This window comes from Pleurodeles waltl, chromosome 1_2 (assembly GCF_031143425.1).
Source record: "Pleurodeles waltl isolate 20211129_DDA chromosome 1_2, aPleWal1.hap1.20221129, whole genome shotgun sequence".
NCBI lineage: Eukaryota > Metazoa > Chordata > Amphibia > Caudata > Salamandridae > Pleurodeles > Pleurodeles waltl.
In genome coordinates, this window is record NC_090437.1 from 11,889,848 (window position 1) to 11,961,936 (window position 72,089).

Sequence of the window (72,089 nt, forward strand, 5' to 3'; positions counted from 1 at the left end):
AATAGTTTTCCTTGAATGGAATTTACTCTTGCTCCCTGAAAAATATTTTCCTGTTCTGGCTGTAGGATGATTGCTTTACGTTTATTGAGAATCTCAAAGTGAATAGTGCCTTTTTTACCTGTTGTATGTGGTCTTTGCATTTTTTTTTTTTGTAAGAGTATGATCTAACCAGCTAATCGTCTAGAAAAGGGTATACTGAATACCACTTCTTCTGAGGTGTGCTGCTGCCAGGCACTTTGTGAACATCCTTGGGGCAGATTTTATTCCAAAAGCCAGTACTGTGAACTGATAAAGAACATTGTTCACCACGAATCGTAGAAATCTCTTGTGACGTGCATTCATGGGAATATGCAAGTAAGCATTCTTTAAGACTATAGTTGCCATGGAGTCTCCCTCCTGTATTTTAGAGGTGATCTCTTGCAGTGTCATCTTGAATTTTTGAGTCTTTATAAACTTGTTCATGAACCTCAAGTCTAAAATTGGACAAAGTGTGCCAGCCACCTTGGGAATAAAGTAGTATGTTGAATAGTTCCTCTTGCCGATTTCTTGGCTTGGTACCCTTTCTACAGCTTATTTTTTAATAGCGATTCTTTCACTTCCTTGACGAGCCATGCAGTTTCTTCCTGGAGTGCAATTTTCTCCCGTCTCTCTTTACTGGTGGATTTTATGAGTTCTATGCAATATCTAAACTGTATAAAATTTAGAATCCATTTGTTTGGAAGTTTTTTTTATCCACTCCTGAAGGAAATGTATTAATCTGCCTCCAACTGGTGTTGCGTGTAGCTATGGTGATTGATGTTGCCCTTTTTGGTTTTTGCCTCAATGAGATGATACCTATACAGTGCTTGGTGGAACCTTAGGGAGGCTTCTTATTAATGCAGAGTCACGTGGAGAGGGGGTGGTTTGATCCTCCCCTGTAGGGCCAACCCCTTCCTCTGCATCTCCCACAAAAGGGATGCCTGCCGGTTTTTGGCTCTGCCATCCTTGTTGGGATGCAGTTGACTGTCTTGTTCCTTGAAAACGTGCATGGGTCTATTGTTGGTACATCAGCTCTCTTCCTTGCTGTTGAGACTGAGGAAAGCCTAACTGGATCCTTTGTAGAGTTCCTATATTTTATCCCCTCATCTCCTGGGGGTTCCTCCTCTGCAAGTAACAGGCTCCTGAAATGCTTACCTTCCCTGGTCCAGAACACTAAGGAGCATTGGTAGAAATTGATTTCTTGCCTGTATTGGGATTAAAGTCTCCAAAAGAAAGCAAGATAGTGGCTTTTCTTCATTCTAACTGAACCCGAAAATGTTTCATCCACCTGTTTGATGGCTTGATTGTACATGCCCATGTCAGAGGGAGAAGGTCTCAAGGGTTAAGTGTCCACTCCTTCCTCCAGGTAGTCCACTTCTAACACCTGCCACTGGTCTGTAAATTCGGCTTAAGAGCCTTGGAAGCTTTCCACAAGTTGGTCTCCCTCAAAGAAGGGTATTCAAGTATTTTATTTAACAGCATTCAGTTAATAAAAACCATTACACAAACAATAGACAATTTTTTAAAAAAAAATCATAAGATGCTATAAAGGCCAAATCTAAAATATACAAAAGCTTAATTATAGACCATTAAGAATTTGGTTACGAACTGATTGAGCGCCCATGTCATAAGTTCTCCATCTCAGAAAGGTTTATAAAAAAAAAAAGAATTCACCAGTGTGCAATTAAGCTGTAAATCGTTCCCTTTAAATCCAGCCATGCACCTGCACCAGCGCAGCACTCTTTGAAGCCACGCTGGCCTTTAAGAGCATTTTGCAGGCCACCATAATACTTTTACAGAGGCATATCTTAACATGTTTAAATGTAAAAGTAAACGAAATGCATTTCCGGCTGAGACTTTTCAAGTGGGGCTTAAAAGAGCTGTATAGTCGAGAAGGACACCTAGGTATTTTTATTCACACCCACAGATTCGATTCTGTTTCCCTGGTACCAAAGGTGCCTCGGCCAAGCTGTCACCTAAAGGACATGGTTTTTTATTTCGCCAAATTAATGAGAATTTGCTTTTCTTCTGAGAAAACAGTCATTACGTTAAGTAGCCTCTGGAGTCCTACTCTGGTATGGCTGAAAAGAATGAAATCATCAGCATACATCAAACATACCATAGCAGTTTTCCCTTATCTTGGTGGGTGAGGTTGATCGGGAAGTGGACTCAACCATTGTCAAGGCCTCTTCTCTGGGCTCATTCTGAAGGAGGTGAAGGGCACTGTTTAAGTATCTTTGTGGGTGTTGCAGTTTGGAAGTGTGCGTGTAGCACCGCCTGTCCTACATTAGAGTCTTGGCATGCTGGATCATCCACCAAAAATTAGTGAAAGAGTGCAGAGTAGACCATGTAGCTGCTTTACATACACCAGCTACAGGACTATTGCCCAGGAAAGGCACTGAAGCCCCTATTTTGCAAGTAGAATGTACTCTAGGAGGTAGCAGCAGAGTTCTTTTGGCTTTAAGCCAACATGTTTGATTACATTTAACTATCCACCTAGGGATGCCCAATTTAGAAATGGGCTTTCCTTTGTGACGGGGAGAAAATGCAACAAAAAGTGGTTTGCTTTACAAAAATCTTTAGTTCTGTCAATGTAGCACATAAGAGCTCTTTTACCATCTACTGTATGAAGAGCCCTTTTAGCAACCAAGCCTGGGTGAGTAAAGATTATTCCACTGACTAGATGGGAGACTACCTTTGGAGGAATTTTGGGTATGCGTGAAATACTGCCCTATCTTTGTGTAGTCGAAAGAAAGGTTCTTCCAATGTCAGCACCAGGAGCTCACTGCCATGCCGGAGTGAAGTGATGGCAATCAAAAAGGTAACCCTCCAAGTCAGAAAATGGAGGAAGCAATTACGTAGTGGTTCAAAATGGTAGACCCCTAAGTCTGGACAAGGTTAAGATTTCATGCAGGTGCCAGTGTAACCCTCAGTGGAAATACTCTTTTATAGCCTTCCATAAAAGGTCTTAATGACGGGTATCTTAAACAAATGAGGTGTTGTCTATTTTAGAGGTGGGCAGCCACTGCTTCTAAATTTAAGCGTATGGCTATGAATGCAAGGCCAGAGGGCTGTAAATGTAGCAGGTAACAATGTCTTGTAGTGCTGCATTAAATTGATTCATATTGTTATTATGAAGGTAACAAACAAATCTCTTCCATTTTGCAGCATAACATGCTCTGGTATTAAGTTTCAACGTCCGTGAAAATGGTCATACATTTAAGTGGGAGTTTGATATTACTGAATTCTATGACCTCAGGAGCCAAATTACTAGGTTCAGTTCCTTGGGATTTGGGTGCCCGATTTCTCCATGGTAAGGTGTGAGAAAGTCCGGGTTACGAGGAAGTTTCTTGTGAGGAACTAATAGTTCTAGAAGCCTTGTGAACAATGGCTGTCAGGCCCATGTGGGAGCCACCAATATTGGTGTAATAGGTTTGCCTGAGTTTCTGAAATAAGCAGAAGAGGGAGAGGTGGAAAAGCATAGGCAAATATCCCTGACCAGTTCAACCACAGAGCATTGCACTCAGTTAGGAGGTGTGGGATCCTGGAGGGGAAGTTTGGGTATTTTGTATTGTCTGCAGTTGTGGATAGATTTAGGTTTACCTTCACTTGTGGAAGTAAGGGAGTAAGACTTGTGGGTTGAGTTCCCACTCATGGACTTGTTGCCACGTTCTGCTGAAGTATATCTGTTGAGCTCCCAGAAGGTGTTCCATTAACAGATTGAAACTGCGATGGAGATCCCAACCTTAAATTGACCGAGATAGGTGTGAACGCTTTCAATGCTAGGTGAACAGCTTGAAGCTCTAGGTAGTTGATGTGGAGACCCTGGTGTTTGGTCTCCCAGAGACCTTCGACTGTGAGATTAAGAGCACACCCTCCTGTTTGAGAAGCATCCGTTGTCAGTATGATGTGGGGAACAGGGTCCAGGAAAAATCACCCTTCTAACTGTTTGTTTGTGCGCCACCATTGCAGTGAGCAATGAGTGCAGCTGTATCAACACTTGACCTTCCAAGTGACCCCCCTGTGACTGAGACCACCGCTGTGCTATACATTCCTCAGCAGACCCATGTGTAGTTGTGCATGGGGCACTATGGTGATGCACAAGATCGTCATACTGAGTAGGCACACAACAGTTCTGTGACTTGTTGACTGGCTCGGAAGCATGGTACTAGCGTTTGGAAATTGTGTAATCGTGCTGCATAAGTATGGGCTAATCCCACCTGAGTGTTTTGAATAGCCCCAGATACGGTTGAAACTGCAAAGGCTTAAGATTATACTTTTGGAAATTGCTGGTGAAGCCTAGTTGATGGAGTAGGTCCATGGTAGTTTGACTTGACGAAAGAGCGGGAGAGTGACGGCTTTGATAAGCCAGTCATATAGATACAGAAAAACATGGATGTTTTGTCTGTACAAATGTGCTGCTACCAATGCTAGGCATTTTGTGAATATTTGATGTACAGTAGTGACACCAAATGGAAGGACAAAGAAATGGTAAGGTTTGCCTGCTTTCACAAATTTGAGGTATTTGCGATGCGCTGGGTGTATGGGATCATGAAATCAGGCGTCCTTCAAGTCTAGTTGTGAAAGTGGGATTACATCTTTAAGAGTGACCATTTAGAAATCTTCAGACAGGATGTACTGATTTAAGGGCCACAGTATTAAGACTGGCCTTAAGAGTTCCATTCCTATTGGGGATTAGGAAGTATACTCCTGACCATCGGTATTGTACAGGTACGTGTTCTATAGCTCCTTTGAGCAGGAGAGTTTGACCTTCCTGTTTGAGCAGTGCTTGGTGTTCAAGAGTAAGGTGGAATGTTTGGAGGTGTGGTAATCAGCCCCAGACAATAATCATGTTGGGTAATCTCTATCACCCACTGGTCTAAGGTTATTGATGGCTATGCGGGCAAGACAATCCTGTAGTCATCCTGACTGGTGATGAATAGGTAGGAGGGGGAAGGGGGAAATGGAGGAGGAAGGCGAAGAAGTCATTGTTTTGTGGTGGTTGTAGCACCACATGTGGAAGTTTCTTTGCCTCTAATCTTAGCATTGTTGCTCCTGTAGGAATCTCTGAAGTATCCTTGGGGAGAGGAGTGGTGCTCTTGGCCAGGTTTGTACGATGTAGAGGCTTCAAAGTATGTAGTCTTAGAGCCTGCTCGGTAGATGGAGCGGCAAAAGGTGCAAAAGGTGACTAGGAGTTTGCAGCGCATACATAGATTTCGCAGTCCATTTATTTCAGCTTTTCTATAGACGAATATACCCATGGACCCAAAGGTGTTCTTTGTTGAAAGGGATGTTGAACAGTGGTTTGGTTTAAAAACAGATATGCAGATCCAACCATGGTGGCATAGTAACATGCTAGCATTGATTCCCCTAGTGGCTGTATCTACTGCATCCAATGCACAACGGATGCAAGTGTTGAAATTAGCTTTCACTCTGTGACCAGATGTTGCTCTCTCCTTTTATGCTCATCTGGGAAGTGCTGGAGGAGTTTCTCCATTTCGTCCCAGTGGGCCTGTCGTATCGTGCTATATACCCCACCAAATTAGCAAAGCACCAATGATTGGCAGACCGTGCTTCCACTCTTTCGCCAGAGGCATTAATTTGCTCTTTGTCAGGAGATGGAGAATTGCTGGCAGCCTGTGAATAAGCCCTTTTACGGGTGGTCACGACTAGTGAGTTGGGTAGTATTTATCCCCTGATGTAAATAGAATCAGAGGCCTTGTATTTTTTGGGGTTCAACCGTGGGAGTTATAATCCTGGCCTGTGCAGGATCCTTGAAAATCTCTTATGTACGCCTCAACAGACCATTAAGCAGAGATATTGAACTTCCCTATGTGTTGTGGAGAGTATCAAAGAGAAAGCCTCTTCCAGAGGTTCTTGATGTAGCTCTACATCATTATATATTGCAGCCCTGCCAATAAGCTCCTGATACATGGTAGTTGTCGGGAAGGTCTAGCAGGGTATAGGTTCGGATCGGTGTCCCCTTGAGAGTCAATGCTGTCTGCCATCTAAAGATCAGGAGGTGTGGTACCATATGCGTCATCCCCTGCGCCATGCCCACCTATAAATAAGGGGACCTTCAGGTGTGATTTCCAGACGATCGCCCTGGGCGTGAGGTGGAGAGTGTGAAGGTGGTGGAGAAAGAGAGAGTAAGGTGGTAAAGGACTGGTGGCTTTATCAGACTTCCCCTTTTTCAATGGCACTGGCAGATCAATGGCTTTCCAAAAGTAAAGCTGACAATTGGATGATGGTGGTGGCGGGGTCACCCGTGGTTTAGTGAGGATGCATCCTGTATGTGATTTTGCCTCCGGCTGGCATGGTTTTTCTTGCGGTCTATATAAGATCAGTCCCACTTAAGTGCCAGATCTCTAGCTGGTTTGGAATGCTTCTTAACCAATTGATTTCTATTTTGGTGCCAAAGTGGTCTGTGCTGAAGATGGAGGTCGGCTCAACACAGTCGGCTTCCATGGTCTCAGATGAATTTTCAGCTCAGAGCCTGAAGGCTGGGAGTCCAAATCATTTTTTCAGTACCAGCCATGGCCTGTTGGCAGTGGTGGCCCAGCAGCCTTTTGTTTGGTGGAAGCCGAATGCCTTTTGTGGTGAGGAACAGGGGTTTCTGTGCTCACAGTAGTTTGAATTGGCAAAACATCTTACATCTCAATGTTGAGCTCCAAGTCAGAACCCTGGAATGCCTCTTCCTCCGATGCAGAGGCCTCACGACGTTCCTGTTCTTCAACATCATGTTTCCAAAGATATCAGGAGTTTCTCTTAGCTTGAACTGACAGGCAGGGCTTGCAATCCTCCTCCCTGCGTTCTGGAGACATACAGGTCACAGACCTGATGCAGATTGGTCCAGGGATACTTTGCGTGGCAGTTCAGGCAGAACCGAAATGGCGCCTGTTTCACCAGCAGGGCATTCTCTGAGGGGATGGAAATGTATGCCCCGAAGGATGCCACAAAGAGCCCATTGATGTGACGAGTGATAGTTTTCAGAGAAATCGATGTACAAGAAGGTAGACGTGTTCGAAAATAATACCGACAAGGGTAATGGTGAAGCACGAACTGAAAGAAGCCAGAGAAATTGTCTTGACTTGGAGAACAAACAGATAAAAAAACAGATGAAAAAACAAAACTAACAATGGAGTTGATGCCCATGATCACCAAGAGGAGTCATGTTGTAATGTGTTCGTACATTCAAGCGCGCGAGCTCTTGACGGTTCCGATGCCGGGTTACCACGGAGACGAGTCCGAGGTGCGGCGGCAGTTACGAGGAGCCGGCAAGAGGGAGGCGCTGATCTTGGACATTGGAATAAATACTACAACACAAACTACGGCGTGATATTTTATACCTACAACAAGTCACCCTTTCAAATGACGAGGTAAACAACTTGCACTTACTGACCCAGCTCTAAATGGCAGGAGTATGTAAATCATGTGTACCTCCATGCTACACATACCAAACAGCATGTTTCATCAAGTGATGAGTACAATAAAACGGAGCATGGCCAACAGTGAATGAGTGGTGAAATGCAAAAACACTGAGATGAAAGAGTGCACAAATTAGGTCAAAGGTAGAGAAATTAAGTACAAGACATGAGAAACCGAAGACTTACACGGACATTACATGCAACTAATTTCACCATCAAATTACTACTAAAATAAAAAATTAAGAATTACAGGCATTGAGTGAACATGTTTTAACAATTAAAGCACAATGTTCAGTAGCAGAGTCAACTGTTTCCACTTGCATCTCCAACTTCAAATTCCTGACTTTGTCAACGAATGCAAGACATAAATGGTAAGTTGCTTTATCATTCTAACTTTATTACATTTTTCACTTTCCAACATAAAACAAACCAATATTCTTCTAAAACACAGAATATATGTCCTTTTCTTTTATGATTAAAGTGCATTTTCACCTTGGAAGAGTGTACAAAAATATTTTGTAAAACACACATGCAGAAGAAAAAAAATAATATTTACAAGGCACTTCCAGGCACAACCAAAAGGGGAAGGGAAACGGAAGGGCAAGTTCTGTACATAGTAACATTCACATATGAAAAAGCATTTCATTGCAGAGGCTGATTAAAACACTTTGGAAACATTAAATAAGTCAAACCCTTCATTCATGTTCACGCCAAAAACTTGGTAAACACCAGGTGGCACAGACAAGACTGACAAGAATCTATAAATTCAGTGTTTTTTCTTCAAATACATGTTGCTTCTTTCCCCTGAACAATTTAAAACTTACCACAAAAAAAATTCTCTAAAATGTGGTGCTGAACATGTGACTTGATTGGGAACTCTCATAGTGCTGATACTTGGTATGTTATTCCCACTCCCAGCAAACAGGAAATTGATTAAAAAAAAAATAATTCTCACCTCTTAAAATGAAAGACAGAGAGCAATGAGGACATTTTTTATGCTTCCATAACGTGCTTTAAAGCTGAAAGGGCATCTCCCTAGACTGTTGCCAATGAAGATTACAAAATTGGGTGCACACAGAGTTGTTAAAGCTTATATTCCTGAAAAAATATATCACTACAAGATTTCTCTAACAAAATATATTTTTCTACCCCAACTGCAGCCCGAAAACCCTGAAGGATTTGGCATGACATTAATGAGGCCGCATTTTGAAATATGTCATAGCTATAAAAACAGCATTTACATTATATGGGAGAATATCTGTGATAAAAGTCCTGCTTCTATTCTTTAGAACAAGCAATCCCATGAAACACACCTCATCACCTCCAACCCCCAACAACTCTAAATAAGAAGATCCATTTATTCAGTTGTGGGCATTGTATTTACTCAACACATTTACGATGTTAAAATATTAGAAAAATTGTGCTTAAAAACATTCAGTGATTAGAAATCCACTTGGGATATAAATAATTTTGAAATACAGGATGACCGTGTACCCATACAGAAAATTACAGTGCAAATCGAGTGTCATCTACAGTGCCTTTAACCCTAGACAAATGCACGGATCAAACCTACCTTCCACAAAGATAACCATTATGTGAGGAATTCAACAACATCTTTTTTTTTAAATTAACATTGTATTTTCTATTACCGCTGAATACAGGAAAGTACTCCCATACCAAGATGCCTGATATGAGGACAATTTTCAAGCAACAGGTCCTCTAGACGGCGCAAAGCAAAACACACGAAAACAAAGGAAGGAAACAAATCAAAAGCCATGATGAGAGGCAAATTTATCGAACACAAACAGGCAATCTACACAATGCTCTCTAAAGGGCAAACAGTGTCTTAAACCACTCTATTAGGTGCTGGGAGGCAAGGTTAGTTTTAGTACCTGTGTGCCAACACATGCATTCAGACACTGAACCCACCTGGGTCAACGAGGCTTACAAAGGTTCAGAAAATCGGAGGGTTATATCACCAGCTACCGCCTACTTCATTTAGAACAGTAGCTAAAAGAAAGCAAACAATCCTATACCCTGAAATGCACTACTTAAGTTAAACTAACTACTGCTTTCCCAATGACTTTAAAAAAAAGCATGCTTGTCTTCAGCTAACACCTGGGGGAGAACTCCAATCTACTTTCCTCTCCAAAAAGAAGAAAAATCTTGCAAGAATTTCAAAGAAATAATAATACTTAACTGAAATATCGGAAGACTTGACCAAAGCCCATGTGTTCATTATTCGAAGAAAGTTTCCTATCAAAAACTGTACCTCGTCAAACGACCCCCAGAGACAAGAATGAAAAAAAAAAAACATGTAGACCACGTAATAATTCATAATTGCACTCTTATCCCAAATATTCCCTGATTTGCCTAACACTGGAGACGATGCCAGCTATACCGAGTAACCTTTGCCGTTCTAGTTATTAAGAAAGGACGAGATTGAAGGTTATGGTGCTCCACTTCGCTACAGATCTGGCTAAAGTGACCACTAAAGTGTTCCACACCAACATACTTCTCAGAATTGTACTGAAAATGTAAAGACAGGTGTTAAGTACACAAGCAAACATTGTGGATAGGTTAAAGCCTGACAAACTCAAAACTACAATATAAGCCATGAGCCAGTTTACACTGCTCTACAGAAGAGGGCCTGCATGTTACATAGGAAAGGATTAGCAGCACCATGTAAAGCTCAGCACTGTCCTCTTTCTCCACTGTGCAGAGGGAGCTTATGATACTTTGGATAATGTGATGCACAACTCACGTCTTGATTCATCACCACCAAAACCTGAATATTATTATTACAAGGCAGTGTGATGTGCAAGGGTGGGTTCTTTATCTGGCAAGGTGTCCCAAACATCTTAACCCAGACTCTCAATTGACAGAGACTGTTGACTTGCAAAGCAGAAACAAAAGCCAGTTGAACAGCTTTGATTCTCATCAGTAGTAAGGGCCACGTTTGTCATAACCTGAATAACTAGGCCACTCTGGAAATATGCCGTGGGAGCACCTAGGACTTCCATACTGATCGAAGGTGATCCCAAAATCTGGTCCGTTTCGAAGATGTTCCCCTTCATGGGCAGTTCTCAGTTCTGAGCGAATGATGCGATAATTCTGGCCCTTGTTGCTGTCCCAATAAGTCTTTCCCTCACACTCAAAGCACACAGCAAATTCAAGTCTCTCGTGAGACTGAATCCTTTCTGGCAAGTTGATATCAAACGAAAATGTGTCCCGGTCTGAACCTGCATATGTATCCTTTACGTACTGGCAATCGTAGTCCACAAAGGTTTTCCAGGTGTCAAATGTCAACCTTAGTTTGACACTCTTATGGAAAGCAAGATTCTTCACTTTGACAGTGCCTACAATGGCTTTATCCTTCAACATGCAGTTTTCCAGGCAGACATAATCTGCCTGGAGTCTATTTCTGAAATCTAAGTAGTCGGCAGAGGGCTGAGCAAAGTCCAATACAAAACTGTCTTTCTCCACTGTTGTCAAGCCTACAATGTTTTCTATCAGTTCTGTGATGTTGAATGGGACATCAAAAGGGTCATCAAACTCGGAGAACACTTTCACCATGGTGAGTGAAAATCCTTTGTGATCAGCAAAAGACACACGCTTCTTCCCCTTTTTCTCCCGACAAGACATGTCGGAGCTGGCATGCTGACTCACTTCAATCTTACTATGCAACTGAATGCATGGCCGTAGGGGTTTTGTATGCTTGGTGCCAAGCTTGCACGTGAAGCGGTCCCGTCGCAATGGTGGAGAATGTAGGTACAACTGCATGGCGATGTCAACTGCCATTGTTGGCTTGTGAGGAAAGTAATCCAAAACTCTGCAAGAAACAGGAAGAAAGTCATTAATAAGTGATCAATACATTCATATAAACACTAACATATATGCCAAAACAAGAGCCAAAAGTGTATCATGTCAATATCAATATTTCTCAGGAGGCTCAAGGGAAGGCAACAAATGTGAATGGACGAAGTGCACGCCTTTAAACATTGCAATACATAGCCTATTCAATATAGTGCAGTTGTAATCACGATAAACGAGCTGAAAGCTGAATATCCCTACATTAAGTAAGTACATTTGGAGATATGAATTTCCTACTAGCTATATCAGTGCTACAGTTCTAATACATTTTTACCAAGGGTTCGCAATTTAAAAAAAAACAAAAAAAAAACGTGCTTTCAGGGAGGTACCCCAAATTACTTACAGATTCAAGGGTGGATATGACAACATACAATATTAAATTAGTCGCCACCTCAGTCTAAGCAGTTGTTCCTATCACAGTGGAGACTACAGCAGCAATGTTGAACTAAAATATCTATCAACATGGAATGCCTCCAAATGAAAAATTACATGCCACCAACTTCCTTGGTATCAAAGGAATATCAGTAACAGGCTTTGGTACTGCATGAATGGTCATTCAACTAGTAGCTTTAAACACATTTTGAAAATGTGTAATCATTTTGTAGCCAAGGATCAGCTCGCTTTCTGAAAAAGTAGCCGTTTTACTCTGAAACGTTTGCTTACTAATTTTGAGTAAACACGTTGGGTCTCTAAATACCTACTTTTATTTCACTATGACAAGCAAATGTGCCTCAAATGCCAATGTATTATCAGATGTAGAGAATCCCACATTAAAGCAAAGTACTCCAATATACTGTTGTCATTGCAGTGCTAGGGCTGGACACCGTAATGACAAAGAAGCTACCAATGCCAATAATGCCAAAGATCACTCCCACTGTGCTTCTGAGGCAGAGTTAGGCCAAGGATATGTGCCATATGCGAAAAATTATCACGGTGCTAAAAATGACCATAGTTAAGCCCAGCATATTCTTGGAACGACCACCTTTCTGTCACAGCTGAACATCAGAAGGCCATAGGTACCCACGCATGAAATATGGGCATTATTATGCCATAAGTGATCCCCAATGAAGTGGATTTGGCCAGGACTAGGCCATGGTCGAGTGTTAGTTACAGCTTAACTTCCATTATTCTAGGAGAGCACAGTAACCAAGGTTTGAAACATTGAGAAAAATGGTTTGGGAATGTACTTTGTCTCCGCTGAAGTGCCAAACTGGGAACGAAGCCAGTCTTGGCGTATATTGAGGATACAGTGCACGTTCATGGACCTCAGCAAATGAAATACTGAGAGCAAGTTATTTTCTGGATGATTAGCAACTACTTCTATAGTCTGCCATTATGGTTTGTTATTTTATAGTGCTGTAGTCTTTTCACAGTTTATTACAAAAGTAGTGATTATAAAATCACACCAGTATCCTTATACTACTGTTAAAGATTTTTTTTTATGTGCGTGTATATATATATATATATATATATATATATATATATATACACACACACACACACATACACAGGGAGTGCAGAATTATTAGGCAAGTTGTATTTTTGAGGATTAATATTATTATTGAACAACAACCATGTTCTCAATGAACCCAAAAAACTCATTAATATCAAAGCTGAATATTTTTTGAAGTAGTTTTTAGTTGGTTTTTAGTTTTAGCTATGTTAGGGGGATATCTGTGTGTGCAGGTGACTATTACTGTGCATAATTATTAGGCAACTTAACAAAAAAAAATATATACCCATTTCAATTATTTATTATTACCAGTGAAACCAATATAACATCTCAACATTCACAAATATACATTTCTGACATTCAAAAACAAAACAAAAACAAATCAGTGACCAATATAGCCACCTTTCTTTGCAAGGACACTCAAAAGCCTGCCATCCATGGATTCTGTCAGTGTTTTGATCTGTTCACCATCAACATTGCGTGCAGCAGCAACCACAGCCTCAGAGAGGTGTACTGTTTTCCCTCCTTGTAAATCTCACATTTGATGATGGACCACAGGTTCTCAATGGGGTTCAGATCAGGTGAACAAGGAGGCCATGTCATTAGATTTCCTTCTTTTATACCCTTTCTTGCCAGCCACTCTGTGGAGTACTTGGACGCGTGTGATGGAGCATTGTCCTGCATGAAAACCATGTTTTTCTTGAAGGATGCAGACTTCTTCCTGTACCACTGCTTGAAGAAGGTGTCTTCCAGGAACTGGCAGTAGGACTGGGAGTTGAGCTTGACTCCATCCTCAACCCGAAAAGGCCCCACAAGCTCATCTTTGATGATACCAGCCCAAACCAGTACTCCACCTCCACCTTGCTGGCGTCTGAGTCGGACTGGAGCTCTCTGCCCTTTACCAATCCAGCCACGGGCCCATCCATCTGGCCCATCAAGACTCACTCTCATTTCATCAGTCCATCAAACCTTAGAAAAATCAGTCTTGAGATATTTCTTGGCCCAGTCTTGACGTTTCAGCTTGTGTGTCTTGTTCAGTGGTGGTCGTCTTTCAGCCTTTCTTACCTTGGCCATGTCTCTGAGTATTGCACACCTTGTGCTTTTGGGCACTCCAGTGATGTTGCAGCTCTGAAATATGGCCAAACTAGTGGCAAGTGGCATCGTGGCAGCTGCACGCTTGACTTTTCTCAGTTCATGGGCAGTTATTTTGCGCCTTGGTTTTTCCACACGCTTCTTGCGACCCTGTTGACTATTTTGAATGAAACGCTTGATTGTTCGATGATCACGCTTCAGAAGCTTTGCAATTTTAAGAGTGCTGCATCCCTCTGCAAGATATCTCACTATTTTTTACTTTTCTGAGCCTGTCAAGTCCTTCTTTTGACCCATTTTGCCAAAGGAAAGGAAGTTGCCTAATAATTATGCACACCTGATATAGGGTGTTGATGTCATTAGACCACACCCCTTCTCATTACAGAGATGCACATCACCTAATATGCTTAATTGGTAGTAGGCTTTCGAGCCTATACAGCTTGGAGTAAGACAACATGCATAAAGAGGATGATGTGGTCAAAATACTCATTTGCCTAATAATTCTGCACTCCCTGTATATATATATAAGTGTTACAAGTTGTTTTCTTCGAAGAAGTCTTTGAGTCACAAGATCGAGGGACTCCTCCCATTTCAGCTCCATTGCGCATGGGCGTCGACTCCATCTTAGATTGTTTTCCCCCCAGAGGGTGAGGTAGGAGTTGTGTATTACAGTAATAGTGCCCATGCAATGGAGTAAACATGTATGTACATAATGTAGTTTAAGGTGATATATTTACAAATGTTCAAGATCAACTTCGAAACGGCTACAGGCTCCCGGGGAGGCGGGTGGGCGCATGTGAATCTGCAGAGTCTCATGCCACGAACAGATGTACACTGGATAAGAGACATTTTCCGTTCGATGGCATGTGTAGCTGCAGATACACATGCTTTGCATAGACTAGTAAGCAGTTATCTCCCCAAAAGCGGTGGTTCAGCCTGTAAGAGTTGAAGTTGTTTGAAACAAAGTTTGTAGTACTGCCTGGCCTACTGTGGCTTGTTGTGCTGTTAACACATCCACGCAATAGTGTTTGGTAAACGTATGAGGCGTAGACCATGTGGCTGCCTTACATATCTCAGTCATTGGAGTGTTTCCTAGAAAGGCCATGGTAGCACCCTTCTTTCTAGTTGAGTGTGCCTTTGGTGTAATAGGCAGTTGTCTCTTTGCTTTGAGATAACAGGTTTGAATGCATTTAACTATCCATCTAGCAATGCCTTGTTTGGAAATTGGATTTTCTGAATTAGGTTTTTGGAAAGCAACAAATAATTGTTTTGTTTTCCGAATTTGTTTGGTTCTGTCAATGTAGTACATTAACGCTCTTTTGATGTCTAACGTATGCAGTGCTCTCTCAGCTACAGAATCTGGTTGTGGGAAGAACATTGGTAGTTCTACTGTTTGATTCAAGTGGAACGGTGATATGACTTTTGGATTTGTTCGAAGAACTACTTTATGCTTGTGTATTTGAATAAATGGTTCTTGTATGGTAAATGCTTGGGTTTCACTTACTCTTCTTAGAGATGTGATGGCAATTAGAAATGCAACTTTCCATGTTAAATATTGCATTTCACATGAGTGCATGGCCTCAAAAGGTGGCCCCATGAGTCGTGTTAAGACAATGTTGAGGTTCCATGAAGGAACTGGTGGTGTTCTTGGTGGTATAATTCTTTTTAGGCCTTCCATAAAGGCTTTAATGACTGGTATCCTAAACAATGAAGTTGAGTGGGTAATTTGCAGGTAAACTGAAATTGCGGTAAGATGTATCTTAATGGATGAAAAAGCTAGTTTTGACTTTTGCAAATGTAGCAAGTAGCTTACGATGTCTTTAGCAGATGCATGTAAAGGTTGAATTTGATTATTATGGCAATAATAAACAAACCTTTTCCACTTATTTGCATTGCGATGTCTAGTGGTTGGTTTCCTAGCTTGTTTTATGACTTCCATACATTCTTGTGTAAGGTCTAAGTGTCCAAACTCTAAGACCTCAGGAGCCAAATTGCTAGATTCAGCGATGCTGGATTGGGGTGTCTGATCTGTTGATTGTGTTGAGTTAACAGATCTGGTCTGTTTGGTAGTTTGACATGAGGTAGTACTGAGAGGTCTAGCGTTGTGTACCAAGGTTGTCTTGCCCAAGTTGGTGCTAGGAGTATGAGTTTGTTTTGACTCAACTTGTTTACTAGAGTGGGAGAGGGGGAAATGCGTATGCAAATATCCCTGACCAACTCATCCATAATGCATTGCCCAGAGACTGATCTTGTGGGTACCTGGCTGCGAAGCCTTGGCATTTTGTGTTTTCTTTTGTTGCAAATAGGTCTATTTGTGGTGTCCCCCAATTTTGGAAGTACGTCTGTAGTACTTGGGGGTGAATATCCCATTCGTGGATTTGTTGGTGATCCCGAGAGAGATTATCTGCTAATTGATTTTGAATTCCTGGAATAAACTGTGCTAATAGGCGAATGTGGTTGTGTATCGGCCAATGCCATATGTGTTGAGTGTGTCCCTCCCTGTTTGTTTAGGTAATACATTGTTGTCATGTTGTCTGTTTTGACAAGAATGTGTTTGTGGCTTATTATTGGTTGAAAAGCTTTTAATGCTAGAAATACTGCCAATGTATGTGAAACTGTTTTTGCTGAGTGTTCCATTGTCCCTGAATGCTGTGTTGATTGAGGTGTGCTCCCCACCCTATCATGGAGGCATCTGTAGTTATGACGAATTGAGGCACTGGGTCTTGAAAAGGCCGCCCTTGGTTTAAATTTATATTGTTCCACCTGAAGCAAGGTGTATGTTTGGCGGTCTATCAACACTAGATCTAGAAGTTGACCCTGTGCCTGTAACCATTGTGATGCTAGGCACTGTTGTAAGGGCCGCATGTGCAATCTTGCGTTTGGGACAATGGCTATGCATGAGGACATCATGCCTAGTAGTTTCATTACTATTTTGACTTGTATCCTTTGGTTTGGATATATGACCTGTATTACATTGTGAAATGCTTGTACTCTTTGTGGATTTGGCGTGGCAATCGCTCTTGCTGTGTCGATTGTTGCCCCTAAGTATTGCTGTGTCTGACACGGCTGAAGGTGTGATTTTTTGTAGTTGATTGAGAAACCTAGTTTGTGTAGGGTTTGTATGATGTACTTTGTGTGTTGTGAACACCGTTTTAGTGTGTTGGTTTTGATTAACCAATCATCTAGGTACGGGAACACATGTATTTGCTGCCTTCCGATATGCGCAGCTACTACTGCCAGGCATTTTGTAAAGACTCTTGACGCAGTAGTTATTCCGAATGGCAACACTTTGAATTGGTAGTGTACCCTTTGGAATACAAATCTTAGGTACTTTCTGTGTGAAGGATGTATTGGTATATGGAAATAAGCATCCTTGAGGTCTAGTGTTGTCATGTAGTCTTGTTGTTTGAGCAGTGGGATTACGTCTTGTAATGTCACCATGTGAAAGTGGTCTGATTTGATGTAGGTATTTAATGTTCTTAGATCCAATATAGGTCTTGGTGTTTTGTCCTTTTTGGGTATGAGAAAGTAGAGAGTAAACTCCTGTTTCTTTCTGTTGGATTGGTACTAATTATATTGCTCCTTTCTGTAGCAATGCCTAGATCTCTAGTCCTAGAAGATCCATATGTTGTTTTGACATATTGTTTTTTCGGTGGGACGTTTGGAGAGAATTTGAGAAATTCTATGCAATAACCATGCTGGATAATTGCCAGTACCCAAGTGTCTGTTGTTATCTCCTCCCAATGTTTGTAAAAATTGCTTAGTCTCCCCCCCCATAGGTGTTATGTGTTGGGGATGTGTGACTTGGAAGTCACTGCTTGTTTTGAGGAGTTTTGGGGCTTTGGAACTTCCCTCTATTCTTTTAGAATTGTCCCCCTCTATATTGCTCCCGAAAACTTCCCCGCTGATATTGGCTTTGATAAGTGGGCCTTGCTTGTGAGGTTGTGGCTTCTGTAGGTTGACCTCGAAACCCTCCCCTAAATTGTGTCTTGCGAAATGTGCCTCTGCTCTGTGGGGAGTAGAGTGCGCCCATGGCTTTTGCCGTATCAGTGTCTTTTTTGAGTTTCTCAATAGCAGTGTCCACCTCCGGCCCAAACAACTGCTGTTCATTAAAAGGCATATTCAGCACGGCTTGTTGTATTTCCGGCTTGAATCCTGACGTACGCAACCATGCGTGTCTCCTTATTGTTATTGCAGTATTTACTGTCCTTGCAGCTGTATCTGCTGCATCCATTGCTGACCGTATCTGATTATTTGAGATACTTGGTCCTTCCTCCACCACTTGTTGTGCCCTTTTCTGGAACTCTATGGGTAAGTGTTCTATGAAATGCTGCATTTCGGCCCAATGAGCTCTATCGTATCTTGCCAGAAGTGCTTGTGAGTTGTCAATGCGCCATTGGTTTGCTGCTTGTGCTGCAACCCTTTCCCCGCAGCGTCGAATTTGCGACTCTCCTTGTCTGGAGGTGGTGCGTCTCCCGAAGTATGAGAGTTTGCTCTCTAGCGAGCTGCCCCAACAACCACAGAGTCTGGTGTTAATTGCTGCGTAATATAAACAGGGTCTGTTGGCGGTGGCTTGTACTTTTTCTCCACCCTTGGAGTTATGGCCCTGCCTTTCACATGATCCTGAAATACTTGTTTGGAGTGTTTTAGCATTCCAGGGAGAATAGGTAAGCTTTGGTATTGGCTATGAGTGGAGGATAGTGTATTAAACAAAAAGTCATCCTCAATTGGTTCTGCATGCAAGGTGACGTTATGAAAAGCAGCTGCCCTTGAGACCACCTGCGTGTAGGATGTACTGTCTTCAGGTGGCGACGGCCTCGCAGGGTAACAGTCTGGGCTGCTATCTGACACCGGAGCATCATAAAGGTCCCATGCGTCGGAATCATCTTGACTCATTGCAGTATGAATCGGGGATTGCATCAGTGGTGGAGTGGCTACCGGTGATGTGTGCATTGATGGTGGTGGAGATGGTTGCGGAGTTGTTTGTCTTGCCACCTTAGCCTGTGGCTGCTTGTCCTTTTCTTGAAAGGCAAGTCTTCTTTTCGTTTTAATTGGGGGAAGAGTGCTTATCTTCCCTGTGTCCTTTTGAATGTGGAGCCTCCTTTGAATGTAGTCTGGCTCCATTGATTCAAGTTCTTCTCCGAACTTATGTCCTTGCATTTAGGAGGACAATCCCTGTTCCTCTGTGTAGGAACCTGTTTTCGGTTCCGAGGCTGGATGTTTCGGAATCGAAACCTTTTTGGGCTCCGAGGAAACCTTCTTTATTTTCGGCGTCGTGGTGTCTCGGTGCCGACCCATTTCGGTGCCACTGTCTCGGGCCCGAGATTGCTGTGTGCCGGTATCTCGACCGGAGTCGGATGACTTAGACACAAGCGTGCCCTTTTTCGGTGCCGATGATCGGTCACCTATTTTTCAGGTTAAGCCATGGCCTGTTGGCGGTGGCGTCCCCTGGGCTTTTGTGGTCTTCTCGTGAGTTATGTTTCGACGTCTTACTCACGGTTTTCGGCATTTCTTCGGGATCAAGCTCGTCTGAGTCCGACTCCTGAATGGAGAAGGTTTCTTCTTCCTCCTCGAAACGCCCTTGTCCTATCGGCGCCAACGCCATCTGCAGTCTTCTGGCTCTCTTAATGTCTTCCTCGATCGAAACGCTCGACAGGCTTCACAAGTATCTTCCTTGTGCTCTGGAGACAAACACAAGTTACAGACCAGATGCTGATCTGTATACGGATACTTGTTGTGACATCTTGCGCAGAAGAGGAATGGGGTCCGTTCCATCAGCCTTGGAGACACGTGGCCGGGCCGACCAGGCCCCGAAGGGGGAAATCGAAAAAACCCCGAAGGGCCACCGGAGCTCTTCAAAAGTCGGTGTCGATCTGTTGTAACTAACCAGACACCGAACGCAAACAATACAGACGATTTTTCCGAGATTCTAAATAACTTTCCGACCCGAAACACAGGGCAAAAAGAAACACGTCCGAACCCGATGGCGAAAAAAAAAAAAAAAAAAAAAAATCTAAGATGGAGTCGACGCCCATGCGCAATGGAGCCGAAATGGGAGGAGTCCCTCAATCTCGTGACTCGAAAAGACTTCTTCGAAGAAAACAACTTGTAACACTCCGAGCCCAACACTAGATGGCGGGATGTGCAAAGCATGTGTATCTGCAGCTACACATGCCATCGAACATATATATATATATATATATATATATATATATATTACACACACACACATATATATATATATATACACACACACACAATATATATCAACATGAAGGTATATCAGCAAAGGAGAGAACAGTAAAAAATAAAAATAAAAAAATAAAAAGAGTCAAAAGCATCAAATATTTGTACAGAGCTGCAGTCCTCTATACAACTACTTCTACTTACCTGTCGGTTTTACAGAGTATGGAGACACAACTTGTGTTGTTCCTCTGTGCAAAGGAGAAACCTGGCATTTGTGGGGAGGAAAAACCCCACAAGTGTCACACTGAATATAACATTTTAAATTGAATGGAGGAAAAGTATTTAATTAGATACTAAAAAGGTATCAGATTAAAAAGGCAGGACAATGTTTCAATTTGATTTTTTTTCAATATTGAAGTTAAAATCTTATTTAAGAGGATGCACAAACTTATTACCCATGCCCAGCATATGGAACAAGCTTAGAGTGGATCATAATCGCAGTCTATTATTCAACATGGTAATGAATAGCATTAAGGTAAAGCCCGTAAGGCTTGACTCCTTCTTGAGCAGGCAGAGACTATTTTTGCAGGATCATCAACATGTCTGACTTTCAAGCTAATGCTGTCGGTCTGTATCTTTCCAAGACCTGTGAAAAATGTCAAGACACTCAGACTATTAACTCAATAAAAATCCTCACGCAACATCAATCTGAGGCACGCACCATCTCTACTGCGAACAAAATTCATTTGGGCCGTTACTATAGTTTGTGTGGTTATTTTAGATGTGTTAAGCAACAGTTTCAGACCGTTGAAATAAAGTGCTACTTAGTTAATGTGTCCGTTTTTTTTGGTGTAATGTGTGTGTGGCATTAGGAAAAATTAAACATTTGAACCCCCCCCCCTGAACTCCGCCCCCCAAACCCCAACTACTCTACTGATATTAGTCCAATGTGGGGGGGAGGGGGGGGGGGGGGGGGTTAGATAGAAGGGCCATCAGCGACAAAAAAGGGCTTACGTTTTCCCAAGCATAGATCTTACATCAGATTTGTACGAAATTTAGAAAACAGTTTGTGTGAGAAACATTAAATGGAAGCAGAGAGCTATCTCTCTACCAACAAATCCCCCGGAAGGAAACAGGCTGGTGTGTCTGAGATTAAAATATATATATATATATATATATATATATATATATATATATATATATATAAATATTCACAAAGATATCCGAGTGTGAAAAATGTGTGTTACAAGGACATTGGAGGGTCTCTGTGGAGTTAAAATCTTACTGAAGCAACATAAAACTTCACTTTAGGTTCCTCATTAAGTGCAAAGTTTCTCCCCCCTCCACTTGAATACAGTGCATGTTCCTGGACATTCCTAACCCGCTGGCTGCCCACCACCTCACTGCGGACCAAAATAAAAAACACCAACTACAACCGGTGCTTATTTCTGCAGCCATAAACCATTTAAGCGGCCCCGTTTCCACAAGCAAACAAGCATTGGCAAAGCCAATAGGTTTTGTCTATGCAGCAATCCAAGCGCTACTGGCATAGTCAATTTCAATGTCCTTTAGCCACGTGTTATAGAGAGTGTGTGTGTGTGTGTAGTGGAATTATGTGGATAGTAATTATGTGGTATTGTGTACCAGACGTATGTAGATCGTGATTGTGTTGACATGGAGCGTAATTATTTGCAGTGGTATTGCATGTCGTGAAATAGCATGTAGTGGAGTAAAAAAAACAACAACAAAAACACACCACACACACCTACCACTTGCTTACGGTGCTTCTAAACGTCAAAAACAATGGTAAGAAAAACTATTTAAGAGGGTACCTCAAACCTCGCTTCAATAAAAGTGAAGCAAAACAAAGCAGACCAAAAACATGAAAAAGCAATGTTTCTGCAAGTCAGATGTTTGATAAATTATTATTTTTAGTTAGAAAAACAGCTAATTTTTCAGATAGGAGCACAATCAATGCATTACGCTCTGATAAGCTGCAAATGAACAAAAAGGATGTCAAAAATATGACTGCGAGCAACTCAAGCAGCGAATCTAACAGCCGGAAATGCATCTTTTCTACCTACTCTATATGTACAGAAATAGTACCTGTAGCCTTCAGGCACGTCACTGACAAATTTCCACCCTTGTTACACAGAAAGGTAGCTCAGTTTAAGAGCATGTACCGAAGCAATCTTTATACATACTTCATGTCCTGAGTGGTTTTGAAAGTTTCTTGGTAAAGGGTTCCTGAAAAAGGTCAAATTTTGCTCATCCAATGATGGGCAAAATGGCTGGCTAGTTTAACTGACTACATGGTACCCCTGATGAATGCTTATTACCTCCTGCTTGCGGCCAGAGCATTGCTTTGATAAATAAAAAATAATCTCTGTGCTTGAAAACGTGAAAGGATTAAGCCACTGCCAGCTGGTCCCACTAAGTCTTCACTTACTCTAGCTTGCAGTCCCTCCAGCTTTTAAAATATAAACTGCCTTCTCCCACCAGGGAGTGTGAACGACAAAGAGAGAACAAAGATCCTTTTGGAGTCTTATGTTGGTGCAGAAGGTTGCAGTCACGATGCACGATAAACATCTGCCTCCCTAAAAATTATTTATTTCCTCAAAAGGGTTTTGCAAAAAAAAAAGTAGAGCGGAGAGGTAGTTTAATTGGACCGTGCTCTGGGGAAGGGCTAGACACAAGAAGAGACATGACAAGTGCATACCATGGACAAATGGGGAGTAAGAATATGAGAGCAACGATGCGGAAACAGCAAATGGGAAGCCTATGGATGGGCTGAAACCTTAAGTATATACAACAGTTGTCTAAGAGACAGCCAACTAATGGATTAAACCCAGATCTGACTGTGGGTGAATGATTTGCTCTAAATTCCGTCATTCATCTGTTTTTTTAATTTGTAGCCATAAGTGTGCCGGGTAGGCCCAGACGTGGGTACCGGGCTCACTATGCCACTGGATTCAAGCTAGCCTTGCTGATGAAGGGTGATACCCTGAAACCAGTCCCAGGATGCTTATTTCCAGTCCAGGGAGGGCCTGGACTGACAGTTCGGGCTGAAAGCTTCCATGAGAAAAAGGGTAAAGATTGATTTACATATGGCTGGGTCCAAACTGGGGTGGCATGGTGAGCAAAATAATTGATACATTAAACCCAGATTGTGAGTGTGGGTGAATGTTTGATTGGTTCCACATCCCGCCCATCATTTGTTTTTGTTGGTATCCTCCTAGATATTAGCAGTTATTTCTCGAGACTGGAGTTTCCTCTTAATACCAGTTGCCTTTTTAGTAACCTTTTTGCCAAAGATATATAAATTTGTTTTCCTGAAGTTGACAACTACCTCGTTTCACTGCAGTATGCAGTTGAGGTGTTTAGAAGCCTCTGTAAACCTGTTCTGCCTACACTTAGGAGATCATCAGCGTACCCTTGGATTCCTTGTAGGTTCTGGTTGCAGTGACCCACCCCCCCCCCCACCCAATCCCGCCCCCCAGTGACCAAGCCCTTCAGCATATCTACAAGTCCCTAGTAAATGGCACCCCTGGTACTTAGGGCAAGGGTACTGAAGAGGGCCCCTCAGAGCGGCAGCACAACTTGTGCCTCTCTGAGTGACCCAGCACCAACCTTTTGCAGACCTCCATTGCAGGTTGCGTGACAGGGTTCTTCCGAAATTGAGAACACAACATGGTACACACTTGTGTGCCATTTTCCCCTAAAACACTACTTGTAATATCTGTAAGACACTCCTCCAGCTCCAAGGTATGGGGCAATATATTACAAGTAAAGGGTAATTATGCATGAGCAAAAATGCCTCTACTGTGACTTGGTCGATTCTTAGGCATAGTAAGTGTGCAGGGAAACCATTTTAAATATGCATGCTTGACACTGGTCAGAACGAGCCCCCAAGCTACATGAGGCCTTCGTTAAAGCTAGGGGTGTTTGTCATCAAACATCTTGTACTAATAAACCATCATCGACTCCAGTGATAGATTTATTAATACATGCTCCTAGAGGGGCCCCTGAAAAACCACTGCCTGCTGGTGAGCTCACTGGCCGCTTCTGGTCAGCCAGCCACCCACCAACCAACAGATGAGAATCTGACCTCCCACAATGAAAGCCCCTGTTCTCGAGGTCAGAAACAGAAGCCTGTATGGGCTGGGGTGTTATCCACCCCCTCCCCACAGGAGCGCCTGCACTCCAAGCCAGAAGCTTCAAAGAACTCCATTACCTTTGGTATGGAGATCTGGCCTTCCTCAGAGGAAGATGCAACCAAAAAAAAAAACACCCATCTGACACATGGACAGGCAGGAACGCACGCCCTGCTGAACCCTCATGTGGGCTCCCCTTCCCATATGTAAGGCATTGGTTATAGTTATTGAAGAAGTTGGTTATTTAAATGTCCTTCCCTCGTTATAATTGATCCGTTTCACCACACCATCTCCACTGCTACTCTTCACGTGGCAACTACTAGACCTTCCAAGGTATGGGGCAATATATTACAAGTAAAGGGTAATTATGCATGAACAAAAATGCCTCTACTGTGACTTGGTCGATTCTTAGGCATAGTAAGTGTGCAGGGAAACCATTTTAAATATGCATGCTTGACACTGGTCAGAACGAGCCCCCAAGCTACATGAGGCCTTCGTTAAAGCTAGGGGTGTTTGTCATCAAACATCTTGTACTAATAAACCATCATCGACTCCAGTGATAGATTTATTAATACATGCTCCCAGAGGGGCCCCTGAAAAACCACTGCCTGCTGGTGAGCTCACTGGCCGCTTCTGGTCAGCCAGCCACCCACCAACCAACAGATGAGAAACTGACCTCCCACAATGAAAGCCCCTGTTCTCGAGGTCAGAAACAGAAGCCTGTATGGGCTGGGGTGTTATCCACCCCCTCCCCACAGGAGCGCCTGCACTCTAAGTCAGAAGCTTCAAAGAAGTCCATCACCTTTGGTATGGAGATCTGGCCTTCCTCAGAGGAAGATGCAACCAAAAAAAAAAAAACACCCATCTGACACATGGACAAGAAGGAACGCACGCCCTGCTGAACCAAAGAATGGAGGAGCACGACTGACTTGGCAGCAACCCTGCCTTCCTGCCTACTGCACCGGACCCTTGAGGAGCAACGGATTTGACACTGCAGCCTCAAAGCAACTGAGGGCTGCTAGTGCTTCGCCATCAGGAACTCCCTTTGAGTAAAGGAGCTACTCTCCTGTATCTGCAGGGACCCAAGAAAGACCTGAGAGGAGAGGACTGTCAGAACCCAGACGGCGGACATCACCACTGCACCTGAACTTCCCAGTCTGTGTTAAAAAGTGGGCCAACTGAGTCAGCGTGGTCCCCAGGCCCTCCAGAAAAGAAGCCCACCCTGTGCTCACCCACTGTGGACTTCAAAATGGCGTTTTCAGACCCCACCCACCCCAGCAGTGAGTGACCAGAAGACAAAGACCTGATGCCCCTAGGACAGCTCTGCACCTGTCTGCCCCGGACCCAGGGGAAGAGAACCAAGGGTGTCCCCACATCTCCCTGTGAGACCTAAGCCCACTTATTGGCTTGGTCGGATTGGACCCCCAGTCCACATATGCAGAGTACTTCTGCGGCACCCCAGCAACCACAGGGAACTCCAGTACTGTCCAGACACCAGAAGACGCCCTACAGCTCAGGGAGGAGTGGAGAGATGGTGCCCCAGCGTGCATGAGGACCTCAAGGGTCGAGATCTACCTGCCTCCCAATTGCAGCTTCTTGAAAAATGCACGGTGTTCACTTTTTGAAACTCTAAAAATTCTGAGCTATAAAAGTACTCATCTGGTTCCAGTGATCTTGGGATTAGTTTATATAAAAATGTTATTTTTTGTAACTTGGTGTTGGATTTCTTTATTGAGTGTGTCTCACTCATTGCATGAGTGTGTGTGCGCCTCACATGCTTAGAACTACCCTCTGATATGCCCAACTGCTCGACCACACTACCCAAAAAGAGAGCATGTGGAATGTGATTTATGCCTCTGTGATACCCCAGGGGACTGCTTGGACTCTTTGGACAGTGTACCTCATTTTGATCCACCAAGAGCCACCTTTCAACAATCCCCTTCACATCAAACGATTTCAAGTAAAAAAGGACCTTGGCGGCAAATGCCACCAACATACTGTCATCGTAGCTACAGACCACCTATTGCATTATGACTGTAGACGGAATCCCGACAGAATGCTGGCGGAATTCAGTCTCCGGTCATGGCGGCGGAAAGGTGGAGCTGCTGCCAGCAGCAGCACCACGCCAGCAACACACCGCCTACCATATCATGTTCCATGGTACAGCCTGGCGGTGTTTTGCTGGCAGCAGTGCTGCGCCGAGTCTCCTGCCGGAGGACCCCCTGCAATCAGGTAAGTCGGGTTCTCCGACAGGAGGGGGAGGGCGTCTGGGGGTGTGTGTGACTGTGAATGCGTGTGATGATGTGTCATGAGACTGCGTGTGTGCCTGGATGTATGTTTGTGAGTCTTGCTGTGTGTATGAATGGGTGTATGTAAATGTGGAGGGGTGGTAGGAAGGGGGAGACCCCTATCAGTGCCAGGGAATGAATACCCAGGCACTGATAGTGCCTACCGCCATGGTTTCCGCGGTGGTACAGAAACAATGGAAACCATGGCCAGCCTGCCTACATAGCGTAGGCAAGAAAAATGAACACCGGGCATGATATAATGGTTACCAACAGCTAATACCCTAAAGTCTTTTATGTCTTAAAAGGCCTTAGAGCATTTGTGAACGGCTTAGATTTGTTAGGACACTGTGTGGCGTGGTACCACACAGACAATCGATAACAAGCGCCTGAAGAACTATAAAAATCACAAGAATCGTTCTCAACCCATTGCAAGAATGATCCGAGTCCACCACAGGCATCGGAGGATTAAAAAAAAAAATGAAGTCCGTATACTCACCACAGGACCCACAATCCATCACATTGTGCCAACTCTCATCGGCTTACCACAGCCGCAAAACAAGCATTTCCTGAAAGTCGTTAATACCTACAACACTAATATTACAAACTCTAAATTCAAACCCGTCGAAAAAGTGCGAGGGCACAGAAAATGTACACTGCACTCGTCGCTAGTAATCGGTGTGATGCTGTCCACACTACACTTACAAAATTACGTGCAGAAAATAACGCAGGAGCTAACCAAGCTGCCTTCTACAGCGACATTATGTGCAAGAAAAATCGCGTGGTGTAAAGAATAAACCAAGAGAGAGAATCGGGCTAATGTTTTTCAAAAGCTCACTAGCCAGCTAAAAGTAACCACATGAGAGCCACTCTGCACTGCTTGGGCAGTCAAAGGGTGAGTGAAGACAACTACAGCGGTCAGTGCCACATGCAGGGCTCCTGCTTGGCATGGAGTCGCAGCAGACATGTATTACACCAGAACAGAGCTATTATGTAAAAAGCGCCATTCTCTGCTGACACAACCGAGATACAAAGACAGCTCTGTTAACGCCGGTAATTGCTGATTGTGCCTGTAACCTTGTCTAATGTCACAATATAAAGGAGGCAGGTGAAGGCAGAAAAAGCAGGTTTTTACAGTCGTTCTCAATGGATTCAAGGCTTTCAAACACTACATACCGGTTGTGTGTGAGTTTTTTTTTTTTTTTTTTTTAAACATGAGATCCGAGAAAGCACAGCAGGAGAGCAGGCGGATGAGGTGTCCATAGAATACACAAGAATTAAGACAAACCTAGAATAATTGCTAGCTCAATGCAGAACGTATTTATTCGTTTTGGGAGGGGTGGAGGGTTGATAGTGCTTCGGAACACGCGAAGGAAGTTTTCAGCCCCTGCTGACCAACTCACCCGCTTATTCAAAATGTCTACACCCACTGCCACAGACTCCACCCACCACAGATCATGGTGAGATCGTTAAGTCCTCACAGGGAAAACCCACCTACCGCCGGACTTCAGGTCTGGGAGACTAATCGAAGGGACTGACACCACGTGGAGAAGTATACACACTTGCAAGAGCTGAAGACCACCAGCATACCAACATGCACAACCAGGCAATGGAATGTTTTGTCCTGGCACTGCAATCAAGTCCGGAGAGCGCCAAGTCCACACTGACGATTCCCGAGATACTTACTATACTTGAAACGTCATCCCATTTGTAAGTTACTCGATATATCGACTCCCGTTTCCACAGTAAGTAACTTCTCGCTCCTAGGTCAGACACCACTTCCTAGCTCCGGTTAGAAGACAGCCAGGACACAAGTGCCTAGAGCCGAGAGACAGTTAACAAGAGGTAGATATAACCATTACTGGACACCAGGGTTCCCCAAAACAATTAGGCCAGGGTAGTGCATAAGTATTTATAAGGACCGTAAGAAACGGAACTAAATTAGTGTTTCCGCCTGTCTCTCTACCCCAGTGGTATTAATAAAAACAAACAAAAACACCCACACCCCCAATCCCAAACAAAGGCATTATTATTATTACATTTAAAGATAGGCACAGAGAGAAATGCACTTTGAACCGATTTTCAAATGCCTTGTAACAAATACTACTCAACAGTAGCCTTCCTGATATACGCATTTCCTATTAAGCATCAGCAGTTTTTACATGTTTCTCTCAAAGGCAGCCCCTTTAAGATTCGCAGATTTTCTATCTGGCTCATCAGGCGAGGCAGTGCAGCAGCAGGCATTTTGAGACTACGGTCTCCACCCAGACTCATTGTGCCCCCTGGACATAAGGAATGCGGCCTGGCAACCACACCGCTAGTCCAGTATACTAAACAATCACCCTTCTGTTTTATTTGCTGCATATGACAATGGAAAGTAGGACAGCTTTTCTGACCATTTCTGAGTGCAGGGATTCAGACATTTTTTGCCAATCGTACGGTAAACTGCATTGGGGGGGTGGGGGGGTGGGCTAAAGCCTATGGTATGTGACCATGCTAAATTACTACCACTATATTAAGAACAGATAAGATTAGTGATGATAAAAATAAAGGGAGGGGCACCAGAGGAGAACTAGAGACTGGAATTATACCGAAAGTAATTAAGAGTCCAATCTTATTAAACGGATTATCCATTCGACTAATGCAGTTGTGACAACAGGTGTGGTGTATTCTAAGACATGGCTAGTTTCCATATGGTTGGCGGTCTTAAGTGCTTCCTCAATGGTTATGGCAGAAAGGCAATATCGATCAAAATACTGTTTTTATGTTCATGTCGCTTCACAGGAGCAACAGTTGCCAGTCACTGCGGAAACTTGTTAAAAGCTTCCACCTAAAACAAAGTTTTTGCGAGGTAGTACGAGTTTTGTTTCATCCCATCTGTGTTAGGTTTAGGCCTTCCACGTTTACGCTTTTAACCGAATAACCTATGTGCATCTGGGCTGTAAATGTTGGCTAATCAGGTGAGATTCTATTGCAAGGATTACAGTATCTGCACACTATTTTATAAAAAGGTACGCCGAACAACTGCTCCAATGCACCTTCAAAAGAACTAAGAATATGAAATACGATCTTTGCTATCAGTCAACTGCAGTTTAAGGCAGGTGCATTATGGTAAAAAAAAGTCTAATTCATTTGCTCAGACCAGGATCGACACTTTAAATCGAGTTCACGGCCGCTAGGAGCAAGTCCCTGGCTCATGCGCCAAACATTACAGAAGTATACAATTCTTCCAAATGGCCACAACCATTTCGTCTGGTGAGAAGCTCGGTAGGCCACGAAAGACTTAAGATCCAGCCATGCGAAAACAAAGGCCACCCTCAAATGCGGTGAAATTGAATGTTTGGAGGAGCAAAAGAAACCAAGCATGTAGTGTCGAGTCACGCTTTTTAACCAATTCATTTCCTTGAGGACACTGACAAATGAATTGTCAAAATCGTCTTTTTAGGTTCACCTGAACAGTGCAGCATGCATCCTACAAGAACCATGGTTATCAAGTCTTAAAATATACACAGTGGCGTTTCCATACTCCAAGACAACAGAATTACAAAATCCTGCGGCGCTTTTCACATAATTATGGATTTGCAGCATGATCCACCTGCTGCTTTACAGGGAGTGCAGATTAGGCAAATGAGTATTTTGACCACATCATCCTCTTTATGCATGTTGTCTTACTCCAAGCTGTACAGGCTCGAAAGCCTACTACCAATTAAGCATATTAGGTGATGTGCATCTCTGTAATGAGAAGGGGTGTGGTCTAATGACATCAACACCCTATATCAGGTGTGCATAATTATTAGGCAACTTCCTTTCCTTTGGCAAAATGGGTCAAAAGAAGGACTTGACAGGCTCAGAAAAGTAAAAAATAGTGAGATATCTTGCAGAGGGATGCAGCACTCTTAAAATTGCAAAGCTTCTGAAGCGTGATCATCGAACAATCAAGCGTTTCATTCAAAATAGTCAACAGGGTCGCAAGAAGCGTGTGGAAAAACCAAGGCGCAAAATAACTGCCCATGAACTGAGAAAAGTCAAGCGTGCAGCTGCCACGATGCCACTTGCCACCAGTTTGGCTATATTTCAGAGCTGCAACATCACAGGAGTGCCCAAAAGCACAAGGTGTGCAATACTCAGAGACATGGCCAAGGTAAGAAAGGCTGAAAGACAACCACCACTGAACAAGACACACAAGCTGAAACGTCAAGACTGGGCCAAGAAATATCTCAAGACTGATTTTTCTAAGGTTTTATGGACTGATGAAATGAGAGTGAGTCTTGATGGGCCAGATGGATGGGCCCGTGGCTGGATTGGTAAAGGGCAGAGAGCTCCAGTCCGACTCAGACGCCAGCAAGGTGGAGGTGGAGTACTGGTTTGGGCTGGTATCATCAAAGATGAGCTTGTGGGGCCTTTTCGGGTTGAGGATGGAGTCAAGCTCAACTCCCAGTCCTACTGCCAGTTCCTGGAAGACACCTTCTTCAAGCAGTGGTACAGGAAGAAGTCTGCATCCTTCAAGAAAAACATGGTTTTCATGCAGGACAATGCTTCATCACACGCGTCCAAGTACTCCACAGCGTGGATGGCAAGAAAGGGTATAAAAGAAGGAAATCTAATGACATGGCCTCCTTGTTCACCTGATCTGAACCCCATTGAGAACCTGTGGTCCATCATCAAATGTGAGATTTACAAGGAGGGAAAACAGTACACCTCTCTGAACAGTGTCTAGGAGGCTGTGGTTGCTGCTGCACGCAATGTTGATGGTGAACAGATCAAAACACTGACAGAATCCATGGATGGCAGGCTTTTGAGTGTCCTTGCAAAGAAAGGTGGCTATATTGGTCACTGATTTGTTTTGTGATGTCAGAAATGTATATTTGTGAATGTTGAGATGTTATATTGGTTTCACTGGTAATAATAAATAATTGAAATGGGTATATATTTTTTTTTGTTAAGTTGCCTAATAATTATGCACAGTAATAGTCACCTGCACACACAGATATCCCCCTAACATAGCTAAAACTAAAAACAAACTAAAAACTACTTCCAAAAATATTCAGCTTTGATATTAATGAGTTTTTTGGGTTCATTGAGAACATGGTTGTTCAATAATAATATTAATCCTCAAAAATACAACTTGCCTAATAATTCTGCACTCCCTGTATATGCCGATTACAAAAATTAACTAAAAACACGGTGTGAAGAGTTACTGCACAAGTAAAGGCCTTTCCTAAAGGTTGATCAGGTTTCATGCCTACATTTAAAAAGGTGCTCCGCTCAAAGAAATTCGTTTTTTTTTTTTTTTTGCTGGGACAGAAAAATAATATGGAGGGTAATGCTCTAGCTACCTTTTGTCTTAAAGTTTAAATTGCGACACCAGAATTAATTAATGCTGGCAAACAATATCAATCTTTACTCTTCACGCCCCACTCGATTATATCCGAACAAGTTCCGCCTTGTGTCCAGTGGGGCAGTTACACATCTCTACTCCCGGAAGATAAAGATCTTATCTCCAGTACTTCTGCGACAGGGAAGTATCAGTTTGTTAACTAAATCATGTGTCAAGAAAAGGAAAAATTGTGCAGCACGTTTTAATAGCATTACTGAACCATTTTGTGTGTGTGTGTGTGTTTTTTTTTTTTTTTAGTTTATTTTAAACATGTTAACACTGGCTGGACCAAGACCATCCATTCAACACAAATACAGCAACAGGCAATTAAAATGTAACCATATTACTTCCACTGCATGACAGCATTTCATTTTCAATCAATCAATTGTTAAGTGTGCTACTCACCCGTTAGGGTCTCAGGGCGCTTGGGAGTGTTGCTACTGCTCGGATAGCTAGGCCTTGAGTCATTTCCTGAAGGTCCTGGGTCAGACGTAGGTTGACGAGGAGGGAGTTGCAGTTTTTGGTGGCGAGGTGGGAGAAGGATCTGACACCGGTTGTGGTAAGATGGACACCGCGGGGGGGGGGCGGTGGTGAAGGTGAGGTCGGCGGAGCTGGCGGGTGAGTACATGGAAGCTGGGACGCTCGTTGAGGTAGGCAGGGCCTGCATCGTGGAGAGCCTTGTGAGAGTGGACAAGGAGTTTGAAGGTGATCCTCTTGTTGCCAGGGAGCCAGTGTAGGTCTCTGAGGTGGGCTGAGATGTGTTTGTGGAGGAGGATGTTGAGGATGAGGCGTGCTCAATACGCTGAAGTTTCCTCTGGAGCCTGGCCGGTATTCCCGCATAGAGTGCGGTGCAGTCCAGTCTGCTGCAGACGGTCGTGGGTGACCGTTCTTCTGGTTTCAATGGGGATCCACCTGAAGGTCTTGCGAGGCACACGGAGAGTGTTGAAACTTGGAGGATGAGACTGCGTTGATCTGCTGGGCCATGGTGAGCGATGAGTCTAGTATGAAGCCAAGGTTGCGTGCGTAGGTGCGGTTCTTAGGGTGGCTGGCCACCAGGAGTCATCCCATGCTGAACGGTTGCAGCCGAGGATGAGGATCTCAGTCTTATCCGAGTTCAGTTTGAGGCAGCTTATCTCCATCCAGTTGGCAATGGCACGCAGTTCGTTGTGGAGATTGATCTTAGCAGTGGCGGGGTCCTTGGTGAGTGAGAGGATCAGTTGGGTGTCACCCACGCAGGAGACGATGTTGAGGCTGTGAGATTGCACAATGGTAGCGAGTGGCGCCATGTAGACGTTAAAAAGGGATGGGCTAGAGAGGTGGCTTTCGACAGGAATGGAGGGAGGCGGACCCTGAGTTCTACTGGAGAGGAAGGATGTGATCCAGTTCAGGGCAGTGTAGCAGATCTCGGCGGCATGGAGGCGTGCGCAGAGGGTGTGTGACAGATGGTGTTGAAGGCTGCCGAGAGGTCAAGAAGGACGAGGGCCCAGTTTCATCCTTGTTGAGCATGATCCCGATGTCGGCGATGAGACTGGTCTTTGTGCTTTGGTTCTTGCGGAAGCCGGATTGGGGGATTTTGGCAGCTTTTGATCCGTTTCAGCGAGAATTGTTAAGTTAAAACCTTTTAAATCATGCAGCAAATGATGTACTACATGGAAAATGTGTAAAGTCTGTATTTATGCATAAGTGGCAACGCTGCAGAACTGCACAATTTCAGTGGCACTGCCTAGGCTGTAATCCAAGAAAAAGGCAAAGTTTCAAAACACGTGTGCAATTCCCAGTCATGGAGTGTATACACCAAGTAAGGAACACGTTGGCAAGTGTGTTTAAAAGCAGTGGATACAACTAAGCAAGTTCCGAGAACATTAAAACCACTGCCAGTTAAAAAGACCAACAACACTGCTATCGGATTGGGAATAATAATATCAATGGCTCTTATCTGCTGGGAACAAAAACATTATTTTATAAAGTGTATACCCATTCACAATAATAAGATGCCCACCACCCTCCTATATCAAGCACTGTATATTTGGGTGCAAAATACCAGAGGCAGAATCAATGATGATCCCCAATGTCAAGGCAGCAGAAAAGGGTAGGTTACTCGAACCAATCGAAGCCACATACATCTGAAAATTGTTGTAGTAAGGGCTTAAGTACTGAAGCAAACTCGTGTTAAGAACCATCATCTCTAGAATAAGGAAAACTCACTACACGGCCTCTGCGGTAGTGTGCCGCATGAAGGGGTTATTATATCGGGAGAGAGGACAGATTTGTTCAACAAGAAACCATGGCGAAAACGAAAGCCATCCTGTTGTGGATCAAATAAAGTTCTTCTAGGGCGTCTGTTGGTCTAACATGAAAATATCCTTCACTTATACCAACGTGTCCGCAGTTCCAATATGAAGGAGCTAATTATCTAATCCAGAATTAAAAGAAATAAACACTCATTTGCAGTACCATTCAGTACAGAAGACCACGAAGATTCTGAATCATCGCAAAACGTGGACAAACGCCATGGTTCATTTTCACAATAGATTCCAGCCACTGATTGGAATCTTAGTAACTCGATGAACCTACCTACCTTTTACCCCCCCCATCACTCATCCTAGACACAATATGCAAACATATAATGTGTACACCTTGCAGCCAAATTATTATTTGTAAATTTACGAAAGCAATTACGAGTGCTTTTTGCCCAGCAACCCCAACATGCAGTTTGGAGGAAGCTGCACGAAGATGTATTTTCTTTTAGCACAGCGTAAGAAGTAAAATGCAACCCATACGCTCCAGATTGGCCGCCCAGTAAGGGAGTTGGGATATTTAAGTTGTGATGTTTTCTATTCTAAAGAAAAATAAAGTATTACCCAATTCAGGTGAAAGGGGGAAAAAAAACCATCTTTCTGGCGATTGCCAATGATTCTAAGCGGGCACAGAAAATACACAAGAAAGTGTTCTTAGCATCTATTGACCATGGAACCTAAGTTTGGCAAAAGAACCCATATCACTTTGCCAATTTCTTTCTCATTCTATAGGGTCGCCACCCCGTTGAATTCAGTCTTGGTGGCCCGCACATCAGATGCTACACACAAAGTAGGACCCAGCGCGGGAATGCTCGCGTCTGGAGTACAGAGAAGCAAGCATCGCCCTTCAGCGGCAGTAACATTGTTGAGGTCGGAGGCGTCTCACCTGGTGGAGTTCATTACGTTGTCGCACCATTGGAGGGTGGCCGGCAGTCACGGCGGAGCCGGGGAGAGAGGCGGCAGCCGGGGCCTGCGGGCAGAAAACAGCATCGATAAGTAAACGGACAGAAAAGACAGATCCCCCCCCCCCCCCTCCTGAGGACAGGAACCCATCCCCGGAAACTGACGGAACACTAACTACCGCACCTCAAACCTCTCGATAATGCCCCCATGCACTCAAACTAAATCCGTGCTACTTAAGTCTATTCTTAAACTTGCAAACACAACTCACCGCCAACCCTCGAAGGAGGCTACCGGCTCTAGCCCGAGCTAGCTCCCCATCTGCAAGATGGCCGTCCACAGACTCGGAGTTCGGACCACTTTCGTCCCTCTTTAGTTTTTACGACACGTACACATAGCGGCCATCTTGGAAGAGCAGGAGTGAGACAAAATAAGAAACGTCATGGAAAGAATAGCCTTACACTAGTATGACCAACGTTTTCACTGTAAGGGAAGCAGTTTCCTGAGATCTCCGTTGTCTGTCAAAGACCTACTAACCCAATACTTCTTCCGGACTTAAATACAGAGTAAAACCGAGTTAAATTAAAAGCAGCCAGTTGCGTTTTAATACGATCACGCCTCGATGGCAGCGTCTGCGGTCGAGAACAGCCAGGGGGAGCTCGCGACGCACGAAGAACTTTTAGCTTTTCATTCCAACCAGCATCGCCAACACAATAACTGATCCGGCACATGTGGAGGTTGATTGTTTTGCCGTTACCGATTCAGGCTATGAAATATCCATTCCCCAGGATGCATTGTTACGTGTTCCATAGTGTTCTTACAGTAAAAGGTGTTTGCGGGTGCACGGCAAACAAGGACGCTTGTTTAGAGTGTATCACAATCGACGACAGCCTTAATTTGACCCCCTATAGATAAATCATGTAAGGCGTTCTGTTTTTTCTATTCCAAAATAACCCTTACATAAACACATTATTGTTACAAGTACCAGCCGGGTCCGCCCTATGCATCACACAGATAGGCAGGCACTCAGTTTAATTAAGGAAATCAGTTTAAAAAGCCAGACAACTGAACCCATTCATAAAGTAGAAAGGGAGAACAGGTTCAAACAAGAAATACCCCGACCGCGTTAGGTCAGAGAGGTTAATCCGTACAGCGTCCCTATAAGTATAAGGCAAAGTATCATCCAACTTGTACCTGAACAGCACCCCATGTGGGTTCTTCGGTGGGTAGCATTAGTAACTGAGCCTGTCTGCACCCTTTAACAGATCGAGCGCAATTCACGAGAGTCTGAACTCTAGCAAGTACCTACTTTCGGGCCCAAAAAAATTAAAATTGCAGAAGACCGGTAAACCAGTGTTGAGAGAGCGAAATGTTTCACAAACCAGTCCTTAAGATTGGTAACGAGCAACGCAAACATTCACGTATTACATTCCAAGCAACGACCTGGAATGACGAGGACTAATGATCATATTGCAAAAGCCAGAGATGGATCTGGTACATCCCCCCCTGCCGACCGTGAAGTGTCGGAGCAGCTGTACATCTAAGCATGCCGTGCAGACTAAACGTTACTCCCAGTCGCAAATTGGAAAGGTAACGGACGAAATTCATGCAAAGCAACTCTTAACAGCCATGTAGCATACTACATGCCCTGAACTACCCCTATCAAAATACGATATATTTTAAAGCAACTGTGGTGAAACGTACAACTTACCAATATTGTTCCCTTCACTGCCTGCACGACATTTTCTCAAAGTACCAAACGCACGTGTGACCTCTGCCTCATGTAATAACCTTATGATGCAACGAGTCCTAAACGTCCCTCTAATAAATTCCATGCGGTCATCAAAAAGTGAGCGTGAGACCCCGCAAGCGATTAGATTCTTACCTGGCACCGTTTATGGGAGGCTCATGGGTGCTTTGTTAATCATGAGTGCAGCGCTGCACTGAGTTACCCCGAGCCGTGCTCCACTGCATGGCTTTAGGGGGGCTTCCAAATGCCAGTACAGCGAGCGCGCAGACCTCTCCTCCCCGGAGTAACAGCGCCTGTTGTAACCTTAAGAGCACTTTCATTGTAAGGACTGCAATCGACCCACCAGACCTGGCGGTTGTGCACGTGAAGCCTCCCCAGGGGCCAATGGGACGCCGCGAGGCTAGTCATCAGAGCCAATGGCAGCTCAGCCTGAGCGTGGCAGAGAGCTGTCCTTGGCCACGTGAGAGCTGGTTTGCAAGGGTCAGCAGGGTCGCACAAGAGGGACAGGAATACCTGGCTGCTGCACTAGAATTGAGCAAGAGGCAGCCCGTGTAGCTAGGCTAGGGGAGAGATATTGGCTTGTTTGTACAAATACACAAGCCTAATGTGCAATAGATCGGCAACTTCACCGCGATACCATAAGCACAGGCGCTATCCCACAAAAAGAACATGCACAGAAGGGCTCATCCTTTCCCCCGGGTTCCCGTCTCTCTCAATATTTATGACTAGACTGCGGCAGTTAAGAACGTGTGCAGGGTAATGAAAAGCACCCCGGCAGCATTCTGTTTTATTACCCGAACACCACACAGCACTAGTGAAACAGAGAGTGAGTGAAAAGTAAAACAGGTAGTGGGCGAAATGTAAGCGCCGATTCCATCAACCCAACTCGAATGCACTGGCCAGAAGATATTTTATAATATAATAATACTAGAACACGATGATAATACCGAGACACTGTTGCTCTAAACTACGAAATTACTAGTATTCTTTCTTCAATGGTGTTAGCCTTCCTCCATGTTATTGCCACCGCTCCTATGTTTTACTTGTATAACCAGTAACAATAAATAAATCAGTGAGGCAGGTGAGAGCTAAAATAAATTTTTGATTGGCATCGGTATAAGCTTACACCATTTAATAGATACATGCATTTGTAGTTTGCAGTGATTAAACATTTATATAGAACAGCAGTACATAGTAAGGTACGTCAGATATACACATTTGTTATAAGCAGCAGATGCTGCACAGAGTATGGGATGAGGGTGTGTTTAGTACTCGTCAAATCAAGGAGCTCACTTTAGCCTCTGTGTGGTGATAATTTACACAGTGGGGCTTATTGTAACTTTGGCGGACGGAAAAACCTGTCCCCCGAAGTCTCTACAGGTAGGTTGCTGCCAGTGTGGCAGCCTCCCCGCCGGGCCCACTACGAGTTTCCCGCTGCGTCAGCGGATGGAAACCCAGTTTCCGCCTGCTGGCCCAGAGGGAAACAGCCCACAGCATCGTCTCTGGCTCGTAATAGAGCCGGCGGCAATGCTGTAGTGCGTAGGGTGCACCAGCACCCATCGCAATGTTCACTGTCTGCAAGGCAGACAGTGAATATTTGGACAGACCTGGGGGTGGTGGGGGGGACTGCACTGCCTATGCCAAGTGCATGGGCAGTGCAGGGACACCCTGGCCCCCCCTGCACTATGTCTCTGCCAGCGTTTTCATGTGAGTGCTACCACCATGAAACTGATGGCAGAGAAGGGGATTGTAATCCTCAGGACAGCGCTGCTTCCAGCGCTGTCCCGGCAGATTAGGACTTCCAGACTGGCACGAAGTCGTAATCTGGCAGACCGCAGTGCTTCTGCGCGGTTGTAATATAGCGCTCGGACCACCACATTAGACTGTCAGGGTTATAATGAGGCCCAATGTGTCCAGTAGTTGTGCAACCAGTAGGTTTTATACATTTGAGTGTATCTGACTAAACTGTAGGACATTTGAACAATGTGGGAAATGTTAGGTGGCATTTAATGGGCAATTCATAATCTGGTTTTGAAGATTGGCAGTAAGGGAGCAAGTCTTGTATGGCCTCAAAGAGCAGTCCGGTACCTACATGCGTTCCCTGTGAAACACACTTGATGGAGGACATTTTTTTGAAGCAAGGTCTTTTAAGAAGTAGTTTAGATTTGCTTCTTAGGTTGTGGTTTTTGTGGAAGATTGAGGGGGGTTTAAGGTTAACGCTTTGTATGTGATACAAGCTGATTTTATAAGCAAAGCTTGGTTTAAGTGTTAACTATTTTTAAGAGTTTAAAATAGGAGTAATTCTGTCAAATTTTGTTGTGTGACTGATCAGCCTGGCTGAAGAGTGGAGGATGGCATTAAGATAGTTTAACAGTGGATTTAAAATAACATTTAGGTATGACGAGTCTAATATTATGGAGCAATTTCAGTTGAAATTTACTGATTTTTTTTATTTATTTGATATGGAGAGCAAGATTGAAGGAGGCTGTTTTGCAAGTCTGTTTAAATACCTACCCTGCTCAATTACCTGTTGTAATCAGACAGAACACTTTGAAAATATTTGTTTAAGAAACTACATTTATTTATACTGACTATGTAGATTTTGTTTTATGTTTGCCTTGTGGTAAAATAATTGCAATTTGTAACTTGAATTGAGTTGCTCACTAACAGTGATATGGAGCACATACAGGGCAGAAACGGAGGTTAGCGAGCAAGCTGGGAGTCGGGAGCGGGGTGCCTCGCGTCTCATTGAGTCTCACCATCTCATCATGAGCATCAGGAGTCGGGTGCCTCTCGTCTCATCGTGAGCAGGGGTGAAAGCCAAGACCGAGAGTCGGGCGCTGGGCATTGTGCCTCACTTCTCACCACGTTTCATCATGCGCAGGGGCAAGAGCTAAAAATCAGGAGTCAGTGCATCTCACCACACACCAGTACATCAGTCTGCCTGCCTGTCAAACTTTTGATGGGATTGCTGTCTACTTGAGGTACACCTGAAGTATACCCACCTGCTGGCGCCCGCTCGTCCGCCCGCCTACCCACCACCCTTCCTGCCTGCTCACCCTTCGACATTACCCGTCTTTACCTTATGGTCCACGGTGGTTAAGGGCTGTGAAACGGTAAGGGAGATAGAGAGAAAAGGCAGCAGTGGGCGGGGCAGTGGGAACTGAGGTCTTCTGCTTTCTGCCTCTCCCTTGCTAGCATGCCTGGTCCTTAGTAAGTAAACTTACAAGGGGACGCATATAAGCCAACAAACCTTTTAGATTGCATAGCGTATCCTAACCATGTAGTGACCAATGAATGTTATCAATATTCAATATAACTCATCAATAACCACAGCTCAATATATGTTAAACAATTGTTATTTCCCTATTAGTTACAATTCTAGTGCATAAGGTTAACTCAGACTTTATTCAGTCAGCTCAGAATTAGTTTATTAGCGACCACCATTAACACAATTTAATAAAACTTGAGAAAACATATGCTCTACTGCTTCAGCATAAGCTAACAAAGAAGAATATGTCAACATCAATAACATAGTTTGGCAATCAGTTCATCAATCATTTGTCACTGTCAACGTCACCCAAAGAATCCTACCTAACCCAGATTAGCATTTAGCATGTGGGACTTCATGCGAAAACAATTTAGAAACATGAATTTGGAAAACATCTAGCTAAGAGAAAAACTATAAAAAAACAGCACAGTTGGTACCTAGAAGAAGAGGCACAAAGCTAATCAGTCACATTGTCATAGCTACCTATCCACTGAATGGATCAGCAAGAAAGTCAGTCTTCGTCTTCAGGTCATCAATTGATCAGAAACACATCAGGCTTTCAAGCGCATAAGCCCAATACAGAATCTCTAACTGCGTCTCTTGACGTCAGCATTTTACCCCTCGCATCTGAAGTTTGAGCCCCTTGTCATGATTTTTTATCAGAGTTTTTCAGTCCATCTCCATGATTCTTAATTGGTCAATTAATCACCATATGTGACGCTACCCAATACATTAAATTCAACAAATCTATCAGTTCTAGTATTTCGCCGTTCTCAGTTCATTGATTGGTTAGTTTATCATAGTCGCTTTCCTCCAGCATGCTCTAATTTCAACACTTAGTTGGGTATGAGAGTATGAGACTTTTAACGGATGCTGCTAAGACTGATTGATTTAGGTAACTTAGTTATTGTGTAGAGCTTCAGTGGGGGTAGCTCTCCTTTAGCAGGAACGTTACATAGAATTAGATTTGGTGGGATGTAGAGCGCCATATACTCCGCATCACCCCTTCTTTTAATGTATCTGCTCTAATATTTCAGCTTCTGCATGAGGCCTGTCAAAACTAGGCCACAACTTCGGCTAAGTTAACTCTACAGTATAATGCAAAACAAAGGTTATATATCTCAGTATGGCACATTACTACATTATTATTACACATTTTAATTATTTCACGCATTTTTATTTTTAGTACAAATTCGTATAAGTGGCCACCATTCTCTGTGGGCACATTTTGAAACGTGCACATTATTTCCTCTACGATTAATTTCTCTATGAACATTTTGTTAATCAAACACATAAACGTTCATTAATAATTTCTAATTAGCATATCTGCCTCAACACCCTTGCCGCTTTCAGTTTGCGAGGCATGGTGAGGTGTGGGGTGCAACAAGGTGTGGCGAGGCAATTTCAGAGCCCGAGGCACGCGCTGATTCTGCCTGCAGAGGAGTTTCTGCTCGCAAGGAGAGTTCAGCAAGCTTTCCAGCCATAGTGGGCTGCTGCTGAGAGCGCGCCCTGGGGGGTTTCATGGAAACTGCCCAGCTAGGAATGGGTGCGGTTTGTGTGACCCCCAGTGAGACCTGCTTGCAGCCGCCTTGATTTATCCTGCCTGCTTTGGATTATCCTAAGGTTGTTTTCGAATTTACTCCGAACTGCCAGAGCTCGTGCTGCATTTATTAAACACAGCATTGCTGCCTGCCTACCTGTGCCTATTTGTACCTCAGAGATTAATCACCAGAGATCTAGTCTTCTGAGGAGCGCCTGGTCCATCATCGTGCAAAGCATTTAAACACCTTGTAGCCTTTAGGCATTGATGAAGCTGAAATGAAGGTTTTACATTTATTTGACGCTTAAACGTAGTGCTGCAATAATCATGTGTGACTTTAACCGAACTAATAAAGATTGTACGGGGACAAAATGTGCCCTCAGAGTAGTTTGCCGACATTTATAAACGTGCTTTATATAACGTGATGTATTGGAATTGCACTAATCCGACATAATCGTAAACGTGTGCTATGATTTGCTTGTTTGAAATGTTTTAGCTTAGCCTAACTTTAGTGGAGGCTTCGGCCTAGTTGCCTGGTCTCACGATTTAGATGCTCGTATTTTTCCAATGTGCTGTTAAACGTGTATTTTTGCTTGAAGCTGTACTTTTCCACTGAGATCGTTCACATGCTTATCTTAAGGTTTCGTGCCAGCCTGGCATTTTTTTCTCTTTGCTTCAAGGTCAATCTGCAGGTGCGGACAATGGAAGCTCTGAAAATGAGTTAATTGGTATAAAAGGTTGCAACTTGCGTACCCGTCTCCAAGGATAATGTATGCTTAAGTAAAAGCTTGAGAACTGTTGTTTTTGATTGGACAATTTGAAGCCAACCTATGAACCCTCCAATGGAAGACCCTACTGGATTTGAACTGTTGTCTATTTAAACTAGGTGCACGAGAAGAAAGTAGCCATTACCCAGCCATTACCCAGCCATTACCCAGCCATTATAGCCATTACAACCATTACCAGCCCGATACCCGCCATTTTGCAGGACATTGCAGCTAATATGGCCCACCTTGCTGCGACGCCATTTTGAAAGAGACTTTGATGCTTTCTCTAATCGAGAGAAAGAGACTTAAATGATTCTTACCCTGGAGACTTTAACTTTGATTTGTCCCTTTGCATGAAGTAGTAGTTTATCTTGCCGCCGTGAGGCAATTGCCCCGTCCACCTTGCCCCTTTGCCCCGTCCCATGCTGATCGAGAAACGGTACCTGTGAGACGAAGACTTCCTTGAATGCTGATTGTAATTGGTAAATATGAAAGGAAATTGTACAATTGCATTGTGTTTCTTTTAGGTAACCAACTGCTGATTTTTTGATAAGATCCCTAGTTAGGAGTTTTCCAAATTTATGTTGCTAAATTGTTTTTGCATGAAGTCCCACATGCCGATGCTAATTTGAGGTTAGATGAGGATTCCTTTTGTTGCACGATGCAATTTGAGACCTTGTTATGCTGACTAAATGTATGCAATTAGCTCATTACAGATTATAGTTTTAGTGATTTGCATTGCTATCATCGAATGCCTTGTTATTCAAATGCTGCATAGATTGCACCTGTTTCGCCGTTATGGACAGCTATTAATGTTCATTTACGTTTATCATTTGGTGTTGAGACACATCTATATTGTGCTAGCTTTGTTAATATAGGGAAATAAATTCACTAACTTTGAATAAACTGGTGTGGTTATTCCTGACTGAAAGGTCAGGGTTTGCCGAAATGTATTCTGGATTAATTGTTAAGTGTTATGTTGATCAGGGCATTGCTTATGTTTGTTATTGATTATTGATTAGATCAAATTGACTGATTAAGAGTGGAGAGGGTCCCACTTAGCCAAAAGATTAATCGGCCTAAAGAGCGTCCAAATACAGGTAAATTATTGGTACGGAACGCTCTATCAGTAGATGGTAGCAGAGGACGGTTTCGCCTTTTGGGACCCCGTACTCTTAAAGTACATGGTGTTGAATTAACGGTTACGCCCTTTGAGACCCCACTCGAGAAGTTGAAGTAGATTTTCTTGGGTAAAACAGATTGACAGAATGATGATGGGCTAAGTCCACCGCGACTTTCCCGGGATCTTGGAGCTTGCGAATGAAGAGAATGGAGGTGTGAGATCAGCGTTGGCGGTACTAGTGATGGTATGAGTGAAGTTAGGATTTTGCGCTTGCACAGCTTATTGCCGCAGTTTGAGTGAAAAGGTTGCGAGGATTTTAGAGAATAGCGGAGGTGCGACTCCGAGTGTAGAAGTAGGGAAGTCGTCGAACTTCATAGAAATAGCGGAGGTGCGACTCCGAGTGTGAGAGTAGGGAAGTCGTCGAACTTCATGTGCATGTGGCGCTTCGTGCATAAAAAGGTCCACGTGGTTGTTGTTGTTCAGACGGGCCCTGCGAGGTCAAGAGACTCCGGAGTATGTTGAAAAGTGTATGAGACACTTGTTTTATGTTGTGGTCTGGTCGGTTTAGTAGGTTGATCGGGCGTGGTCAACGAGTCGGTACGTGTGTTAAGGGAGTGAAAGAAAACTTCGACTTCGGGCTTTGACAAAATTCTAAGTGCACTAGAATAGATCACTGACAAGTTGAGAGCAGTCTGCTGGTCAGATTTGCTTGCGAAAGTGGGGACCGAGAAAGATGGAATAACTGCTGAGGCTAGTGAAAAATCCCTAAGGTCCTGAAGCGATTGTGTTACCCTTCCTGTAGTAAACCGACAGATCTGTTTTATTATTATTTTTTTGGTAGCTCGCGATACATGCAAGAAGTTGTTACGAGAGGAGCTGAGTGAAGGAGGACATGCCGCGAGGCTTTGTCAGCCGCAGAGTGTGTGAGTGTGATGTCACTAGGAGCCGCGCTGGGATAGGTTGGTTGTAGAGAAGGGTCGCGCACGGATTGGACGCAGTCCGTGGGGCTCGATTGGAAGGGGAAAGGCAAGCGAAGAGTATTCCGGGAATTAAAGTCACCTATTGATTACATAATTTTTGTGAAATAAAAGACGAGAAAATGAAATTTTTTAAAGCATTAAGGAGTGCGATGAAGGGGGAGTCTTACATTAAAGCGAGCGTAGGAGAGGAAACGCCGCCCGAAGGCACACCAGCTTACATTGTAATGGAGGAAAAGGGGGTAGCTCCGTGCCTTTGGCTAAAGCAATGGCACAAGCTGACAGAGAAACATGGGAGCGTAGCGTTCCCGATCCATGGGACATTCAATATAAGGATCCTAGAGAATTTGAGATTCGCGATGTACGACATGAAGGTACCTCCAAGGCCAGCACAGTTTGAGGCTCTAGCGATTTGGGAACTAATGGCTAGACAGCAGCAGCAAAATAAGTTCGAGACTAGGATAAGGAAGGTAGAAAAGACACTAGCGGACGCTAGGTGGGATAATGCACAGAAGGTGTGGAGGTCAGATGTATTGCAGGGGATAAAATTGTTTCCCGCAATTACTAAGGAAGAAGAGGAGACAGGTAAGAAAGTTACCTGTAAGACAAACAGGAGGTGTTCCAAGGATAGAGAGGACGAGGAAAAGCTGAGAAGAGGAGTTAGAGGATGAGGAGTTAATCATGCAATTGCTGAACGACCGTCCACCACCTTATGCAGAGAGTGGACAAGGTCCAAGTACCAGTTCTGCCCCTCCGGCACCGGTACAGAACAGTGAAACTCAGAGTTCAGGAGCATCATCGGGGTCTAAGGACCCGAGTTTACTGTTCACCCCGCAGATACCGCAGGTTAGGAGAATATATCCAGATGTGCCCATGTTGAAACCAGCAGAAAATTATCAGCCGCAGATCCCAAGGTACTACAGCAGTGACAATAGTACGGGAATGATTCTAGATCCAGCCTCAATGGGAGGACAGAATGGTCACAACCCAACACTGGCACAAGCTGAATAAACCCAGTTTTTGATGTCTCAAAAGCAGATGCAGGGGGGAAACGCACATGCTCAGATGACGGGGAGTCAGATGGGCATGCCGGCAATGATGACCCATAGTGTGGGAATGAACATGTCTCAGAACATGGGAAATGGACAGAACCCAGATGCGATATCACTACCCATTACTGTAGGTCCACCGGTACCTTTGTACAGTCAGCCTAACTTAGGTATGAGCGGTCAGGGATCAATGCTGCAGAATGGGACAGAAAGGAGGTGCATAGAAAATACTCCAGGGATAACTCCGATAGCGGCTCAGCCAAATGGATCTGGGTCCTTGATGGAGTTTAGTCCCATGTGTGCTCAGTCAACACTGGTGAGGTCGAGTCCCCCACTGATGATACCGCTATCATCGAACACTGAAAAGTTGCCGCAACCATCGATGGCAGTCGATGTGAATGCTACACTGATGGGGTTAAATGCGCAACAGCTGACACAGTGGTTCAACAGTCTGAATTCCACGCAAAGCTCAGCCAGTGAGAAGGGAGAAGATTATCTGAATAGGGTCAGGTTGAACATGGAAGCACAAGAATTGGTGGAAGGGACTATGGGTGTGAATAGGTTAGAGTCCTACTCGGAAGAAGAGCTGAGGTATCTATGTCCCAGGATTACGAGAGAAGTGAACAAGGTACACAGAAGCTTGCAAGAAATAGCTGACAAAAACGGGGTTGACATAGACAAGACAAAACATTTGAGCAGGAGCAACAGGTTGGATTTCGGGACCACAGATTTTGAACACATGAGGTCAGCAGGCATGAAGGCGCACCTTAGAGAATTGTTGCAGAGTGCACAAGTGTGGAGGTGCTTAGACAAATGGGAAAGCAGATGGGTAAAGAGAAAGGAAAAGAGGAAAGACAGTGTCCCAGAGCTAAACGAGAAAAGACCACAGAGTAGCGATGCAGTAACCATGTTACCAATGAGGGAGACAGCAGGGGGAAAATTAATACATGTACCATGGCATAGAAGCGACATTCAGTCTTTTACGGATGATTTTCCCAAACTGAGAGAGAAACCGATTGAATGGTATCAACAGACTGATAGGTTTGTGAAGCTTGCAAAATGTCTCTGGGAAGACCTGAACACTCTCTTTGAGATTGTGGTTCCGGCAGACTTGTGGGAGGATTGCAAAAGAGCTGTAGGTTGGCCGACAAGTGAACCGGAGAGAGACAGGGATACGGGTGCACCATCACCTATGGTGATGAGCTTGTACTATAAGGTGATTGAGCATTTGAAGACGAAGGTTGCCGCGAAAAATGTGGATTGGCAGAAGATCGATCGAACTGCCCAAGAGGCTAAAGAGTCGATTCATAGTTACTATGAGAGGATGTTGAAGGCGTTCAAGAACTACAGTGGCACGGAAACAATAGAGGCGAAGGACATGCTTCATTTTGTGTTTAGATTTGTGGAAGGGCTGAGACCAGAGATAAGTCAGATGATAAAGTCGCATTTGATTTGTTGGCAGTCGAAACCTATTGATGAGGTGTTGAATTATGCAAAATACTGTAGCGACGAAATTGAAGTGAAACAGAAAAAGTTGAAAGAGAAAGTGATGATGATGCAACTTAAAGCAGCTCAGACAGGTCTGCAAGGTTTGCAAGGGTTGCAAGGGTTCCAACAACAGGTACCGCAACCGCAGCCGCAGTTGCAGGGAAATATGGCGTTTCAGCCACAGGCGAGAGGCAGAGGCAGAGGAGGTTTTGTGAATAATGGTCCGGATTTGAGCACTGTTGTGACTCCGAATGGTGTGCAGGCATTGAAAAAGGTGATGCCGTGTCACGCGTGCGGAATTGTCGGACATTGGAAACGCGAGTGCCCAATGGTGGTGCAGGAAGGTGCAGGTGCAGGTGTTGGTCAGCAAAACAATGATGTCAATGCATTTCAGACAATGAGGGGACCGAAAATGAGAGGTCCAAACCCAAATTTTCAGACCATAAATCAGCTGCAGGGATTACAGCCCATGCAGCCGCAGCAGATGCAGATGCCCCGTATGCAGATGACGCAAATGCAGCCAATGCAACAGCAGTTTCCCATGGTACCTAATCAGCATTGGCAAATACCTTTGGCACCAATGAGTCAGCAGCAAGTGATGGTTCCTCCACAGGTTTCGGGTCAGGTAATGAATACAAATGGCACCGTACAACAGTTCCTATTACACAGTGAGGATGGAATAAACAATGTATGGGAGAGTGAAAGTTCAGTAGAGGAGGGAGATTGTGTGCTTGCAGCATCCTTGGAAGTTGATCAAAAGGGTCCATATGTAGAGGGAAGAGTCATGGGTCATCGTGTTTCATTCTCGGTTGACACAGGAGCCACACGTTCAACTGTTAAGAGCATTGAAGTACCAAATTTGCCGCTCTCAGGAAGGACAGTTCAAGTGGTGGGAGCAGCAAACAGGCACCTGACAAACCCAATTACAGATCCGGTACCAGTCAGCATTGGTAACTATCAAGGGTTACACAAATTTGTGGTATGTGACTCAAGCCCGATAGCACTGTTAGGGAGAGACCTATTGTGCAAATTGGGTTGTTCGATTATGTGTTCGAACGAGGGAATTAAAATTCAGACGAGCAGTGATGGGGAAGAAGAGGACAGTGTAGAGGGGGATGAGATGGAAACTGTCGATGAAGAGTATCCTCTGATTTGTCTTTTCCCGATGATAACTGAAGAAGATATTCCAGCTGAATTACGGGAAACAGTTGGAAAGGAAGTGTGGGATATGACAGGGAAAGAGGTGGGATTGATGAAAGGAGTGGAACCAGTGAAAGTGACTGTAAAGCCCAATGCAACCTTTCCCCAGACCCCACAATACCACATGGCACAAGACACCCTCATGAAAGTTGCCCAACTCATTGACGAATTTGTAAAACAGGGAGTACTGAAAGAAGTGTTAAGCAGTCCATGTAATTCACCAATCATGGGACTAATAAAGCCGAGTGGAAAGGTCCGACTAGTGCAGGACTTGAGGAAAATAAATGACATCATAGTCAAATGTTGCCCTGTCGTACCAAATCCAGCTGTGATAATGTTTCAAGTCCCTTGCGATGCCGAATGGTTCTCAGTCACCGACTTGTCACAAGCATTCTTTTCTGTGCCTCTTCATGAGGACAGCCAATTTCTCTTTTGTTTCAAGTTCTTAGACAGAGTGTACAGTTGGTGTCGAATTCCTCAACGGTTTTCTGAGTCACCGTCAATATTCAATCAGATCCTAAAGAAAGACTTGGAAGCGCTAGAATTGCCATTCGAGTCAACCCTAGTACAGTATATCGATGACTTACTGATTGCATCAAAGACAGAAAGTGGCTGCACAGCCGATACCATTGCTCTGTTGAACCATTTGGGAAGGAATGGACACAAGGTGTCTCCTTCCAAATTGCAGTTCTGTCAGAAGAAAGTGAAATACTTGGGTCACCAGATAGAGAAAGGGTCACAGAGAATAATGAAGGAAAGAATAACAAGTGTACTTCAAATGAGTCCACCAAAGACAAGGAGGGAGGTGAGGAAGTTTTTGGGAATGGTAAGCTACTGTCGTCAGTGGATTCCCAACTTCTCAACTCTAGCAAAGCCTTTACTGAAGCTGACCCAGAAGGATGCCTTGGATCAAATTGAGCTGAAAGGAGATGAGATGGATGCTTTTATTGAATTGAAAGAATGCATGTGCAGGGCTCCAGCTTTAGGTATGCCTGATTACACAAAGCCTTTCACATTGTTTTGTCATGAACGTGATGCATGTTCTTTGTCTGTCTTGACTCGAGCCCATGGTGGCATAAACAGACCAGTAGCGTATTTTTCAGCTACTTTGGATCCGGTCGTAGCAGCACTTCCAGGGTGTTTGCGCGCCGTAGCAGCAGTTGGTATCAGCCTCACTCAGAGTGAAGGAATAGTGATGGGACACCCAGTAACAGTCATGGTCCCTCACTCAGTTGAGATACTTTTGACCCGCTCCCGAACGCAACACATGACTGGAGCAAGACTCACAAGGTATGAAACGATAATTCTGGGCTCACCGAACGTGCAGCTGAAAAGGTGCACTACGTTGAATCCAGCAACCTTGCTTCCCGGTGAAAATGCTGAAATTGAGAACGCTGAAGACGTCGAGCATGACTGCCTTCAGGTGACTGAATTTTGCACAAAACCTCGACCTGACATTAAGGATACTAAGCTTGATGAAAATGACCAAATTGTTTTCGTTGATGGTTCATGTCTAAGAGATGGGATGGGAATTTTGAAAGCAGGATATGCTGTATGTACTGTAACAGGTGTCTTGGAAGCGTCCTGGCTTCAAGGAGTCTATTCTGCACAAGTAGCAGAACTTGTAGCCCTCACAAGAGCATGTCAACTGTCTGCATTGATGAAAGTCACCATTTACACTGATAGTCAGTACGGGTTTGGAATTGTGCACGACTTTGGACAACTATGGTCACAGAGAGGTTTCCTGACTTCTTCAGGGTCCCCAGTGAAAAACGGGGAGAGAATAAGGGAATTGTTACACGCCATTCAAATGCCAGCCGAAGTTGCAGTGGTAAAGTGTAGTGCTCATACAAAAGGACAGGACTATGTTTCTCTGGGAAATGCATATGCAGATCAAGTCGCAAGATTTTGTGCCTTGAACTGTATATTACTCAGGGATGAATGGAATTCAATAAGTGAACCAGAACTCGAACCAGCTGAAGCATTTGCCTTGAAGGTCGTAGATACAATAGATGAACTAAAAGCATTACAGAATAACGTCAGGGAGGATGAAAGAGATTCCTGGATTAAATCACAATGTATAAAGAGACCAGATGAGTTATGGGTTTCAAATGAGGGAAAATTTGTTTTGCCAAATAGTCTCTTATCACAGCTTGCGCGGTTCTATCATGGGCAAGCTCACCTAGGGAGAGATGCCATGATAAGATTGTTCAAAACTGATTGGTTTAACCCCAGATTTCGTCAAGCTGCAGAAGCAGTTTGCCATCGATGTGTCACTTGCCAGCAGATGAACCCAGGAAAGGGAACAGTTGTGAACGCGAGCCACATTGGCAGGGCCAGTGGCCCATTTAGTAGGATGCAGATGGACTTCATTGAGATGCCTGTGCATGGAGGTCTAAAGTATGTGTTGGTGATTGTGTGCATTTTTAGTCACTGGATTGAGGCATACCCCACACGTAGAAATGACAGCCTTACAGTTGCAAAACTATTGTTGAGAGAGTTGATACCACGTTTCGGATTCCCGATCTCTTTAGAATCAGATAGGGGAAGTCACTTCAATAACGAGGTGATAAAGTTACTTTGCGCAGCGCTGAACATTGAGCAAAAACTGCATTGTAGCTATCGCCCTGAAGCATCAGGACTGGTGGAGCAGATGAATGGTACACTGAAATCAAGAATGGCGAAAATATGTGCATCGACAAATTTGAAATGGCCTGACGCATTGCCCTTGGTGCTAATGTCAATGAGAAACACCCCTGATAGAAAGACTGGATTGTCTCCGCACGAAATTCTCATGGGCAGGGCTATGAGACTTCCTGCAGTTCCCGCAAACGCACTTTTGAATATTACAGATGATATGGTGTTAGACTACTGCAAAGGTCTGGCTGACGTGGTTCGCTCTTTCTCTCACCAGGTGGAAGCAACCACCTTGCCACCGATCCAAGGTCCAGGACACACACTGAAAGCAGGTGACTGGGTCGTGGTAAAGAAGCACGTGAGAAAGTCGTGTCTGGAACCCCGTTGGAAAGGCCCTTTCCAAGTGATCCTGACGACCACTACCGCTGTGAAGTGTGCGGGAGTTCCCAACTGGATTCACGCCAGTCACACAAAGAAAGTGTTGTGTCCCACAGACGAGGAAGTTGAAGCGCTGAAACTGCCAGTGCCTGATAAAACAGTGCTGAGCGCTGGGACAGAGCAAAACCAAACTGAAAGCGAACAGGCAGGAACGGAAGAGAGAGAGATATTCTCTGAGGACGAAGAGACCAACTCACTTGGGGAAGACCAAGGAGAAAGTTCAGACAGCGACGAAGCAGCTGAAGGTGACAAAGAACCTGAAGCAGCTGAGGGTAGCAAAGAGCCTGAAGCAGCTGAAGGTGATAAAGAGCCTGAAGCAGCTGAAAGTGATAAAGAACCTGACGAAAGTAACGGTGACGAAGGGCTCGAAAGAGGTGAAAAAGCAGGAGAGCCTGATCAGAGGAGGGCTTTCCCAGAAGCAGACGATACAGAAAAAGAAAAAGAGAACGTGATTGATTCCCCAGAAGGAGGGGACAAGGCAGAACAGAACGAAACAGTTCAAGCTTCCACAGAAAAGATCGCAGGTCCATCAAATGGACACGGTGCAAAGAGGAGACTAAGTATATCACCAATAAAACAAAGGACTAAAGAAAGTTTGAACGACGGAGAAAGGCCGAAAGTGAAAGAGAAAAGAAAGGAAGTGACTGTCGTGGTACCATCCTCAAGTGAAGGAAAAGACTTGGCCAAAGAGGAAAGCACCAGTGAGGCAGAATCGAAAAGAGAAGCAAAATTGAAAAGGAAAAGGATACCGAATAGGAGATATTCCGGTCCAGAATGGGCATATGTAGTCAATGACGATTGGACTGACGAATTTGTATCTCTAAGCCTCGAGAACGAAGAAGAAGAGATACCAATAGAAAATAAAAGTTTTATGGACTCTGTTGATTGAAAGGGTGATAAATGACATTGCTTGCTACAATCTAACGTGATACAACCAGCTGAGACATTGCTAAACCGGATGAGACACTTGCTTAACTGATAAAAGACTGAGTTATTGCCCAATTGAGACAAGCTGCTAACCGATAAGTGACTGGCCTCTTGAAGAAAACTGTGTGAACATTGCGCTCGTTCAGCTTTGTAACTGAATTGCTAAATAGTTTCTTTATAGGTGCTTCTAGCTCTCTGATTCTATACAGATCATGACGCAAAACAGTAGAAAGAAATATTGTAAATATGTGTGTGTAGGCTTGGTAATTGCATGTGTACTAATAATAATGGCAATTGTGCTTGGAATGCATGGTAAGGGTGAGAATGAGAAAATTGATGCTTCTACTTTTGCTCCTGTTACTGTCACTGAACTAACCGCATTGAAAAGACTAGAATTAGATGAGAGACACTTGCATGATAAGAAAGAACTTTCGTATAATGTTTTCTATCGCTTGCTAACAGAATATGTTGAGACTATGGATGCGAAAGATTGCTATGTGTGTACACAGATACCAACATCAGTAAAGGAAGGGGTGACTTATCACCACATGCCTCTTACATACGGGATTACATGTAGTATAGTAATGTCTAGATTTTATGGTCAAACTAACATACAGTATTTTTACTCGAATTATGATGTTACCTTTGCATATGTTCCTATAATAGCGCAGCTAAGCCAGATTGCTAAAGATTGGGATGCTAAAATAATGAGGGAATTTTTCGAGCCAATGCAACCTTTTGAAACGGCTCACGCTCATAGGGAAAACCTTACCTGCTCGCTCTCTGCAGTAGAAATAAGCTTTTTAGATCGCACAGATGATAGAAGGGCACAAATGAATGCGAAATTAGAAAAAGAGCTACATAAGAGGACTTCAGTAGATAATTATGATTTTGCCGCAATAAAGACACAAGGGAGAATTGCTTTAGATGCTTGGCATGTAGGGAAATTTTGTATATATCGAGGTGAATCTTATTATGATAACATTTTTGTAGGAGCGAGTGAGTGTAAACATACGTTTATCTTTAAGGCCAAATGGACATTCATGATGAACGGACTTGACCCTGTCATTCCAGGTGTATATTACATTTGTGGGTATAATGCCTATTATCGTCTTCCAAAGGGATGGTGGGGAAGATGTTATTTGGGTATAGTGTTCCCAAAGGTTTATCAACTGGATGACCTATCGATGATTCCAAAGACATCTGGATCCCATCGTATCCAGAAAAGGGAGACCGCAGCTGCTGTGGTAGGAGATATATTTGGAGCCATGATTCCTTCGTTGGGAGTTGTGCTGAATTCCATCAAAATAAGAAAGTTGTCTACTATAGTGGATAACATGTTGACAAAGTTTTCAGGTGCTATAATCCTGATAGATGCTGAACTTGCAGCGGAAAGAGCTATGACTCTTCAAAATAGGCTTGCCTTAGACATTCTTTTAGCAAAGGATGGCGGCGTTTGCAAAATGCTTGGTGCACGACACTGTTGCACGTATATTCCAGATAATAGTGTGAAGATTAAAACAATGCTTGCTAACCTAACAAAAGAGAGTGCGGACTTGAAGGAATTGAAAGAACCAGGAGTGTGGGAGAAGGTTGGAAAAGGACTTGCTTCAGTGGGAAATTGGATTGGGGGAATTTGGAATGGAATATTACTAAAAATAATACAGGGCATACTAATAGTACTGATTTGCATATTTGGAATTTGGGGAATGAAAAAGGGAATAATAATGATTATGGAAAGAATTAAAAGAAGGAAGGAAGAGAAAATGATGAAAAGAATGGCAGAAGAATACAAAGCGAAAACTAGGGGAATTAAAAGGAAAAGAGAACTGACAGAATTTTAATGGAATAAAATTTGTGGGCATGATTTGGTGTGATGACAAGTAGTCATCAGAGGAGGGATTGATGAAGCTGAAATGAAGGTTTTACATTTATTTGACGCTTAAACGTAGTGCTGCAATAATCATGTGTGACTTTAACCGAACTAATAAAGATTGTACGGGGACAAAATGTGCCCTCAGAGTAGTTTGCCGACATTTATAAGCGTGCTTTATATAACGTGATGTATTGGAATTGCACTAATCCGACATAATCGTAAACGTGTGCTATGATTTGCTTGTTTGAAATGTTTTAGCTTAGCCTAACTTTAGTGGAGGCTTCGGCCTAGTTGCCTGGTCTCACGATTTAGATGCTCGTATTTTTCCAATGTGCTGTTAAACGTGTATTTTTGCTTGAAGCTGTACTTTTCCACTGAGATCGTTCACATGCTTATCTTAAGGTTTCGTGCCAGCCTGGCATTTTTTCTCTTTGCTTCAAGGTCAATCTGCAGGTGCGGACAATGGAAGCTCTGAAAATGAGTTAATTGGTATAAAATGTTGCAACTTGCGTACCCGTCTCCAAGGATAATGTATGCTTAAGTAAAAGCTTGAGAACTGTTGTTTTTGATTGGACAATTTGAAGCCAACCTATGAACCCTCCAATGGAAGACCCTACTGGATTTGAACTGTTGTCTATTTAAACTAGGTGCACGAGAAGAAAGTAGCCATTACCCAGCCATTACCCAGCCATTACCCAGCCATTATAGCCATTACAGCCATTACCAGCCCGATACCCGCCATTTTGCAGGACATTGCAGCTAATATGGCCCACCTTGCTGCGACGCCATTTTGAAAGAGACTTTGATGCTTTCTCTAATCGAGATAAAGAGACTTAAATGATTCTTACCCTAGAGACTTTAACTTTGATTTGTCCCTTTGCATGAAGTAGTAGTTTATCTTGCCGCCGTGAGGCAATTGCCCCGTCCACCTTGCCCCTTTGCCCCGTCCCATGCTGATCGAGAAACGGTACCTGTGAGACGAAGACTTCCTTGAATGCTGATTGTAATTGGTAAATATGAAAGGAAATTGTACAATTGCATTGTGTTTCTTTTAGGTAACCAACTGCTGATTTTTTGATAAGATCCCTAGTTAGGAGTTTTCCAAATTTATGTTGCTAAATTGTTTTTGCATGAAGTCCCACATGCCGATGCTAATTTGAGGTTAGATGAGGATTCCTTTTGTTGCACGATGCAATTTGAGACCTTGTTATGCTGACTAAATGTATGCAATTAGCTCATTACAGATTATAGTTTTAGTGATTTGCATTGCTATCATCGAATGCCTTGTTATTCAAATGCTGCATAGATTGCACCTGTTTCGCCGTTATGGACAGCTTTTAATGTTCATTTACGTTTATCATTTGGTGTTGAGACACATCTATATTGTGCTAGCTTTGTTAATATAGGGAAATAAATTCACTAACTTTGAATAAACTGGTGTGGTTATTCCTGACTGAAAGGTCAGGGTTTGCCGAAATGTTTTCTGGATTAATTGTTAAGTGTTATGTTGATCAGGGCATTGCTTATGTTCGTTATTGATTATTGATTAGATCAAATTGACTGATTAAGAGTGGAGAGAGTCCCACTTAGCCAAAAGATTCATCGGCCTAAAGAGCGTCCAAATACAGGTAAATTATTGGTACGGAACGCTCTATCAGCATTCATAGAAGCGGTTCGGGTTTCCGGGTTTTGCAGGCAGGACAGTAAGCGCGTTTGGAAGGAGTGTGGTGGGAAGCCTTTGGTTACTCACCTCTCCACCGTCATCCTGTCAATCGGTGCTCTGCCTTATCTCTCCTGCTAGCCCTCCCGATGTGTCTGTAGCTGTAATGTGACTGGGGTTGTTTTTTTCATTTGGCAGGCCTTTTTCCTGGCGTTTCTGTTGTATGGTTGCCTGGAGTTTTGGAGTGTTTGGTACCGGACAGACTTATTGCGGCTGCGCTTTGGGACAGTTATGTGGCAGGCCCCAGGCCACAGGTTCCCTGTAAGGTGAGGAGGCAGCCGGTGGTAGGTCGGTGTGGCTTGCAACCCACAGTGGATTTCTGCACACCCACATGTATTATTGACTCTTTATTGACTCACTTTAGTCTTACTATAGTCTGATATTTGGATAGCCTGTACTTTGCTGAAGCGGAAGTGGACGGTTTTACTACTAGTGTGCGAATGGCGAAATCATTTTATTATTGTGATTAGTTGCCGCCGGTTGCTGCCAGTGGCTGCCTGTCATTGTTGCTGCTGTTGTCTTGATCTTCAGCCAGCAGGATGACTGCCCAAAAACTGGTTATTGATCACAGGGAGATTTTTGATATCTGTTTAGTCAATTCCTCCAACAAAATTGATATCAAGGAAGCTTTCCATAGTGTATTCTATGGGTTTAAAGAACGACTAACCAAATACTTGCCTCAGTCCAGCCATAATAGTCAAGGTTTGTTTGATTGCAAATGCTTCAAAGCTCATAAGATAACTTGGTTGAAGCTAGTTTGAATAAAGATTGTTCAACCTTCTGGTGCGTTATTAGTGACCCATTCTTAAAGGACGATAGGACCTCTAGATTAGAGGTTGCCATTAATGAGTCTGATTAAGTGACCCATTTCACCAGGATTTATTCTACTTCAAGCTTAGAGTTCCATGGGTCTGATCATGCCATTGTAAAGGGCTCACCATTGGACACCAGTCATTTATCTTTCACCCTGGATGAAACTAATAGGGCACTTATGGGTAGTAAGGGAGGCAAAGCCCCTGGCATCCCAATCGATCTTTTTAAGGCCAATATAACATTATGGGGCCTAATTTTGACCAGGGTGTTGGGGGGCCTGATGCCACTCCGGTATTCTGAACACCTAGTTGGAGTCCTTGATAGTGCACCATCTATAAAATAGGGGACCTTTCAAATGCAGCTTGGTATCACCCACTTATTTATGTCTTTACATGACTCCTTGGTGAAAGTCACTGGTAGAAATTCAGTGAGTATAGTAGAGGAGTGCGCTAAGAACAACAACATTTTTTCCACATAAAATATGGCTTCCATAGGAGTCTGGGGACTAACAAACAGGCCATTCAGTCTTTGCATTTGTTGGCCCGTTAAGTGCTTTCAACAGAGTCCAGCAAAACAAACTGTGGAAAACCTTGTCCGAGCTTGGAGTGGACCCCCCCCAATAACATCCCTCTTTAGAGAGTTGTATTTGGGAGGAAGGGGGAGGGGGTTGGTATGGCAAGGGTGCACTGTGGACCCAGGGGTGAATGCACTCATACTTTTGACCGAGAGAAAGGGGCCAGACAGAAGTGTGTCTTGCACCTTGTTTGTTCACCCTGTACATTTACAGTCTGGGCTCCATTTAACAAAACAAATGTTGGGATCTTCACCAGAAAAGGCACAGACCCATTCCCACCCTTCTTCATGTTGACTCCACACTTATGTCCCGTAATCCACTGGGTTTGCAGCAGTTACTCACCTGCTTTGTCAGTCATATAATATATATGGGTTTGAATGTCAATTTAGGGTAATCATTTATAATGAAATGTGGGAGAATAGCCATGAAATGTTGTGACTTTGCGGTCGGCAATGTTTAGTTAAGCTTTATTCACACTTTCTCTTCCTGGGAATTTTGTTTGAGGTACATGGCTCCTGGAAACAGGCTGTAATCAACAGGAAGTTGCATTTTAATAAATCCATTTCAGTGCTGGTACATTTTGCCACCAACCTTGAAAAAAAGACACTTGAGAGAAATGTCAACCATATATAAGGCTAAGTGCGTGTCGGCAGCCTTATAATGGGCATGTATTTGGGAATACAACAAAATTAATTTGCTCCAGATGGTAGTGAATGTATTTTTAGGAACCTTCTTTCAGTCCCTAAGAGCTGTTCCTCTTTTGTATGACATACTGAACTTGCGGCTTCAGTTTTAACTGATCTGATCAGAATCCATTTTTTTTTATTATGGCACAAGATATGGACATGAGAAGACAGAGTTTTAAACCGTAAAGTTATTATTGATTGTTTTAAATTGTCATTGGTTCATCAATTTTTTTGGTTCCAATTTATAAAACAGACATGCCTGGTAACAAACATGTTGAATATTATGAGAACCCTTCACTATTCAGCAGAAGAGAACTAAAGAAACAATCCTTTTCTCTGCTTGCTGAACGTAGATCATCCTTGGAATTAGTGAACCCCAGTGTAATCAACAACCAAATTACACTCGTTACTTATGGCATGGAGTCCTATCTCAATTCTGTGCAGATTTGCCGCCATAGCTTTGTTTTGACACATTTTAGATTGGACTTTTTTCCGACTAGTCACATTACCCAACATTAATGAATGGTCGGACGTTCTGACTAAAAGTCCCCGCGAAGACACATCCAGCTAACATTGATTATTGGTTGATTAATTTCTGCTTATCTGACATTTAGTTAGGAAAAAATCTTAATAATATGTGTTTTTATAGAGCAGACGCCTGCCGATATGGAGCTCCAGGATTTGCATCAGTGTCGATGGATCTAACCCAGATCCCTAGAGTGTATGCTGCTTGTCCAGACTCATCTTCTAGTCTAAATGAAGTTCAGTCACACAAAATTACGTAATTTCTCAATGTTATTGTAGTTAAATAATTGAAATTCAAAATAATTTAGCATACAGGTTCTCAAGTCAATCTGATTTGCACTTTTATCCCATTATCTACTTAGTCTTTTCTTCCACATTGCTAAGCCCGTTTTTTTGAAACTGCTAACTAGGAAAACCTAACAACCCGGACATTTTACAAATCTAGACACCCAGTGGAGTCCAGGGTAGTGTGCCTTGCATGGATCCCACAACTAATTCCTACCCACAATACTCTACAAACTTCAAACATTGTGGAGAAGCACACAGTTACCTTATACTTCTGTGACAGAAGCTTCTAAAATCTGTGGGGGCCAACTAATTTCCTACAACATAACATTCCCACACTTCTCCTTATAAAAACGCTACCCCACTTGCATAATTTGGCCTACCACCACAGTCACACAAGGGCGCAAAACACAATGTGGAGACATCAGCTAGAAAACTAGACACCAAGTGAGGGTGGTGTACCTTGCAAGGATCCCTTGAAGTTTTCTTACCCATAATTTCCTACAAACCTCAAACCTTTGCTAGAAACACACATTTTTCTGACATTTCAATGGCAGAAATGTCTGGAATCTGATGGGATATTCAAAATTCCTACCACCTGTCATAACCACACTTCTCCTACTAAAACCTCTCTGCCACTTCTTGTGTGGCTGAGATTAGTGCCCACAACACAAAAGGCCCCAAAACTGAATATGGGGACATCAAATAACCTGTTTTGGATGTAGGATAGCTGTGGTATTTGGGCCCAGACTTTACCACCACCCTTAGAAATCCAACAAAACCTAGACATTTTTGAAAACTAGACACCCAAGGGAGTCTAGGGTGGTGTCCTTTGCAGGGATCCCACAGAATCGTTTTACCCATAATACCCCACAGACCTCAAATTTCAGCCGAAATCCTGCATTTTCCTGAAATTCCTGTGACATAAACTTCCAGAATCTGCAGGAATCCTCAAAACTCCAACCTCCCAACATTCTAGCAGTTGTCCCAGTAAAAACTCTGCTACACTTACGTAGGTTGGCCTAGCACCCGATATACAAAAGACCCCAAATTGCAATGTGGATTCATCAACAATTCCTGTCAAGAAAATGACCTGTTTTGGTGAAAACTGTAGCTGCGGTATTTGTGCCCAGACTTGTCTGCCATACGTGAAAACATACCAAACCCAGACACTTTTCAAAACTGTACACCAAGGGGAGTCCAGGGTGGTGTGCCTTGCATGGATCCTACAGACCTGCCAACTAAAACAAAAATGTCACTGTTTGGGGAAGGGGCTGGGCCTCTTACAGAGAAGTAACTAAGAGGCACCTTTAGCTCCGCCCACCCCAAAGCCCCTGCTTAAAAAAAAAAAAGATTACTGATGGTAGTATGCCAATATCCTGGGTTGTTTTCCCACCCCTTAATGGACATTGGCTATTCAAAACCTTCGAAAACATGACTAAAAATCATCTATTCACAGTAGTTTTCAAATCATTTTCTCTGCCATGTATGATATCAGTTCTTGAGTGTGTGACCATGTGAAAGGGGCCGATATCATGTGTCACCTGATGGCACCATTTGAGTTGGCAGGCCTGATCCCACAGTGTTTTCTTTCCCACAATGCCATACAAATGTCAAACTTTGTTTTGCGTATTTGTAAAATCCACTATACCCGTGAGGGTACCCTAGTGCTGAGCAGGTGTGTGTGCCTAGCGTGCCTTTTGGTAGGGTGGTTAATTGAAAAGCCAGGTCTTCAGCTTCTTGCAGAATTCAAGGAGAGAGGAGCATGCCCTGATGTGGAGTGGGAGGCCATTCCATTCATTAGGAGCGATGTAAGAGAAAATCCATCCTGATCCAGTTGGGTGTATGTGTGGGATATGTGCGAGTCCTGAGGAGGGGTGGTGTCTGGGTGGTTGATGGAAGGAGCAGCAACTGTAAAGGTAGGTGGGGCCTAAATCGTGTAGTGCCTTGAATGTGTGTGTTGTGTGTAAAGAGTTTGAAATGAGCCTGTTTGTGTATCAGGCACCAGTAGAGCTCCCTAAGATGTGATGTGATGTGGATTCTGTGTGGAAGGTTGAGTATGAGTCTAGTTGCCGAGTACTGGATGATTTGTAGTCTTCTAGTGAGTTGTTTGAGCCCAGCATAAACGGTCTTCCTGTAGTCCAACTTGCTGATGACTAGATTGGGAGTGATACTTTTTCTAGTTTTGCTTGGGAGACATTTGAAGATTCTTTTCAGCATGTCCAAGTTGTGGAAGCATGATGCAGTGATGATGATGACTGGTCAGTCATGTCAAGTTGACTGACAATGATTATTCTGATCGTCTTGGCGTGGGTGCTGGGTGTGAGCCAGAGTTCAGCCTATCATCAGTTGGAGTCCCATATGGTGAGGTGTTCTTCCCAAAGATCACCACTTCTGTCTTGTTGTTGTTGAGCTTGAGACAGTTAGTTGTCATCCAGTTAGTAACTACGGTCATGGAGGCTCTGAACTTGTTTCTTGTGTTGGGGGGTCTTCTCTGAGAGCTGTATGAGTTGCGTGTCATCAGCTGATGAGAGGATGTTGATGTCATGTGTGTGGATGATGCTGGCCAGATGGATCATGTATGCGTTGAAGAGGGTGGAGCTGAATGAGTCATCTACAGGCGTTCCACAGACGAGTTTGAGGGCTTGGGAGGAGTAAGGTGGCAGGCTAATGTCTTGTGTTTCTATCCGTTAAGAATGAGTCGAACCAGCAGAGAGCGAGCCCTTGGATGGCAGTCTCATGCAGACTTTTGATGAGGATGGGGTGTGAAACCGTGTCTAATGCTGCAAAGCGGTCTAGGATGATGAGGGCTGCTGTGTCTCCTTTATCAAGGATGATGAAATGTCGTCGGTGGCGACGATGAGTGCTGGTTTTGTACTGTGGTTGGGCCTGAACCCAGACTGCATGGCTTTGATGAGCTGGTGGTTGCTGAGATGGCCGGTGAGGCATCGTTGATTAGTTTCTCTAAATACTTTTCTGGGTATGGTAGGAGGAAGATGTGTCTGTATTTGGACAGCGTATCTGGGTTAGATTGCAGCCTTGCTGAAAGGTGTTAGTGCTTCATTTAGTAGTCCTTAGGAGTCCTTTGATGAAACATGTGGGGGACAAAGGTCAGATGGGGCCTCCGAGTGCATGGCCTTCATAGGAGCAGTAATTTTGACAGTATGTTTGCTTATGTGTATTGATGGTTCCTCTTTAGCTTCTAGTAGCCACCACCTTCAGGCATATGGCCCCCTTCTCCCCTGGGATTTAAAATTGGACTTGAGGGCCTACCATGCAGCACAAAAAGAAGCTATTAGAGGGAAAGCAAATGTGCTAAACTTTGCCTATCAAAAAGTCTCTGGGCCACAATCTTAAAGCTCTCATCACAGTGATAAAGTCAAAATCGATCCGGACTCTGTCCTATGGGGGCGAGATAATGCTTGATGAGGATGCAAACCTCATAGAGAAGCTCATAAGATGGACATATAAGCGAGTGAACGATCTGCCGAAGTCTGCTTCCCCAGCGCAAGCCAAGCTTGAATTTTCCCTGGTAAAGCAATCTTTAGCCAGACAAGGGGCCTTCCTAAGATGTTGCCACAAAATTATGAATGCTCCTAATGATTTGATGGCACATCATGCCTGGACTGAAATAAATCTACAAAGGGGAAAATGATGTTTCAATAAGTATTTGCTGGATAGCATCAAGAACCTTGGCCTTAGAGAACTATGGCAACTGGATGCAAGAGAGCAAGTGTCACAACTCCATCTTGTCCCCTCTGTGTGGTTGGTTTTACTTGCCGGGCTCATGTTACCTTTCCTTGTAGTGCCTCATTGCCGCTAGTGCTCCAAGTCATGCTTCCCTTGTGACGCCTTCCAGCCTTGAGCACTCCATAATTCCCCTCCAAGTAAGCCTGAACCATTGATCCCCCCTGTTCTGTTGCTGTGCAAGTTTAGTTTGTTTTGCCCCTGCATATTATCGCATGCCTTTTTAGAATAATTATGCTTCATTGATGACCCATTGAACTGTCCCATCATGCACTAGGGTTCTATTATACCTGCTAATTGTTTCCACTTACCGTTTGCACCTGCAAGGCCTCTTGTCAATTGTATGTTACACATGATTTTCTCCAGGCTTGTTGGAAGTTTCCACACTGACACATGCCTTTCTGGCACACTACTTTCTTCCAGTATAAACACTGCCTCTGAACCTACATCTGCCCTTGGCCTCGTTCCAGTCCTGCACAAGCATTGTCCTTGCCCTCACCTCCTGAGGTGCCCAGATCTTCCAGCGTTCCAGTCCTCTGCAATCTCCAACCCTGCACTCAACTCCTGAGTCGCCTGGAACCACCAGCGCTCTAGTCTTCTAAGCCTTCCAGATGATCCAGTGATCCTGGCTTCTGCAACGCTTCTTGTGTCTCCCTTGGTTAGCTCTAATTCTGTCTCCTTTTAAGCTTCTTGCACTGAGCCACCTGTCGTCTTTGGATTCTAGGTAAAGTACTAGACAAGGCTAAGTACTTTCCCTTCAGGTTAGTGCGCACTAATCCTTTATAGTAGTAAGCAGGCCTGACTGTCATCCTCTTCAAGACTCTAGACTTGTATCCATTCCTTCTCCGTAATTGTCCTCCAGTGCTACTTGCTTGTCCTTACTCCAGACCCTCTCTCCAACCTTGGCGCTTGAACTGTTTTTGCTCATGGACCAGAGACTTAATTCTGTGTTTCTCCATTAAACAGAAGTGTGAAAAAGAATGTTGTTTTAGAAGCGATTTATATTTGTATGAACCTTGTAACTTCCAGTCTGTATTTTTAGCATACCTTGCGAGTGTCATTAACTCCAACCTATGTGCTGAGTGTAACTTTGAGAGTGTCATTGACTTCAACCTGTGTTATAAGTGAAACCCTGGGAGCATCATTAACCCCAGCCTATGTACCTAATGCAACCTTTGGAGTGCCAATAACCCCAACCCATGTTTTGAGTGAAATCTTGGGAGTGTCAGTAACTCCATCCTTGTTCTGAGTGTTACCTTGTTTCTAGCATACTTTGTGAGTTTCTCTAAACTTCAACCTATGTACCGAGTGCAACCTTGAGAGACCCAGTATCTCTAATCTATGTTCTGAGTTTGCCCTGGGAGTGTCAGAGGTTCCAATCAGTATTTCAGTTTCTTTCTCATAAGTCTCAGAAGATTCTCATCCAAGAATCTGGTTATTCTGCTCTTATGACATAATTTAGAAGAAACCTGTAAGTGTTGGTTATTCAAGAGGTGCATTATAAATTGTGTAGAGGCTTGCTAGTGTATTGATGGTAATTGCCTCTTCTTGTTGTTCCTAGTGTATAGTGTCTTCATGAAACCAGAGGTGCTGGTCCCGTAAACATCCACCTTCGCAAACCCACAAGGTCTCATGAGTGACACACCCTGTTAAGCAGAGTAGTACTGTCGCTGAGCAGATCCAGTACCTCAAAATTATTTTTCTTATTTTATCCCTTCCTCCTCGGGACTGTGCAGGATCTAGGAGTACCGTCTCTGGATCTTGCATCATCCTGACAGGGAGGGGAGGCCCAGCATCAGCCCCAGTGTTGTTCAGGTGAGTGCGTGACAGCAAGTATTCAAGAAAATAGTGAACAAATGAATCTGGCTGAAAAGTCGACTGGAAGATAAAATCACACTAGCCAAGCGAGAACACAGTGGCTGGTGTTTAACTATTATGCTCAGCAGGAACAGTCCTACTTTGATGCAGCATAATCAGTGCCCATTGAGAGGGAATTCATGGTGATGAGATTTAGGCCCTCATTCTGACCCTGGCGGTCTTTGACCGCCAGGGCGGAGGACCGCGGGAGCACCGCCGACAAGCCGGCGGTGCTTCAATGGGGATTCCGACCGCGGCGGTAAAGCCGCGGTCGGACCGGCACCACTGGCGGGGTCCCGCCAGTGTACCGCGGCCCCATTGAATCCTCCGCGGCGGCGCAGCTTGCTGCACCGCCGCGGGGATTCTGACCCCCCCTACCGCCATCCAGATCCCGGCGGTCGGACCGCCGAGATCCGGATGGCGGTAGGGGGGGTCGCGGGGCCCCTGGGGGCCCCTGCAGTGCCCATGCCACTGGCATGGGCATTGCAGGGGCCCCCGTAAGAGGGCCCCTACATGTATTTCACTGTCTGCTGCGCAGACAGTGAAATACGCGACGGGTGCAACTGCACCCGTCGCACAGCTTCCACTCCGCCGGCTCGATTCCGAGCCGGCTTCATCGTGGAAGCCTCTTTCCCGCTGGGCTGGCTGGCGGTCTGAACGAGACCGCCCGCCAGCCCAGCGGGAAAGTCAGAATTACCGCCGCGGTCTTTCGACCGCGGAACGGTAACCTGACGGCGGGACTTTGGCGGGCGGCCTCCGCCGCCCGCCAAGGTCAGAATGAGGGCCTTAGTCTTTTCCCTTCCCTTGACTTCATTCTAAACTAACTGGCAGGAGGAGGGTTGCTCGCAGGACAAGTGGTGTTGTTTATGTAATTGAACAAAGGAACCTTTCCTACATATCCTCTGCCTCTGCCCCAGTTTACTAGGGCACCGGAGGATCCTACTATGAAAATATTTTCTAACCCAAGCAATAGGAACACCTAGGTCAGCTGCCATGGAGGCCTTAACCCGCAAAATCTTAAATTAAATATTCGATTGGTGCAGTTTTCCTAAATTTTTAAGGATCAGATTATGGCGCAGGTCCACTCCAAGTTTTTGCCCAGGAAGGTTGTTATCAGCCAATAATGCTGCTGTTTTAGTGCTAATCTTTGACATTTACTGTTGATATTATTTCATTGTTGCACTGTTATGCGAAGACAAAAATCAACCATACTGATTACATTTTTCATTAGAGTATCTTTGTAACTCCTGTTTGAGACCGGGGCTTTTACAACTGATGTAACCATACGGATATGTCCGCTGTCTGAACCTGCGCGATCCCTACACCTAAGTGGCAGCTGCAGTGCCTTAGCCAATTATATACTTTTAACTTCAGCGATAGCTCAGCATTCTACTGACTGAGATTATAAATCTTTAACAAAGATGATGGTGATCCACTAAAATTGGTAAACAGGAAAATTTCACATTCAGTATATGCAGACGATTTGATCCTAATATCAAAGACTTTCAATGGCCTAGAGTCAGTTAAAGAGGTTAGGAGAGTTGTGCATGGAGAAAGGCCTTCTTATTAATTATAGCAAAACAAAAATAAAGTTGCTTGGAAACCCAAAAGCTAGATTTAAGTGGTAATTGGAGGAAGTAACAAAACAAGTCACAGAACACACTTATCTATGGGTTTCCTTTGATTTAAATTTGACTTTGTCGTTACATATACATCGATTTAAGAATAGATTGACGTCTCTAGCTGGAGCTTTTGCACGCTTTGCACATTTATACAGGGGAGGCACTTTTTTGCCCCATGTTATCGGTTTTAACAACAAAAATGTTCCCTGGTCTTTTATATGGAGCTGTAGTTTTTAAGAACAAAAGATGGAGATATTAAATGCCGTATTTATTAACATTATATAGCAAAGTTTAAAGTTAGAACCTGGTGCACTACATGCCTGCAGAAGATTAGAGTTGGGATTAACACATCTAAAATTACATAAGAATTGCTACTAAAGCCCGCATTATGACTGTGGCGTTCTCGCCACAGTCATACCGCCGGGACCGCCAGGCTACCGCCATGGCGGTCCTGGCAGGTGTAATCCGCTGCCCTGGGGATTATGAGTCCCCATCTGCCAGCTGTTCCATGGCGGTAAATACCACCATGGAACAGCTGGCGGAATGGGTGACTCGGGGGCCCCTGGGGGCATGCACTTGGCCTGGGCAGTGCAGGGGCCCCCATGCACAGCCCCATCGTGCAATCCACTGCCCGAATTATGGGCAGTGGATTGCGCGACAGGTGCTGCTGCACTGCCACATTGGAGCCGGCGGCAATGTTATGGCCGTACTCCCCGCTGAGCCGGCGGGCGGAAACTCTGTTTCCGCCCGCCGGCCCAGCTGGGATGTCAAATTACAGCCAAAGGATTTCAGGCCGCATTGGTGGCCTGCTGGCGGTACAATATTGGTTGGCGGCCTCTGCCACCCCCCAATGTTGTAATGAGGGCCTAAGTGTCCAAAACCTTGGTTCTGGGAAACAGCTATTCGAACATCTAATTAAGCAACACATTATTGTTTTGCAGGAAATATGAATAAGCTGATAGGATGTACAATCAAATTTATTGCATTGATTGGGCAGTGTCTTAAGACTTTAAAGAATCAGTAGAAATAATTCATCTCACTATGTCAGATTGTTTCAAGGCATTGAAGGAATTTCAAATGGCCGAATGTGTTGATTCGAGGGGTAGCTTAAAGACTTAGGGCCTGATTTAGAACTGGGTGGAGGGGAACACTCTGTCACAAATGGGGCGAATATCATGTTGGCCGTATTATGATCCCATTATATCCCATGGGGGTCATAATACATCGGACAGGATATCTGTCACATCTGTGATGGAGTGTTCTATCTGCCAAGTTCTAAATCAGTGATTTCCGCCACCGCCGGCATGGCGGTTTGGACCGTCATGTTCATGATGACCCCCTAAGTCACATCCAGGATATCCGTCAGTATAAATCACCACATGAGCTTTCAATCTTGAGTTACAGCTGCATATTATCTGCATATCAGTAAAAGTTAATACCTGCCTGGTTTCTATCTCGCCTAGCAGTTCAACATGCAAGTTGAATAATAGGGTGTGTATGATGGATCTGCATGGTACTGTAAATTGACTGACTGTGGCAGCAGATAGAAAATCAGCTGGTTTAATGCTTTGTGTTCTTTTACATATTATTGTCTGAACCAGTTCACTACCATGCTTTCAATTACCATCATTCTGCATAACGCGTGTAGGAGAACGTTTTGGTCAGTGGTATCAAAATCTGCATGTAGGTCTGGGAGTAATGGCAAAAGTGTTTGCCTTCATCCAAGATCCATAAGAAGTCATCTATGATATCGAGCATGCAAATTTCATGCTGTGATTAGATCTACAAAACTTTCTGATGGACCACAGTTTTTGCAATGTATATTTCTACAACTGTGTAGATGCATATTTCTCCTTTCTCTCTATCTTTAGCCAGGAAGGATGGCCCTGTAGTTTTTATGGTTGCCAGTGCCGTCATTATATTTTCTAATACAGGGTGAACAGTGCCAATGTTTTGCACCTCTGGATAAGTGTCTTACGAGAGAATGGAATTTATGATTTCTAGCTGATTAGGCCTGTTAGCATTCTGATCCCTGAGGCAGAAAAATTACAACTTTTCAGTGGAAAATGGGCCTTTCAAATGTTTTTTTAACTTATTTAGTGATGCAAGTTTGGAAGAAGAGCAGGATTCTCTCTGTCTTCTTTATGGATATGTAAGCTTTTTCTATGACTTGATTCATGATCGAACCAATTACCTGACTCTTTTGGATATTACTTTTGGCTTGAAAAAGATTGTTATATTTGGCTGTGATTTTATCATTTTAGTGCTAGATTATTTCCTTGGGGTCAGTAGAGGGAAGTCTGTCCAATGTGAATGAGCAGATCACACAGTTTAATTTGTTATGACCAATGTCCTTGTCTGAGTCTTGCCTTTTCATTTTTATCACGGCTGGGCAGACATAAATGAAGAATGTTGAATAGCATGAGGGAATGGTGTGGCAAGTCAGCATTTATATGGTTAAGCATGCTGTAACTAATGTAGAAGTTACTAAGTCAAAGATAGCCGCTTTTTGTGGGTTGAAAGTTGCACTGTTGTGTTAGGACATTTTCCTAGAGGAAACAGTTGGGTAACTTGGTGTGAGTGTCTCTGATTGTTTTCCAAGTAAGGTTAACATCTCAGAGCAAGCTGAGCTTACAGGTTCATAGTAGCTTATTTGTCGTGAAGCCTACAAGTTATTCTACAAATATCTTATTCCTGTAAAAGGGTGATAAAATCTACATATTCCAGCTTTGGAGTCTTTGGCAGTACAAGTGAGATCTATTGGTGCAAATGATAATGGTTATTTACAAATAATAGCTACTCCACCACCTGCTTTATCAGTTCTGTGTAGATCGATTAACGTATAGCTAAGTGGCAGAAGGTGACAGTGAGAGGAGTGGTCGAGGGTGTGAACTTTGTTTCTGTGAGGGTGAGCAAGTCAACCTCGATGCCCAAAATCCGGAAGGAGATGACTGCCCTGTTGGACATAGTAGCCCTATCATAGATTGTGGCACCACAAAGAAGATGCATCTTGTATTTGTGTTAGATGTCAGGGAAAGGATACTAATAAGATTATTTGTGTATATCTATCTTTGATGTATTCTACAAATTGTAGTTCTGGTAATGGTGGGAATGAGGAGAGTTGTAAATTTGTTGGTGTGAGGATTCAAAATAGGAAATTATAGTGGTTTAATGTTTTGAGTAAGGGATGGAGAGGACACAAAGGGGAGCCTGAAATATGTGTGATCATTTGTTCATTGGAATAAGAGAAATTTCAGGGTGAAGCTCATCATCAAGTGAGATGCGCATAGTTGAGAGCAGAGGGTGAGCAATGTTAGATTGGGGCACAGAGGACATGTCCTTCAAGGTAGACATCGTGTTCTGCTGGTTAGAAACCCCATCAAGCATTTAGATTTGGAAGCATTAGTGCAAACTCATGTTTACTGTGGATGAGGACATGTCAGAAAGGCTTATGTATTGTTAATGAAACGGAGTGGCAAGGGGAGAGAGAACAACAGAGATGAATGGAGTACAAAGTGGATAACTGGTTCATCTACCAGGGCAGTGATATCTGGTGCAGGAGTGGTTCCCTGGGTAGCAAGACGCCCAGGATAAAGAGGGAAGATATTGGGAGACTCATGGGTACCTGTGAGTGGCAGGGAGGCTGTTTCAGTGGTGATATAATTTGCAGAGATACAAAGCTGAGGATGGTAATCACCTTAGTTTCCACTAACTTGGCATCAATGGGGTCATTAGTGATGTTAGTCCCTGACCTTGGGTCAGTTTGTTCGTCTGTGGTTTTGGAAGTGAAGTGCCGGGTGCAGGAGTGTTGACACAAGAGTTACTGACATTAGATTTAAAGTCTTTCAGACAGTAGAAGATGGTGTTGATAAATGTGGAGACACAAGACTGTTTTGATGGTCACAAAAAGCCTGGTTAAAAAAATCAGTGAGTTGCACATGGAAGGAATCTTATCGTTATCTGTCCATGTTTCTGTGTCAGAAGTAAAAAAAAAAAAAAAAAAAAAAAGACTACAATTTTGATACAGCCAAGCTTACACTTATTCTACTTGGCAGCTACCAGGGACTCCGGATTTGTGACAAGATTTTTACACTTGATGATCTTTCTAGCACACCTAGGCAAGTGTGGGGGTTGTGCAATCTCTGTTGTGTTGTTGTCTGCATCCTGCAGAAGAATTTGGTGATGCAAACTTCTTTTTTAGTGTTATTTGAAATTACAAGGAGGGAACAGAAAGTTAATGTGTTCAAGATGGATGAAGTTTATGGATTCAAAGATTCAAAGTCATCTTAATGAAGATAGGACAATTGCAATAATACAGATTTGTTTACAGATTGGATGGGTACTGCAACAATGTGATGGGCCTAACAATAGAAAGCATCTTTGATGAGTCTAACCGAATACATAATTCATAGACACTTTACAGATTATGATTTGTCAGAGAGGAAAAGTTTCACGCTTTAGATCAGAGGCTTGACTTATAGCAGACAGCTTTAAGTGCTCCGAGACTACATGAGGTTGTTAGTAACAGTTTATATAAAGAGCAAAAAATAAAATAAATACGTATAAACAAACAGGTTCAGGTTTCAGGAGAACAGTGAAACTATGGTATCAGCACATATATAACAAACAGTTTATGTCTATTTTAGCTAGGAGGCCAGCAAAATATATATATATATATAAATATATATATGCAAATAAGAATGGTGGGATCCTACATCCTACAGTGTTGAGGCAATGCAGTCAAAGGAAAATACATGTTTTGCTTATTACATAACCATGAGAGCAATAATGAATACAAGGATTCATGTTACAGAATTGGTGGGAGGCATAGCAGTTTACCCTATCATTTCCATGTCAGTGTCCACTAATATATACATGAGTATTCAACTATGATAATTAACACAGATTCCGAGCAGGAGATTGAGAACAGCTTTAATTGCAGGGAGCATGATTGTGGTTATAGGTCAGGGTATGTCAAGTTGCAGCTATTTCTGTTATAATGCCTCTTTTTTTAAATGTCCCTAGAGCAGTGGTTCCCAACCTGTGGTCCGGGGACCCCTGGGGGTCCGCGACTGCTTGGAAAATTAAATAATATTAACAGATTCAGTCCCAGCAGTCAGTGGAGGAGGTCCTTGGATTCTAATACAGTAATGATTCAATGGGGGTCCTCAGGTTCCAGTAATGATAAAGTGGGGGTCCACAGAAGTCAAAAGGTTGGGAACCACTGCCCTAGAGCATTCACTGCTGATCATTGTAAAGCAAGGCAAACCTCAAATAAAATACTCAAATCTGTACCCTAATGGAGATTTATGAACTCATCACTCACGTTATGTTTGTAGTTTCTGTAAGGGGGATCTTGGTGTAAAAATGACATAATGACTGGCTGCTAGCCCAAAAACAGGGCGAGTTGCGAAACGAGGAAGTTTTCAAAATGACACCAATCAAAAATGGGGCAATTATTCTGCATTGGCAATTTCCCAACCTGAGATGGCTATCATCATTAAATTTCATTCATGTGGCGATACCCTCCACCCCACGCCTGATTTCTTTTATCCGTACTATGGATGTGTGGGGCTGAAAAAAAAAAAGGCGAGTTCCCGCCCTTTTCAAAGGTAATCTCTCTCCCCACCCCACCCAGGGTGGGCAGGCTTCGAGTGGTCAGCGGTTGTGGGAAAGTGGGAGATTGTGTAGAGAGGCCGGGTAAGCTTCACTATGCAATACCTTCACATTGCCCCAATTAGGTCCTTTGGATTCACACTCAAATTCCTATCTCAGTTGTGTTAGTGGGGCACAGAGCTGTCAGGCTTTATGAGAGGAACATGTGTTAAACATTTTAAAGTACCAACATGGATGATAAGTAACTGACGCAACTCGAAAGAACTCCAACACCAATTTATAAAAATAGAGCAGATTTTTATATAAATTTAGACACCAAAACGAAGATAATCAGATAAGTAAAACTGGAGTTATGGATTTTTAGAGGACAAATAAATTAGTGCGTTTAACTTCTCCAAAACGATAACATTGCGGTCTATGGAAAAATACACTAGTGACTCTCTGTCACTTGCAGGGCAAGTTCAGTGGCATCCACTGAGTGTAAAGGTGATGCAGGTCCGGGACCAAGGTCCACCAGTCAGTACAATTTTACCTGATTTGTA

General features: G+C 43.7%; 1 protein-coding gene across 4 annotated transcripts; it reads right to left on the reverse strand.

The window, feature by feature from the left end:
- Positions 1-7,821: 7,821 nt before the first annotated feature.
- On the reverse strand, positions 7,822-37,132 carry LOC138296446 (protein phosphatase 1 regulatory subunit 3B-like). Of its 4 annotated transcripts, none has more exons than XM_069235573.1 (4): positions 36,945-37,130; positions 35,331-35,464; positions 35,046-35,129; positions 7,822-11,277 (listed from the first exon to the last, which is right to left on the reverse strand). In XM_069235573.1, exons 3-4 carry the CDS (start codon positions 35,057-35,059, stop codon positions 10,386-10,388), a joined length of 906 nt encoding a protein of 301 aa, XP_069091674.1. In that variant the 5' UTR covers positions 35,060-35,129; positions 35,331-35,464; positions 36,945-37,130; the 3' UTR covers positions 7,822-10,385. The 4 variants fall into 4 exon arrangements, with proteins under 4 accessions (XP_069091674.1, XP_069091691.1, XP_069091697.1 ...); XM_069235590.1 differs by lacking the exon at positions 35,331-35,464 and adding an exon at positions 28,172-28,303 and having other exon boundaries at positions 36,945-37,109; XM_069235596.1 differs by lacking the exon at positions 36,945-37,130 and adding an exon at positions 28,172-28,303 and having other exon boundaries at positions 35,331-35,382.
- Positions 37,133-72,089: the final 34,957 nt, after the last annotated feature.